This window comes from Cornus florida, unplaced genomic scaffold (genome assembly GCF_030987335.1).
Source record: "Cornus florida cultivar Cherokee Brave unplaced genomic scaffold, ASM3098733v1 CherokeeBrave_3.0.0_Hap2_Chr01, whole genome shotgun sequence".
Classification (NCBI taxonomy): domain Eukaryota; kingdom Viridiplantae; phylum Streptophyta; class Magnoliopsida; order Cornales; family Cornaceae; genus Cornus; species Cornus florida.
Genome location: NW_026775571.1, coordinates 10,751,974 through 10,824,062, shown reverse-complemented (window position 1 = coordinate 10,824,062; position 72,089 = coordinate 10,751,974). Strand labels below are relative to the sequence as shown.

The 72,089-nt window shown below is 35.9% G+C and overlaps 1 protein-coding gene and 1 pseudogene across 12 annotated transcripts; both read left to right on the top strand.

Annotated features, from left to right (window-relative positions):
• Nucleotides 1–16,463: 16,463 nt before the first annotated feature.
• On the top strand, nucleotides 16,464–22,202 carry LOC132287327 (golgin candidate 6-like). Of its 12 annotated transcripts, none has more exons than XM_059789790.1 (11): nucleotides 16,469–16,865; nucleotides 17,587–17,659; nucleotides 19,127–19,273; nucleotides 19,377–19,450; nucleotides 19,538–19,607; nucleotides 19,997–20,050; nucleotides 20,164–20,259; nucleotides 20,760–20,810; nucleotides 20,885–21,020; nucleotides 21,226–21,579; nucleotides 21,665–22,202. In XM_059789790.1, the coding sequence occupies exons 3-9, from the start codon at nucleotides 19,214–19,216 to the stop codon at nucleotides 20,999–21,001; spliced, it is 522 nt and encodes a 173-aa protein (XP_059645773.1). In that variant the 5' UTR covers nucleotides 16,469–16,865; nucleotides 17,587–17,659; nucleotides 19,127–19,213; the 3' UTR covers nucleotides 21,002–21,020; nucleotides 21,226–21,579; nucleotides 21,665–22,202. The 12 variants fall into 12 exon arrangements, with proteins under 12 accessions (XP_059645816.1, XP_059645773.1, XP_059645807.1 ...); XM_059789824.1 differs by having other exon boundaries at nucleotides 20,885–21,579; nucleotides 21,665–21,733; nucleotides 21,825–22,202; XM_059789783.1 differs by having other exon boundaries at nucleotides 20,885–21,579; nucleotides 21,665–21,739; nucleotides 21,825–22,202.
• On the top strand, nucleotides 21,465–66,911 carry LOC132269221 (eukaryotic translation initiation factor 5B-like; annotated as a pseudogene).
• The last annotated feature ends 5,178 nt before the right edge of the window (nucleotides 66,912–72,089 follow it).

Here is a 72,089-nt window from a genome sequence, read left to right as displayed (position 1 = left end):
AGTTTGGAATTCAGAGTGTCATATTATATCAGGCACAGGTTTTGGAGTGGAGGATCAAAGGGACGTTATGTGGTGTAAATGCTAACTTTTATGCTGTTAAGGATTTATGGAGGATTTCATTACTTGTCTTTGTTTTGGCAATTTAAATAATATGGTATGAGAGGATGGTTTAGGATACCTAGTATAATGTATTTAGTTCATATTTCTGACTGATCATTATAACAGGTTATGGATGTTAATTGATGAACCGTTTAACTTCTGTTTTATCAATTGTATGGATGTGGATACTATAAATTGTTTATCAATACTTTAACAATTTATTTGGAGGATTAATGATTATAATCATATACTGGATGCATAATAGGATCTTAATAATATCTGTTTCCTATTGTGCTGGTTTCTGGATTTATTTGATGTTCTAATGAATGTGCATCGTTTATGGATCATTTGCATTATATGTACCGGTATGGGACGGTGACATATCAGGGATGAATTAGATCAAAAAGCTAAGTCCTACCCCTTCTTACATACGGAATGGATTAACTAAAATAGTTAACTCCTACATGGATACATGTCCTGTTAACTAAAACAGTTGAACGACATAATGGATGCTTGTTTTATCTTTCGGCATTAGGAAGGAATTTATATATATATTTATGGTACTGTGATACGAGCTTGAGTCTCCTGATCACGGTTAGGGTGCGTATATTGCAAAGGTTGAGTAGCTAGATATAGCTAATGTTCCCTGGTGGGTCTAGGTACTTGGCCGCTGAAAAGCATGTTTTATATGTCACCTTCTACCCAGGCTGAACTATGTTATAGGCTAGTGAGCATCCTATAGTGTGTATATATATATATATGGACTATTGTAGATATTGTTGAGCTATCTAGGATGTATCTGCGTATCGGGTTTATGTACGGATTGTAGTAGGATGGAACTTGCATGTGGGCCTGAGCCACCTTTATTTTTCAGGTGTTCGTGAGTACCAGGCTTAGGGTTTGATCGTGGTGATGCAGATACAGTCACTCACTCTTCCGACTACATAGGATTTTCTTTCTTATTTTGGTTTTGGATTGTAATTCTGTAAATGTTTTACCAGTTGGAAATATTAGGGGTCCATTAGATGGATTCCCGAGTTGTACGGATTGGAAAGTTTATTTATATTAAAACTTTTATTTTGGAGGTTTTACAATTAGAATTCTTTTCAGCGTATCATTATTTTATTATTAATTCAGTTTTATTCTTGCTTGTTTATATATTAATTGTCTGATATCCCTCGGATCTGTGCTCGGACTTGATCACCCGTGGCTCTAGAATCGAGGGGTATCACAGTTGGTATCAGAGCACTCCAAGTTCTAGTGTCCTTAGGAGTGTCTTTCATGAGAAGTCTTCCGCGTTGCGTCTCTTAAAAACTTAGAGCCATATTAGGATTCGTTGTACTCTTTTACGGTTCATTAGAAGGAGCTCCTGGTATCAATTATATTCCATAATTATGGAATGGTTGACACTAGAAGGAGGATGGGGTCTGCGGCGACAGCAAATCAGACCGAAGGAGTAGAGGAGTACGTTATCGAGTTCTCTATCAGAAGCAGAACTTGGGATTTAAGGTTTAGTTCTGGTTGGCATTACTTTTGGAAGTATAAGCCAATGAGGGATATAGGAGTGTGTTTTAGGTCCCCGTATAAAGGGACTAACACGATTTTAGTTATTCTCCTAAAAGAGACAACCGAGGAATGGGAGTCCAAAGAGGATTCTAGTGGAGGAGATTTCAACAAACTCAAGAAAGAGGATATTAAATGTTGAAAATCAGGGATCATGTGAAAGTGATCTTGTTCGCTAATAGTATAGTGAACGATACTCATAGAGTTGAGGTGGATAGTTAACTTTGTGTATTACCTTTAAACGAGGTAGATAAAGGGAACTCTTCAGGGGTTTGGGAATCGGATGAAGTTCTTCTCAGAACGAAGCAAAGATTATATAGCACGTTCCGGGGAGTATGAGGATTAGGTTTTGATGATCTAAGTTGCTTTATACAGCTACATTAGACGGTTTGTAACCTGTGTATAAGGAGGATGAAGGTTAAGCCTTTGGCATTTACTAAGGCAAATGGAGTTGGTTTTGAGCTATGTTTTGAGGTCGGGTGATTACCTCTGAAACTGTAGGAAGGAGATTATGAACCAATCAGGCACAGTTGGTCTCTAAAAGAGATTTTCTTTGCAAGGAGAACGATGTTTTACGTACATTTTATTGTGTTCTATTGTGTGTGCATTATGTGTTTCCTTTTTGTTAAATGTCTAGGAGGGGGAATGTGGTTTAGTTGGGGACACGGGTATGTGATCGACCAACTATCATTTTGGAGGAGTAGCGATAACTACGCTAGGATTGTAGGCATGTGATCATAGGATTTGGTTAGTATATCTAACTTTAGTCAATCAAATGAACCTAGACATGCGTGGTTGTAGTATGTGTTCAGGATGGGATAAGGAAAAAATAACCAGCAGTTTTGAGTCAAATGATATAGATTCAGTGGATAAGCTGTAACGTCATGCTGGTTTATCGAAGGAACTGGCTTGGCTGAATATCTTCTAGGAAAATTTTAAACAGGTGTTCCTAAGTCAGTAAGAGGATTTTGGTACTGGTTTAAGTACTTGTTAGAATGACACCGACTGAGGTTAGTAGATGAATTTACTAGTCATCAGTAAATTCTTAATCAAGAATTTTTCCCATCAGGGGGGGTGTCATTAGGAGGAGGTGCTGGCGATGCATATCAAGGAGGAGGCAGAGTCACTCATTTGCATTTTTTTTTAGGTTACCGTTCGCAACAAGTAGTTGTTGCTCAGCAATTGTTAACTATTTGGAGGATGAAAAGATTTCCATTTGCGGTTGCAGTTAGACGGGATGTCTAATAGACTCTTACTTGTGTTAGAAAAGTAAGATGTCAAAGACTTGAAGATGAGACCGAACATCTAATATCTGTCTCGAAGTCTGATATCTGGTAAGTAATCTAGATGGACCGTCAGAGATCATTAGATCCTTCATGCTAGAGCGGGACTGACAGACTAGTTTCCATGGATCTAGATGAGAGATTACCGATTCTATAAAAGGGTCAGGATTTTGGTTGGGATATCATTGGCTGATAAAATTAAATCAGCTTCATTTTGTCTGGTTTGGGAACTAGTAAGATATCAGTTCCTACAAATAGCACGGATCACGAGACAACTTAGATGGATAGATGTGGTGATTCACATTTGCATTAAGCTTCGTCTGGTGAAAGTAACGGGGAGGATGATGATCTTCTTAACCGTTATGGAAATTGAACCTTCGGTGGTTATAACGCAATCCGTTGTGGTTTAGCATGTGAAAATAATACCACTTGCTATTACCAGGGAAATAGAAGTGGTCAACTTAGAATGTTTGAGCTGACCCCACAGGAGGTAATACCTTACTCAGATGAGTTTAAGGTACTGAAGGAAGATTGGTAGTTATCTTTCTGCTTCTAGGAAGGTTGGAGTGACTGAGCTGTAAAATTCATAAATTTTTCGGTGCAGTCAATTGGTTATGGTTTGCATCTCGACACACAATGTTAGTTTTGGTGCGGTACGGGTAGGGACATGTACATAACTGTCTCCAAGAGTATCATCTATTAGTAAGGTGGAAAATTGATACTTGGATATCACTGGAGGTTTTAGTCCTTTCTTATATCGAAATAGGAGTAGGACTAATCAGGAGGGGATGGTTAGTAGAAATGACTGACATTTGTTGGAATTTTAATTCCATATGGTTTAAGAGTAGTGGATAGAGCAAGTTCGCTTGTGGACTACACTTTAGTGGAGTTTACTTTGGCATTTCTTATCAGTTGTACATTGCGCTGATAACAGAGTTATAGCATGTGGTTATTCAATATGGAAGATAACCGGTGCTATGTCAAAGGAGCTTTCTGAAGGTGTTGGAGCAACAACTATGCTTCGCATCTCTAGACGGGAAATGGGATCGTGATATTCTATTTAATCATGGCATATATGCTTAGGATACATATCCTAGGTTGGCATGGGTAATTGAAAGCGTTACTTACCGTTTCAGATATTATCTGTGCTATTGTTGGCACAAGGAGGTTCGTGCGACAATGTTTGGGATTTTAGATAGTCGGGTTGTGTCGATCTCTTACTGGTTGGTCCGACATGGAAGCAAGGTTATCTAATAAAACCTTGACTTTATGTAAGGATACATTGGAGAACCATGCTCTCTTTTGGTAATGAGTGCTCACGGTTTGGAGGCAACAGTCGGATTTTATAGCTCGTTGAACTCGTACATGGGAGTTTTCTATCTGGGAAGGGTTGTTTGAGCGGTTTGCCGTATCGGAAGCAATGTGTTTTGGAGGAAAGTCAGTTTTATGTACCGCACTGACTCTTCACGGGTTTTGGTTATTAGTTTCGGCAGTAGCCTATTGTTTAGCATTACCAACTTGTTAAGCGCTGGATGCATAGGACTTTTATGTGTTAGTTCTATGGAATTGGAAGGCCGAGGGATGGTTACCCTTCATTAAATATTGGGTAAGATGGGATCGTGGCTAGATACAACCTAGGAGTTGTACATTTTTTTTTTTTTTTTTTTTTCTACTATTATTCTTTTACATAGAACCTTGGTATGTTGTTGGTTATGTTAGGAATTTGGTGGAGCTCATATAAGCGGCTGTGCCCCACGAAAACAGAAATGAATTTTGCAACGTTATTAATTCAGAGTTTCGTGAATTCCGAGGACGGAATTCCTTTTGCTAGGGGGGAAAAATGTAATACCCCTAGTTTTCAAAAGGATAAAATGGGAATATTTTGGTTTGTTTTTCATTTTTATTTAAATTATTGGACTTATTTGTTATTTGGTTAAATTAGTTGATTTATTATTATTTTGTGTGTATTTAATTTAATTGTTATATAGTGGATTGGTTTGTTTAATTGATTAAGTGTGAATTATTTGTTTTAGATTAATTAATTTATTTTACTTGTTGATTGGTTTTAAATTAATTGTTTAATTGAATTGGTATTTTGAATTCATATATAATTTCCTTATTTATTTATTTTCCTTAATTAGGTTTAGGGTGTTATGATTAAGTAATTAGGTAGCCGACTTGTAGTTGGGCTGGACTTAGGGTTAGGATTACTGGATTTGGGATTAGGGTTTCAGAGGAGTCTATATATATATAACGATATATGTTGCAAGGGTTTTGGGAGAAAACCCTATTCACGTAGGGGTAATTTAAGAGGAAAAACAGAGATACACAGAGGGGGTTGTATACACTTCAAGGTGTATATTCTTGTGTAGTCTGCAAGGGTTAAAATAAAACATTATTCACGTAGTATTAATCTATGAAGCTAAGGAGGAAGAACAGAGGAATGGAACAATGGTCAGAGGTGGGAGCAGTATAAGAGAATTCTGAAACTTAGAGACGATGCGGTTGTAAGGTTTCAAAACGAAATCTAAAGGCAAGTTTCATTCTCTCCTTCCTGTAAACTTGTGTTCTGTGCATTCTAAATAGACTCCAGGAATTTAATTAAAACTTTTAAAACAGATTTTATGCATATTAGTTTAGTCTGAAATTTGGTTAACCGTATACTAACTGAAGATGGCTTCCCTTGCATAAATTGTTAGATTATATATTAAACCTCTGTAAATTAATTCATAATGCGATGTGGGGTGTTGTTAGGATGGTTAGGAAGTTAGTTAACCTTTATAATGGAAGTTTGACACTTGTGATCAGACTTTAGATTGTTCATACATTCAGTTAACTGTGAATGGCGTTTTTGGATACGGTTTTGTTTTGTTTTAGAATTTTGTCAATTAATGCATGCTGGATGGTGAGAAGTTTCTAGGGCTTTAAGAATTTAAATTGAACCCTAGGAATGTTAAAATACTTGGGACAGGAACGTCGGACTTCGCCGGAAACGCAGAAAAATCATCGGACGAAGTAGAGACGATGCAGAGGGGCTCTCAGGGGTGAGAGCCGGCTCCTAAATGGTGGGAGCCGGCTCCCATGAAGAGAGAGCCGGCTCTCCATGAGGGGGAGCCGGCTCTAGAAGCCTAGGAGCCGGCTCCAATAAAGGGGAGCCGGCTCCCATGGAAAAAAACCCCTACGGGGTGTTTTCTGCAATTTTTCCGGAGTTTTGGGGTTAAACGCAAATACTAAAAATTAAAGGGGGTTTCAAATATGTTAAAATTAACCTATTAAGACCCTTAAATAGTTGGTTATGCTAGGGTGCTAATCTTAAGGGGCATCAGGAAACAGAAACGTGGAATAGGCATGCTGTCAAGGAAGGATGAATGTTTAAGTTAATAAATTTGTTTTAATAACTTAAACTGACTGGTATCGAATTACTTTTGGGATATTATATAAATTATTTATATACTTTAATGGAGGCCAGAAAGTTCGGTGTGGGATATGGGCATAGACAGTATTAACTTAAATATTAAATGGTATGCTGTCAGGAGTGGTAGGAATTTTAGTTGCTAGTTTTGGTTTAGCGAACTAAATGGACTAGTGTGGGAATACTGTTAGGGTTTCATATAATGAGCAGTTTGGAATTCAGAGTGTCAGATTATATCAGGCACAGGTTTTGGAGTGGAGGATCAAAGGGACGTCATGTGGTGTAAATGCTAACTTTTATGCTGTTAAGGATTTATGGAGGATTTCATTACTTGTCTTTGTTTTGGCAATTTAAATAATATGGTATGAGAGGATGGTTTGGGATACCTAGTATAATGTATTTAGTTCATATTTCTGACTGATCATTATAACAGGTTATGGATGTTAATTGATGAACTGTTTAACTTCTGTTTTATCAATTGTATGGATGTGGATACTATAAATTGTTTATCAATACTTTAACAATTTATTTGGAGGATTAATGATTATAATCATATACTGGATGCATAATAGGATCTTAATAATATCTGTTTCCTATTGTGCTGGTTTCTGGATTTATTTGATGTTCTAATGAATGTGCATCGTTTATGGATCATTTGCATTATATGTACCGGTATGGGACGGTGACATATCAGGGATGGATTAGATCAAAAAGCTAAGTCCTACCCCTTCTTACATACGGAATGGATTAACTAAAATAGTTAACTCCTACATGGATACATGTCCTATCAACTAAAATAGTTGAACGACATAATGGATGCTTGTTTTATCTTTCGGCATTAGGAAGGAATTTATATATATATTTATGGTACTGTGATACGAGCTTGAGTCTCCTGATCACGGTTAGGGTGCGTATATTGCAAAGGTTGAGTAGCTAGATATAGCTAATGTTCCCTGGTGGGTCTAGGTACTTGGCCGCTGAAAAGCGTGTTTTATATGTCACCTTCTACCCAGGCTGAACTATGTTATAGGCTAGTGAGCATCCTATAGTGTGTATATATATATCTATGGACTATTGTAGATATTGTTGAGCTATCTAGGATGTATCTGCGTATCGGGTTTATGTACGGATTGTAGTAGGATGGAACTTGCATGTGGGCCTGACCCACCTTTATTTTTCAGGTGTTCGTGAGTACCAGGCTTAGGGTTTGATCGTGGTGATGCAGATACAGTCACTCACTCTTCCGACTACATAGGATTTTCTTTCTTATTTTGGTTTTGGATTGTAATTCTGTAAATGTTTTACCAGTTGGAAATATTAGGGGTCCATTAGATGGATTCCCGAGTTGTACGGATTGGAAAGTTTATTTATATTAAAACTTTTATTTTGGAGGTTTTACAATTAGAATTATTTTCAGCGTATCATTATTTTATTATTAATTCAGTTTTATTCTTGCTTGTTTATATATTAATTGTCTGATATCCCTCGGATCTGTGCTCGGACTTGATCACCCGTGGCTCTAGAATCGAGGGGTATCACAATAGGTGCATTTGTTAGCTTGGATAGTTGACACGTGTAGGCTTAGGATTAAGCCTAGGAAGGAGCCATGGATTGGTGACAAGTGTAGGCTCCAAACTTGGTCTTATACTTAGTGTGTGTGAAGACCATGGTGTAAGAATACATAGTGAGTGGAGGAATACTAAATCCTCCACTCACCTCATTTCATTTCATCTTCCTCACTCCCTTTACTCTCAAACCCTAACCTAGTCACCATTAAAGCAATGCTTGGCTTATACCACTCACCTTAGACCTTTAACCTTGGGAAGTAAAAGTTTTCTCTCACTCTCCTCCACAAAATCCTAGTTTAGCTTTTCACTTTTACCTTGGTTGCCCTGGATTATAGAGATTCAATTCTCTATTGAGGTAGGGATGGTTGTATGTTTATCCTCTTTGGGTTTTATATATATTTGAGCTTAATATATATTGATTACATGCCTTTTAAATTCTTGTACTTGCATATAAATAGAGATTTGATATGCTTGACTTCGGATTTGTGAATTAAAGCATGTATATTACTATTTGAATAGGTAAATTATTGTTTAATGACTTGCCTAATACTTGCGATTTCATTGAGAGTTTATTATGAATATCTTGGGGTTGTACTTATGTTGTTAAGTAATAGAAGTTTCATTGAAAGTTTAGTATGAAAATCTTATATGTGGCACTTATATTTACTTGTAGGTAAATTACTATATTGCATAATTAGTAATTGTGGCCTACATTGATAGTAAATTTATATAGTGTAATGTGTAGTATCATTAACTTGCCACTTCAGACATGTAACCATAAGGGCATGGTTTGTGTGGTCTCACCCTACTTGTGCTTGGTATATAGCTTCATGCATTGTGAGTATATAAATGTCATGAACTTGTTGATTTTTGGAAGCTTGGAAGGATATAAGATGTTTGATGGCTAGGGTTTGGCTCTAGTATGGAGGATAAAAATTCTCCTAAGTCATAGTGCGCACTAGGTAGTACCTTGCGGGTTGTAATCACTCGGAATAACTTGTATGGTCTTGTGGCCACATATCCTAGTCTTTCCATTATTTAATTTCGCATTAAATTTCAAATTGTAAATCATGGATTTCTTAAAGTTGTGAATTGGTGTTTAAGTTTCTATATGGTTAGTGTACTTGTGAATGCACACTTGGATGTCAACGTTTATAATTTCAAATATTTGTTTAGCTTGAGATGATCCCTTCGAGTACCTTGAGAACATAGACGTTATGTGGAATGCACCCTTGTGACGATCTATGTTTGGTATGCATTATACTTGAAACTATAAGGTATGCGCATGCACCACATCCTACGAGTAACTTGATTACTCACCCTAGTTATTTGGGTAATTTTTCAGGTAAAGAAGTACTTTTCTTGGATGGTTGATACACTTAGCTTATTTTGGATGATGTGTTATAGACAAACTCTTTTGGTCATCATGCAAAGTGTTTAGCATGTGTTTTGTAGTATTTTTGGTATCTATGGACTTATGAATTATGTTTTTGGATAATTGATATGTAATGAGGCTTCGAGCCATTATAACATGATTCAATATGATATTTATGATTGTTGATATACTCATATGTTCATTCATCCTTAGAAATCAGTTTTTGGCTTATGTATGGGAGTAGATGAACCTTATAAGTTCCATAGCAAGTTTTTCATGTTCAGTAGATTTTAAGCAGAATTCAAGGTGTTTCGGCCGATCGAAATGGCATTTTGGTCGACTGATGCCTTTTTGGATTTAATTGAACAATAAAAGTCCAATTCCAGTAGCTAAACTTACTATTTGGGGCACAACCGGTCGACCAGTTCTCTACTTCAGCTGACCGAAGCAACTTCCAATTTTTGGTAAGTTAGGGTCCATTCCGGCCGACCTAAGTGGCATTTTGGCCAACCGAAATACCACAGTCACAACTACTTTGCAGCTTGTTTAACAGCTTTGTTTCTCCAACTTCAAACGAGTTTATCTCCTTCGTTTCAAATCCTAATGGGGTAATTATTGAGTCTATACTCAGGGATTTTGAGTCAGCTTCCCAATGGTACCAATGCCATTCTTAGATCCAAACCATAGTGAAGGTTATTCATGTTTTAGTGAGATAGTGTCAAATTTTACTTGAACCGAAAATAGGAACTTTATGGGATTCTTGGCCAATCTTCTTTGCACCTCTTACAATGTTGTCATATGATTAGTTTAGGTTTAGTAGACCTTATTTGACTTACTTAGAGTCAAATCCCCTTTTTTAATTGTAACTTGACCATTTTACCCTTACTTTAAGGATTAGTCCGTTTTAGATCCTTGTTTCTTCTTTTGTTCTCCTTGAGTTCCGTGACTTCATGGGAGGTCACTTGGGCGTCTTAAGGATGATGTACATCCCTAGAGACATTGGTTTTATTTTTTGCTTCCGCATTTTGGATCCGTTATAGGGTTAACTTTCGGGTCATCACTGACGCATTGGTTTGTAAAACTAGGGTCGTTACAGGTGGTATCAGAGCTCCTAGGTTCGAAAACCTTAGGACGATGGGTTTTGGGTGCATATCATGCTTTTGTTGACTTGCTTTGATATGTTTACATATTTCTTGATAACATGTTTTGATTTGATAATATGTTTACGTGCTTATATGGCAGTATGTTTAGGGGTCTACCTTAACTGTTTTAGCATGTTGTATATGCTTGTATGCCTTAGCATATGTATATGCTTGTCTGGCATTAGCATGTTGTATATGCTTGTGTATTTTGGTATGACTGTATGTTGTATACATTTCTTGCTTCTGTTATGTGCTACTTGTTTCGTGCATTCATGGCGTGAGTTCCATTGGGTCTTAACGACTTGCGTTATTGTTGGCCTTGTCATTTATGTGTGTAACAACATAGTTTTGACTCGCGGAGAGTCTTCTCATCATGACAGAGTAGATGAGCAGGCCGGTTGAGGAAATAGGGCTTGTCAGGGATTTTCCTAGTAGGGTCAAGGCTCCAGCTTGGGGTGTGGATGCTAATCCACCTCGAGTATACTCAACTGGGGAGCAGGTTGCAAACACCGGGCTCACACGGGGTCTAGGGAGGCCAGGACTCAACCTCGTGGCATGGATCCTAATCTACCACGAGCACCGATTTATGAGGAACAGATCGCACGTGAAGTGGCTTTAGGGATGTCAGAGTTCATTCAGTAGATGTTTCATTAGCATATTGCAGGGATGTAGATTCCGGTACCAGTACCAGTACCAGCATCAGTTGCTAATGAGGCATTAGACTATTTCATGAAGTTACAACGGGTTAAGATCGATCAATTTACGGGGAGTATAGATCCGCTTGCTTCAGAAGCATAGCTTGATCTTATGGTATGCAAGCTCGATAGCATGACAGTACCTACAGACCGATTGAGGATCTCCTTAACTGCCTCTATGTTTATGAGAGATACCGATATCTGGTGGAGGACCATGACTAATATCCATGATGTGGAGGTGATGACTTGGGAAGAGTTCAAGACATTGCTCTTCGACTGCTTCTTTCCGAGAGTGATGAGGCAGGACATGAGAGTACAGTTCACAGGTCTCTCTTAGCGCATGATGAGTGTCATTGAGTATGAGACACGCTTTACCTCTCTTTCCCGCTATGCACCGGAGATGGTAACAACCGATGAGCTCAGGGCAAAAAAGTTTCAGGATGGGTTGCATCTTAATATTAGGCTATGGGTCTCATTGATTGATTTGAGGACCTATGGAGAGGTTATCCAGAGGGTTATGATTGTTGAGGCAGAGGATTGAAATCAGCACAAGATCAGGGGTTCATATAAGCAGTCTCATGGAGGGGCTTCATCAGTATCTGTTGGGGGTCAGTGGGAAAATGCTGAGGTCTGGGACAACTCACGTGCTCAGGGGCAGTCATAGCAGGCTCGGTCTACACCTACAGTTCCAGTATCTTTGGGGTCAGCCTAAGGAGTGATTTGTCACCACTGTCAGCAGCCGGGGCATATCAGTCTCGCTGCCCATAGCTCCATCCACAAGCCAGTCATTCACAAGCTAGTAAGCCTTTAGATTCGATGAATGGGGTTCTCGGAGCTTGTCATTTTGGTCTCCTTCCACTCACTTTAGACCTTTAACCTTGGCAAGTAAAAGTTTCCTCTCATTATCCTCTACAAAACCGTAGTTTAGTTTTCCATTTTTAGCTTGGTTGCCTTGGATTATAGAGATTCAATTCTCTATTGAGGTAGGAGTGTATGTTTATCCTCTTTGGGTTTTATATATATTGGAGCTTAATATATATTGATTACATGCCTTTTAAATTCTTACCTATGGCAGTGACAAACAGCGTAGAGAGATTGAGTTGACTGTATGTGAGACAGATCGTCAGGCTTCATGGGGTTCCGGTATCCATTGTTTCGGATAGGGATCCCAGGTTCACATATCACTTTTGACAGGGCTTTCAGGAGGCTCTTGATACGGGGCTTCATTTCAGCACGACATTCCATACTCAGAGTGATGGTCAGTCAGAACGTACTGTTCAGATATTGGAAGATATGTTATGGGCTTCCATCTTGGATTTCGGGGGTAGTTGGGAGGACTACTTGCCTTTGGTGGAGTTTGCCTACAACATTAGTATTGGTAGGCATTAAACTTGCATATTCTGTTATGTTGACCTTGTTGATCAATTGCAACATCTAAAATACTTGCATGGGACAACACTTCAAAGACTAGGTTAAATATGTCGCATTGGCATGGGGCTTGAAATCCTCACATCCTCTTTGGAAAGGAGAGGTTATACCACTTAAATCAATAATTTGGTGATAAATACATCAAAGTTGATAAGAATGATGCTCTAACACAGAGAGTGGAACGAAAGGATGGTAAGATGAATGTGATATACTATAAAAAAATAAAATTAAAAAAATTAAAAAAAAAATGAAAGAAAAAGAAGGAAAAGAAAAGGAAATAAAAGTATTTAATGATATCGGGATTTGGTCAAGTATAAATAAAATGAAGAATGGAGTACTTTATCGTTTCAACCATCTATAATCTACCTTCAAAGTGTTGTAGATATTTCAATAAAAATATGAATAGTATTTAATATAATTATTAATTATATTTATAACGATGATTATTATTATATGATTTAAATAATATTTATGGGGTATATTATTACAATCATTGTTTCTATCATTATATTACTTTAGACATTACATATTTGTGTAACTCTCTATATATATTATGAAATGTATATTTTGGGGAGATTATGAAAAATATATATATTGTATATTGGGTAATTTCGTTGTCAAAATAAGTCCGATTGAATTATAATTGTTCAATTCAAAATTTCAAAGATTGAAGATCAGATGCGGATTTGAAAAAGTTTAAGTGTTTATGGTATACTACACTCCAAGATAATGAGAACAATGTTTTAGGAAGTTTTGAGAGGTAGTGAGAACATTAGAAAGGGTTTTGGAAGTTTTTAAGGAAGAATTTACATTCTGTCCATCTTTAACTGGTTCAATGGGGCTAAACTGGTTCAACTTCAACAAAATTCAAGACTGGCCATCTTGAACCAGTTTAAGGGGGCTGAACATCAGAACTTTCAATTTCCTTTTTCCTGAATGTTTCCTTTTTGAACCAAACTTCCCTCCAAGTCCTATAAACGAAATTTTCTATATTTTTAGAGGGATTAAGACATTCTAAACTCTATATAAACCATGATAGTCATCTAAGTTTATACATGGCTTTTGCATACAAAATTCAAATCTATTAGAAAGCCATTTTTTAGAGATATTTTTATTTAGAAAATCAATCTGATTTTTCTGATTTTATTTTTTAGAGCACATACATAAACACAAGAGTAATTTAGGAGTGTTGTTCTCTATCTCATCGGAATTGAAGCATATTTGAAGATTCAGAAATTCTGAAAAGTAGAATTCATTCATTCTACGTTAAATTCAAATCTAGAAGAAAAGGGGTGAAGCGAGCACACTTTGAAGGGGTCAAAGCATTCGTGGAGTGTTGTTTGATCTACCTGTAACTTTTCTACAGAGATTAAAAGTAAGCCTGAGGTCGAGAGCTATTGGACGGGGGAGTCGCAAAGTCAGGGATCATTAGCAATTGATTTTTGATAGAATGATAGGGTGTGAGCCCGAGTCAAAGTTCGGTATATTTTGCATCAAACATAGTAGATCATTTATCTTAGGACTGCAAAGTCCAACGAGGTTTTTCCTGTTACAATTGGTCTATTCTACCAATTGGGGTTTCCTCGCTAAAAATCCTGGTGTCATCTTTCAAACTCTATTTACTTTACTTGCACTTTATTTTTGCTTTGTGGTTTGATTTTAGTTTTATTTTAGTAAAATTAAAATAAGTAAAAATTGGATAAAAGAGTAAGTTAAATCTATTCACCACTATTTAGGTTATCTATCCATATTATATTCCACAACCATTCCACTGCGCACAAACTCTCAACAAGTGGTATCAGAGCCATCCTCTATACATTGAGTTAATCCTTATGGAAGTTTTTTTGAAAAATAAAATTATTTTTGTTTTCAAAAATTCATTATTTTTGAAAGCAATACATTAAAAAATTTTGAGACAATGTTAAAGGCTAGTCAGAAGCAGTCTGAGGAAATACAGTTGATGAAAAAAGAGAATAATACCTTGAAGAAGGAGAATGAGTAAAAATAGAAATTGCTTAAGGAGAATAAAGTTGAAATTTAGAAATTTCAAGGTAAAGTATAATTCCTTGAGAGTGAGGTAAGTCAAACTAATTTTGTTAGATAATCTCTTGTTACTAAAATTAATTTTTTTGAACCTGAATTGGAAAAATCTAAAGAGAAATTAATTGCTTTTACTTCTAGATAGATTAAGCTTGATAAGATAATTAGTGTTGGTAAGCATGTAAGTGATAAAACTGGATTAGATTTTAATGAAGCTTCATCTAGTAAAAAGGGTCAAACTGTTTTTGTTAAACTCATGAACTTGAATGTGCCTAATGTTAAGCCTAAACTTTTTGTTCAGCCTATGCATGCTAAGAATGTGTCCAAGGTACTTTATTGTTCTTATTGTGGTAGAATGGACATAGTCAACACCTTTGTTACAAGAAGTGAAGGGATAATTCTTGTTCTGATTTTCATGGTTTTAATTCCTTTGCACAAAATAGATTTCATGTTTGAAAACAAAATAATTAGAATAAATCTAAAAAATTTCATGCTAAAAGGAATTCACATAAGAAAAAGAATGTTCTTGATGTTTCTAAAAAATTTCTTCAAAAGTTGAAGGTGAAAGTTGTTTGGGTGAAGAAAGAGGATTTGGGGGACACTTGCTTCGAATTTGACCAATTGGGATATCTGGAAACAATATTTTTTTTGTATGTGCCTATAGATGCTATGGAATTTGTTTTCAATAGGTCATTGGGTGCAAAACCCCGAGAGTAAATCATAAAAAGGTTTTATGGTCATATACTATGTTTTGATGTCTTTCTTTTCCATTGGACCATATCTTGTAGTTTAGGATTTAGGTTGTTTTTCTTTCATGAGAAAGTAATGATTATTTTTTTCTCGTCAATACATGAGTGATAATTATTTCTCTTGAATTAATCATTTTTTAATGTAAATTGGGGACGTATGATTATTTGATGAAAAGATTCTTGATGTGTAATCTATAAATTAAAAGACAATTTGCTTTGTTTATTTCTTTTTAGAAATGAGTCTCTTGAGTTCATATTTTTTATGTACACTGGTCCAACTCTGAGAAAATTTAATTGAAAATCATTGCCAAGTCGACTAGGTCATATTGCTCATAAAAGTTATAAAGGTTATTATTTTTTTTTTTTTAAAAATAGAGCATGTGTTTGAAAAAAAAAAAAAAAAAATTAGCATGAAAAGAAAAGAAAAATCAAAAGAATGCTGAAAATCTTTGATAAGGAAAAAGCTAAATATTGAGACTAGTTCGAAAGCTCCTACTAGACTTTGAAGAGAAGCTAATTGAGTAAAAAGAAAAGAGGAGATAAGTCGAAATAGAGAATTGTTTTTTACTCTTTAGAGTGAAAGTCATCTTACTTAGTAAAATTTGCTCAAAACAATTTTATTTTGATACTTTTTGATCAATATGATTTAGACAATTGGTCAATGTATTTTGATTGAAATTGATGAGATTGGATTGCACACACACATATGTGAACTTGTTTGGTAAATTTCTAAATTTTTATAAAAATTGCAAGTTAAATTTCATGTTGTGATTGAATGCTCACTACAACATATTAGGTTTTTACCAACGCTTTTTCTAGGATCGCTTGTATAGGTCTAATATTACCAGCGCTATAGGTGTAATTGTACCTATAGGTGTAATCGCATATACCAGCGCTTTTTTTAAAAGTGCTAGTATAGGTGTAATAGTACCAGCACTTTTTGTAGGAGTGCTGGTATAGGTGTCCCCATTTTTCTACTTCCCTCCATTTTTTTACCTCCCCTCCATTTTTTCCCTCCATTTATATATAGAATATTTGGGCCCTAAAACTACGTCGTTTTGTGGGGAATTAACATAGTATTCTCCACTTTCCCATTTCAATTTACAATATAGCCCTAATCGCATTTTGCAATAGCCCTAATCCATCATCCGTTCTCTCGCCTTCTCATCACCGGTCGCGCCTTCCATCACAACTCTCTCATCACCGGTCGCACCTTCCATCACAGCTCTCTCATCATGCCTTCCATCCCAGCTCTCTCAGTCGTTCTCTCGCCTTCCATCACAGCTCTCTCATCACGGTCTCGCCCTTCCATCACCGGTCAACGATTCGAACTTCTTAAAGTGAAAGCTTGAACCATCACTCTCTCTGTCTTCCTATTCCCAACCCAACCATTCCTATTCCAGACATCATCTAAGTAGATTTTGAAGCAATTCGGCTTCGAGTGCGTAGGGGAAGAAGTGTCGTCATCAAGCCGAGAATACGGAAGCAGCCAAAGCAGTAAACAAGATCAGGTGGGTTTGATTTGAGATTTTTATTATACCATGTCAATTTATAGAATGAGACTTCTTATATTTATATCATTGCGTATGAATAAAATTCATAAAAATCTAGAACAAATATTGCTTAAAGGCACTTCTATTTATTTATCAAGTATTATATGAACTTTCAACGATAAGCATTTATTTTGACTCTAATTTGATAAACAATGAAAATTATTACTCTCCCCCATTTTCATTGATTTTCTTTTCCCGTGTTTATAATTCTCCAAGTACGAATCATGAAACCCTAATTTCGAGTTGATGAGGAATGAAATTTGTTGACAGCTTAGCGACCGGAGAATTTGGGAGCGCAACTATGATCATTGCATAGTGTTCCAATGTAATAATTTTCTCAATGTCAAAATGATGAAAAAACCAAACTTACCATTATTTAGGTTGGGGTCATTGTCCATAGCAAGGAGATCTCAAAAGAGGTCGTACTCATAAAATTATAGTTCTATTGATGAAACAAAAGTTGTTTATAAGTGTCGTGTAACTAAATAACTTATATGCACAAAATCAGTTTAATCACAATTGATCGAAAAATCGCAGTGTAAACAAGATTAGGTGGGTTTGATTTGGAATTTAGTTCACGCAACAACGCATCCTCCCAATTTCAATGATTCTGCAACCACTATTTGATCTCATTCTGTACCTAAGATTGTTGTTTTCAATTTTTTTTTTCTTTGTATAGGAGGAAATAATCGATCGTAGCTTGGATTGTTGGAACAAGTTTTGTCGTTGATTAGTCTGATTTCGTTTTTCAGGTAATTTCTTTCTGTTTTTTTTTTTTTGTTTGTTTTTTTTTTTTTGTGTTCGAACATTGAGAAAACTGTATATAAATAATATACAGTTTGTTTTTAATTAAAATTAATAATATTATTTATTACTATTTTTTAATGTTTGGTGGTTAAAATAATACTGTATATAAATATCAATTAAAATTCAAACAAATCTCAATATGATTAGTTGGGAATCGAAATTGGATCCTCTAAGACAATTAAGGATACAAAAATATGGGGCTTAAAAATTCTCTTACTGTATACTTTTTCTGTACAGTTTTCTAAAAGAGTAATCTTTTTTTGGGACAGAAGAAGTATGTAGTAAGAATTTCCTAAAAGAAACGTTCTTCTTTAAGAGTTAAAAGTTTATTAAAAAAGACATCCAATATTCAAGAGAACACTTGAATATTTTATTAAGAAAATATTATAAAACGATTTGAACACAAAGTTTCACTCAACACGCAGAGCCTTTCAATAATTCTTATGAAAGATGACGCTACCTAACTCCAGTACTACCGAATTAAATCTCCATCAAATGCCATTCTTTTTTTCCCACCTAACTACTCCAGAATTAAAGGATTTGAGCTCAATAAATTGGCAATTTAATCTAACTCTCATTCATTGGAGATGAAGAATTGATGATCATCAAACCTACCACTTTGGCTGTCCCCACTACTAGTCATTTTAGTCTTTATGATCACGTAGATGTATAATTCACGTGCCTTAATGTAGAGAATCAAACTTCATAATCATCTGAATCAACAAAATGTCATTTGAACTTGTGTATTTGTGTTGGAGAGGGGTGGGAAGTGCTAATTAACTTATTATTATTATTATTCTTGACTTGTTTATTTACTTCTCCCTTGGTCCTTCACAAAAAATAAAATATATATATATATAAAATATTTCCAATAGTTTATTGAATATTCTGTCAGGTCAATTCTATTACTACTTCTCGGGGGGTTTTCTTTTATGAAGCCTTTTGTCATTTTTACACGTTTTATATTATATCAAGCTGGAATTTTTTTCATTGATGTACACTTATTTGTTCGTTATCAAAGAAATTATGATGTTGTCCATATATGCCACTATTAACATTTAATATCATATAAATACATAATCAACATCTGAAATGTAGCATTTTCAGAAACACTCTTAGTTTATACCACATTAAAATTTTCTTGCAGAGTACAGTGTTTTTGGATACTCTTTAATCCCGTTGTCCATTTACAAATCCTATTTTCTTTAATACTCACTTAGAGCTTCAAGGAACTGAGCTGTGTTAATTGTTGTGGTTACCCATCCTGCTGCATCAGACCACCTCTTAATTCTGCTAATGGAAAATAGTGTGGTCCTTTCTGCTTTTACACTGTAGTGTACAATCTTTATAATGTGTTACCCATCCCATTTTATATATCATAAAATGACTGATGTTGCTTCGGAGGCTTGCAGGTCCGAGGTGCTCTTGAAACTCTTGTTAGTGCTTTGACTCCAATTAATCATCTAAAAGGGCCAAAGAATGAGGTTCAACCAGCTTTAATGAACACTGATTTGCTTTCTAGGGAAGCAGAAAGCATTTCTCTTCTTCTAAGTCTGTTGGTGAGAATTAGATATCATGATCTTTGAACCTGAATAATGTATCTATTGAATTTTATTTTATTTTGCCTATACCTGCTCATTTTGTTAAGTATGTTTTTGGCAGTCGGAGGAGGATTTCAATGTACGGTATTATACACTTCAACTTTTGACGGCCCTTCTTACAAATTCTCCAAATAGGTACTCTTTCCACGGCCCCTTTCTTTCTTTTTAAAATTTTGGATCTCTGGATCATGGTAGAATAGAATTTGTTGAGTTCCTGTTCAGGTTACAGGAAGCCATCCTGACCATTCCTCGTGGTATCACTCGGCTTATGGATATGCTTATGGATCGTGAGGTATGAATTTTTTGCTGTTTATTTAATTTTATTTTCAAATATTTTATATTTTTACACCATAGTTCGACAAAAGTTTACGAGTGTTCTGGGCATAACCTTGATAATTTCTTGTTCAATGTCCTAAACATTAGCCATTCCCAAATAATTTATATTTTTATACCAATAATAGAAAATTTATCACAAGTTAGTGGACGTATATATTCAGTAGCGTTGTTTATTTCTTTTTCAATATCCTAAATATTAGGCATTTACTTTAATTAATCTAAAAAAATTCCTGAACTGGATTTTGCCTAATGGAACTTTCTGTCAAACAAAAAATGTGAAGTTTACGTCCTTTTGTCTTGTTCTTCTTGTTGTTGGATGCTGAAAAATATGTGGCTACCTTCTAGGTTATACGAAACGAAGCCTTGTTACTCCTAACTTACTTGACACGTGAAGCTGAGGTGAGCTCTTCGTTATTTTTTTTTGTCATTTTTGTTTTCTATTTCTGATCCAATCTCAAACTCTTGGTACCCTTTTTTGGTTCTGCTTCACTAACCGATATTCATAATGTTAGGAAATTCAAAAAATCGTGGTCTTTGAAGGTACTTTTGACAAGATTTTAGGTATTGTAAATGAGGAAGGGGGTTCAGAAGGTGGCGTCGTTGTGCAGGTGATTTACTGAACTACAATTTGTTCATTTATATAATTGTTTGTTTGACGGTTCTGCTATTTTCCTTTCTAGGTTTTTGGCTAATATTTCTGTTGCTATGCAAGTGATCTTATGAGAAGAATTAGTGGTATTGGTTATCTTTCCTTTTATGCCACTTCAATATTTACTAAGGTTTGAGTAGTCCACTTCAAACTGCTCAAAGTGAATGTACTAAGTACTACGAATTACATAAAAATTCCGACTTCCAAAGATTCCACCTTAGTTTCTACTTCTAGTGATTCCTTTAATGCCCTTGTCTACATTTTAACTTGGTTTATGCTTGATGGTTTGCTGTTCTTACGAACCATCTTGCGTGCACCATCTGCACCTTAAAAATCTTCTACCATCATCTAATTCTGATTGTGTTGAATTCTCATTCATATTTTCAAGCATTTGAAGTGCACTGTGAGGAGTTTAAATATATGACTGATAATGTTGCTGATATATTTGTCATTGCACAGGACTGTCTCGAATTGTTGAACAATCTCCTATGTAACAATGCATCCAATCAGGTTTTGGGCTTTCTATTGTTTTCATTATTACTGTGCAGTTCTTTCTGTTGCTAACCGTGGTCGGTATTCTATAGGTACTTTTGAGGGAGACGTTAGGCTTTGATTCCATATTGCGCACAATTTTTAGCATTCCTTTAATTTCTAGCATTTTGTCTGTAAATGAAGTGGGTGTGAATATTTTGAAGCTTTAGATTGTATGAAAGTTCAAAGGTATGTACAACTATATTTTCACATTGTGTAATGCACTGCTGTTTCAGAACACTTTGGCTTTCATCATTACCAATTTATTATCTAATTACTTTTCTGTTCAGCTGTTTCTGGATTCTTGTTCTATTATTCATTTCATTAGATCTGTCCGGATGTTTCATAGTAATACTCATGGTAGTTCAAACTTTTTTTTTTTTTTTTTTGGCAGGAAAACATAAAAGAACTTCAAAAAAGTTACTCTGACTCGCCTATTGGTAGTTCCAATGATTTGTTCTCCATTGTGAGGGGAGAAGAGAGAACTGGTTGTGTGCGGATACTTGGCTTCGGGCCTACACCAAGCGATGTTTGGGGGCCCTCTCCTAGTAAAGTTGAACTAATTAATAATGCGAAAAAATCTGATGAGAGGCACGTGCTGCACGCGTAGAGTTGCAGGAGAGCATTTCAAAAATGCAAGCCGAGTATGACAACAAGTTGGAAAATTTACGAGCCAACTATGATAACATGTTAGAAAATTTACAACAACAGGTGGTTATGCTAATGCAGATGCAACAACAGTGGACAGGTATATTTATTATTAGTTTTACTCTTTATTAAATATATGTTTACTTATGCCAAGATTTCATGTATTTTGTTTTCTTATTTTGAAGGGTTTTGATTCTTTAAATGCTCCTCCTAGAGTATCCCCAAATTCATTTTATAGTCGTGATGTCAATTCAGTTAAGGTTATGAACTTTTAATTTCTCTTATATATATGTTAAATTTTCATTTATTATAATGTGTGCGTAATGAATTTATAAAAAAATGTAGGGTAATTCAAATCTAATGGGCAACAAGACTTGTTGAAGTTGAAGATGGGGTCATGGCTGTGCTTTCTGAATTTCCTTCACCTTGGATGGGTTCTTTTTGAAAAACTTGTACTACATTTGTTAAAAATTCTTAATTCTTTTTGTCTGACATTTAGTAGCTTTATTTAGACAATTTGGATGGTATATTGGCAGGTTAACTTGTGGTTGTATTAGTATACATTTTTGCTTTTTGGTTGACATTTATCAGCTTAACTTGTGGTTGTATTAGTAGCCAATTTTGATGGTAATTTTCATATTGGCATGGTTAACTTTGTGGTTGTATTATGTAAAAACAATTTGGATGGTATTTTTATATTAACTTGTGTTATGTTGGATGACATTTAGTAGTTGGTAGTTGCAATAGTTGTACTGATATTTTTTCCCAAAAATTAAAAATAAAAATATATATATATATATATATAAATTATTTTCCAAAAACTATTAAATATATATATATATATATATATATAAAAATAAAAATAAAAATAAAAAAAAAGAAACCCTTTACCAGCGCTCTTTTAAGAAGCGCTGGCATAGGGGGGGGGAGGAAAAAAAAATTAAAATTACCTTTTACCAGCGCTTTAGCAAAAATCGCTGGTAAATACACTCTACCAGCACTTCTGTAGAAAGCGCTGGTAAAGTCTTTTTACCAACGCTTTTCCAGAAAGCGCTGGTAAATACTCTATGCCAGCGCTTTCTGAAAAAGCACTGGTAAAAGGATTTTACCAGCGCTTCCGAAAAAGCACTGGTAAAGGCCTACAGACACTGGAATTACCAACGCCTTTTCAAAAGCGCTGGTAATTGAATTACCAGCGCTTTTTTAGACTTTTACCAGTGCTTTTGAGCGTTAGTAAAAGCCAGAAATGTTGTAGTGGCTTGAGAATTGATTAGATTGAATAATTTGTGGTGTCTAAAAATTTTGTATTTTCAAATTCTCTTATATTCTTTTGAAATTTTTGGATCTCATGTATGCTTCAAATTAATAGAAATTGCTATCTCATCATTTTTGATCCAATATCAGAAAAATAAAAAATAAAAATTTGAAAAACAATCCAAAAAGATTTTCCTTTTAGGAAATTTTGTTTTTAATTGGTTGGAGATATCATGTGTGTGATTTTGACCATGATTGGTCTTATTTATATTATTCATGAATGATAGTTTTGATCTCTCTTCTTGTTAATTCTCCCACATTATTTTTTTTCCCTTCTTTTTTGGACTTTATTTGTCAATTTGTAACAAAAAGGGAAAGAAGTGTGTATATTTGACGGGGAGAGTTTCTAGAATTGTGGGGGATATATATATATATATCTTGAGAATGCGGTTACAGGAAAAAAAAAAATAAATAAATAAATAAAAAATAAAAAATAAAAAAAAATAAAATAAGCGCAAAGAAGTTGATTACAGGGAAAAATGAGGCTCAGAATGGTGATGCTCTCTCTAACCAGAGTGAAATTAATCTTCGTTCCCCAATTTGCTGTGTTATGGGTCATGTCGATGCTGGCAAAACCAAGCTGCTTGATTGTATGTGAGGCACTAATGTCCAGGAAGGTGAGGCTGGAAGGATTACTCAGCAAATTGGTGCGACATATATTCCTGCAGAGAACATGCGTGAGTGAACTAAGGAATTAAAAGATGATGTAAAGCTGAATGTTCCAGGTCTATTGGTTATTGATACACCTGGACACACAGAGTTCACTAATTTACGGTCTTGGGGTTCAGATTTATGTGATATTGCGATTTTGGTGGTTGACATAATGCAGCATGAGTTAAAACCGCAGACCATTGAATCACTACATCTTCTGAAAATGAGGAACACAGAATTCATTGTTGCGTTGAACAAGGTGAGATTACAATGTAATAATACCTTCTGAACCTCCATTGCTTTTGATTTTGTTCCCTTTTTAGGTTTGATTTTGTTTCTTTGATTTCATAATTTGCAGGTGGATAGACTTAGTGGGTGGAAAACTTGCTGCAATGCACCGATCCGGAACACAATGGAGAAACAATTAAAATATGTTAAAAAAGAATTTAATGAGAAGGTCACTCAGGTCATATAAATCCCTCCTTTTCTTTAAGTATGATATTGAACACAAAGGGAAAAAGAATAAATTCTGATATTCTCTTTTCATATCACGTGTCAGTTTACAGGCCTATATGTATAGAAGTGTCTTACAAATTCTAAAGAAAAGATATATACAGATCATAATTCCTATAATATAATTTAAAAAAATCAACTATTTAACTATAGATAATTCCTAAAAATCTTTACTAACTAATTTCCTAACAATTTAGCCTTGATCTTTCCACACTCCTCAAGTTGGCTCGAAACATATCTTGCATTCCAAGCTTGCATGTAAGATTGTCAAATTTCCCCTTCGATAATCCTTTAGTGAGGATATTTGCTACCTATTCTCCGTTAGGAATATAGGGCATACATATCACTCCTTCCAATTTCTCCTTAATAAAATGTCGATCAACTTCCACATGCTTAGTCCTTCATGTTGGACAGGATTGTGAACTATGTTGATTGCAACTTTATTATCACACTATAGCTTCATAGGCATCAGACTTGAGATTTTAAGATCTTCAAGTAATCTTTTCAGCCACAAAAATTCACAAATTCCATGAGCAACTATTATGAACTCAGCTTCTGCACTACTCCTTGCTACAACAATTTGCTTCTTGCTCCTCCAAGTAACTAAGTTGCCACCAACATAAGTACAGTAACTTGAAGTAGACCTTCTATCCATCACACTACCTGCTCAATCAACATCGGTATAGGCTTCAATCCTTAGATGGCCATGGTTTTCAAACAACAAACCTCTTCCATGTGATCCCTTTAGGTATTTGAGAATCTGGTAAACTGCCTCAAAGTGTTCTTCTCCCGGTGAGTGCAAAAATTGATTCACTGTGCTCACTGCAAAGGCAATATCTGGCCGAGTGTGTGAAAGATAAATGAGTCTTCCAACCAGCCTTTGGAATTGCTCTCGGTTCACCACTTTTTCTGCACTTGCTGCCTGCAACTTTAAATTGTTTCCACCAGTTTGCAGCCAAGTAAACCTATCTCCATAAGTAAATCCAACACATACTTCCTTTGAGAGACAAATATCCCCTTCTTGGATCTGGCAAATTTCATTCCTAGGAAGTATTTCAAAGCTCTAAGATCTTTTATCTCAAATTCCATTGCAAGAAAAGACTTCAAATCCTCCAATTCTCTTTTATTATCTCCTGTCAAAATTATGTCATCCACATAAACAATAAGTATGGCTATCTTACTATCATTTGAATATTTGTAGAATAGAGTGTGATCAGCCTAACTTTGACAATATCTATGACCCTTAATAGCTTTAGTGAATCGATCAAACCATGCTCTGGGTGATTGTTTCAAACCATATAGCGATTTCTTCAATTTACACACCTTTCCAGCTCCATAATCATTTTCAAATCCTGGTGGTAGATTCATAAACACTTCTTTCTCTAGCTCACCATTTAAGAACGCATTCTTTACATCTAACTGTTGTAATGCCAACTCAAGCTTGCAACAAGAGACAACAGCACCCGTATGGAATTTACCTTTGCCACCGAGGGGCAAAGGTTTCCTGGTAATCTATTCTATATGTTTGGGGGAAGCCTTTAGCTACGAGTCTCCCTTATATCTCTCAATATTACCATTAGCCTTATATTTGACCGTGAATACCCATTTGCAGCCTACGGTCTTCTTTTCCTTTGGCAACTCAACAATCTCCTAAGTTTTGTTCTTATCAATAGCCCTCATCTCTTCCATAATTGTTGTCTTTCACTCAGTATGATTCAAGACCTCCTGTATAGTTCTAGGAATTGAAACACTAAAGAGATTAGTGATAAAAGCTTAATAATTTGGAGACAATCAATGGTAGGACACATATTTAGCAATATAATGCATGGTACAAGAGCGAGTACCATTTCTAAGTGCAATAGGAATATCAAGGTCATGAGAAAGGGTTTCTTCATTGCTGGTTTCAGGAATTAAAGATGGATTAAAGACAGAAATACCTGTTTCATTTAAGTTACCTTTATCCAGAGAATTTTCTTGGTAAGTAGTAGGCTGGTGCTCTTTATTTTGATCCTTCTTTCTTTGAGAGTAAACACAGAGCTCAGATTGAGGTTGGATTTGAAGAAGTTCTCCCCCTAAAGTGTAGTCTATAATGTTTGACTCAATAGACTTTGGAGAGGTTCAGTAGGTAAGGTAGAGTTTGGTGAAACACTCGGCAATGGTAAAGAGCCCAACACTTCTCAAAAATGGTCTTCCCTCTCAATACTCTCCCCTTAAAGAGTATTTTTTGTGAAATAGGGTTAAGTCTCAAAAAAGGTCACATCCATACTCACAAAGAATTTTTTAGAGGTGAGGTTAAAACATTTATACCCTTTCAATTTAAGAGAGTACCTAACAAACACACACTTTTCAGCCCTAGTATCGAGTTTTGAACTGTCCCGTGTATGAACATGTACAAAAGTAGTACATCCAGACACTTTAAAAGGTAATGAGGTGAAGATCCTAATATGGGGAAAAACTGACAGAAAGTTGTTTAAGGGCGTCTCAAATTTCAACACCCTAGTTGGCATTCTGTTGATCAAGTATGAAGCTGTAAGAACAGCTCACCCCATAGATATTTAGAAACCCCCATAGTGAACATTATTGCCCTAGCAACCTCGAGTAAATGGCGGTTTTTTTTTCTCAACTATCCCGTTTTGCTATGAGGTATTAAAGCAAGTGGACGGATGGAAAATATCATTTTCTTTCAAAAAATCACCAAGAATAGAGTTAGAGAATTCTTTTCCATTGTCGGTTCTACATACTTGAATTCGGGTTTAAAACTGGATTTCAATTATGGCATAGAACTCTTTAAACACTCTCACAGCCTCATATTTTTTTCTTAAAAGATCACTCTAGTATGGTCATCAATAAAAGTGATTAACCACCTAGTTCTAGTCATATTAGTAGCCCAATAAGGCCCTCACACATCACTATGAATCAAATAAAATGGTTTAAATGCTTGATATAAATGAGAAGGATAAAAAACACGATGATGCTTTGATAATTAACAAGATTCACATTAAAATAATAAAGGATTTAAATTTTTGAACAGGGATGAAACAAATATTTTAAGTAAGAGAAATTGGGATGGCCTAACCTATAGTACCATAACATTATTTGACTTTTAATAGAAATAGAAATATCACTACTACTTGTAGCTTGAACTTGTCCACTCTTGAAGATTTCATTATTAAAATAATAGAGTCCATCAACCATCCTAGCATTGCCAATCATCTTCCCCGAATATAGGTCCTGAAATTCATAGTGAGAATTAAGAAATTTGATAACACAGTTGGAATCCTTGGTGAGTTTACTAACTGATGAAAGATTGCATGAAAGGTTAGGCACATGAAGGACAGATTTTAAAACAAGATTTTATGAGACAATTATAGAACCTTTTTCCTGCAATTGGAGACAAACTACCATCAGTAATACAAATTTTTAAGTGACTAGAACTTGGAAAATACATATTGAACAAATGTGATAAACTAGTCATATGATCAGATGGCCCAGAATCAATGATTTAAGGTGCCGAATTTAAAGAACTAGTGAGAGCACTTAAAGAACTACCTTTTTCAGCAAGAGACCCTAGGGAGAAACTTGAAACTTGAGTTTGGTTCAACAGTTTGGAAAGATGATCAAGTTGCTCCTTACTGAATAGAGATGTCTCGGTTTTAGTAGTAGCCTATATTCCACGCCCATTCTTGTTTCCAAATCCGCCTACCTTCTAATTTGCTGGTTTTCATGTAGTTTCCAGCATATTTCTCGTGCGTGCCTTGGTTTGTTACAGAAATCACACAAGATCTTGGTTTTCTCTTCAATCTTCCGCTGTGGGTGATTTGTTGGTTTTGGATTAACTGCAGGTCCTGCCATTTCAATGGTTGTTACATTGAGTGCAGAGTTCTCACTATGAGTGTTAAAGGATTTCTTTCCCATCATCACCAACCTACGGCTTTCTTCCCTCCTAACTTTTGAGAGGACTTCTCTAGTGGTAGGAAGTGGCTCTTTGCCTAGAATATGTCCTCTCACTTCGTCTAACTCAGCATTGAGTCTAGCCAAATTCAAGTACATGGTCTTTCTCAACTACTTACTATCACCTGCACACTTCCATTCAAAATCATAAAAGAGGTCAAGTTGTTGCCACAAACCTTGTAATATATTGTAATACTTTGTAACAATCTGATCTCCTTGTCTTGTGAATTACTCCATTGTTCTGCCGATTATCCGATAAAATCAACAAATAGTCATCGTTAATTCTGGTCGTTTATACCAGAATTATAGAAGACTTATTATTCTATTTCTCTTCGTTGATTCTAGATGATTTTTGGTTAAATCCAATCCTCCAAATTACCACTCATCGGCTAAATGGACAGAATTTTCTACGGTGGTCTCAATCCGTAAAGTTGTTTATCCAAGGGCGGGGGAAGATTGGTTATTTAACTAGTGCAAAGCAGGCTGTAACGACACAAATCCAAGGATCCAGATCGCTAACCGGATCCTTACACGAACCCGAGGTGACACAAGGGTACTATGGTCATTTCACATTAATTTAATACTTTAATGTCCACTAAGGGTAAAACTGTCATTTTCCATAGTTATCCAATGGTTATTATAAAGTCCAGGGTTAATAAGGTCATTTCTCAACATCATAGTGGGTTTAGAACTTATAAGGGCAAAACGGAAATTTAACATGGTCAAACAGTGCCTTAGAACCCAAAAAGGGAAAAATAGTCCTTTACGATGGTCATTTAAGGATTAAAATCCCAAAGGGGTAAAGTGGACATTTACTACACAAAGTATAGCTTCTAAACCTTCCAGGGGTAAAACTGTCATTTTCTAGGCAAAATATAACATTTGTACCCTTCAAGGGTATTTCTGTCATTTTGGTTGAAGTCTGGGGTAATTATGTAAATATGCCAAAATTTGGAGTCAAATATGTAATTACACAGAAGTTGAGGACAAACAGTGAAAATTGGGTTTATTTAACCGATTAGATGTGTTATCTAATCGATCAGATGATCGTTCCACTGAACGTGAAAAATCCCAAATCCTCATCTGTGTGCACACTCCCCCATCTGTACGCACACTTCAGTGATCTGTGCGCACAGATGATTGGCTAAAATTTTACGACACCACTGTCAATTCCATCTAATCGGTTAGATGGGGAATGTAACCTGTTAGATGTTTCCCAAAACATAATCTAACCGATTAGATGCTGACCAAAAACAACGTGTTGATAAAAACACACCCTTTGCCTCGTTCCACTGTTACTAATGTGTGTGAACGTGAAAATAAAAACTCATGCCATCATCTAGTTCATCAATAATAGATTAAATCATTAGAATAATAAACACGTGAATCAACATTTAAGAATCGAATTATACAAATCTCTTTTTATACATCATCTAAAGAATTAAAATATAACAATAAAGCCACCATGGCTAAAATTACATAGCTTTAACATGAATGAATATCCTAATTACATCAACATCCATGAATGTATATAATTCACCGGTTCATCTCCAAATTTCTTGAAAAATGTTAATAAGAACAGCTCAGTAGAAAAAGTTTAAAGTACATTCCTAAAAATTCCGTGAACCATAACCAAAGAAGAGGAGAATAAGAAAAAGGGATCATGGGAATGTCAACCATAACATTAAACAATAGATCATTTCAAAATATGAGATGCAATTTTCCTCCTCTTTCATTCCAACCAAAATCTCATTGTGACGGCCCTGGTTTTTCAAGTCAGTGCATCCTGTGATGAACCGTAGCTTGACCCGATAACGGATCTGAAATGCGGAAGCAAAAACATAAACAAGATTTCCAGGGATATACAACATCCTTAGGATGACAAGGTGACCTTCCATAAGGTCACGGAACTCGAAAGAATCAATTGCGGAAGCTAAGATTATAAAATGGGAAGGGTACTTGACCAGGGGTAAAATGGTCTTTTAATAAAACTGGATGCAACCAAGCAAACCATTAGATAAACAAGAAAAAATTAATAAATCTAGACTCAGGAATCACTTGATTCGTAGTCCAGATGAAGAAGATATGAAACTCTAAAGTTTCATAAAATTAAACTTTTGGGTTTTAAATCAATGCGGCAAGGGTACTTGACCAGGGGTAAAATGGTCTTTCCAAATAAAACTATATACCTATCATACCATTAGATAGATAAGGAAAAATTAATAATTCTAGACTCAAGAATCACTTGATTCGGAGTCCGGATGAATAAGATATGAAACTCCAAAGTTTCATAAAAATAAATCTTTGGGTTTCAAATCAGTGTGGCAAGGGTACTTGACAAGAGGTAAAATGGTCCTTTTAGATAGAATTGGATGCAACCGTACAAACCATTGGATATACAAGTAAAAATTAATAAACTTAGACTCAAAAATCACTTGATTCGGAGTTCGGATGAAGAAGATATGAATCTTCAAAGTTTCATAAAAATAAACTCAAAATGGTGCTCAAGTGCTGCTGCCAGAAAATCTGCAGATGGAATAAAAAAATTACTGTCCAAAACAGAGAGTTGAAACGGGCTAGAAGATGATGTCTTCTGGAAAAACACGAAGAAGAAACCCCCTCCCCCCCCTCCCTAAAATCGAGTTTTCTACCGGACCACGAGGAAGAAAATGAAAAAAAACTCGCTGTGAAATGCCCAGAATACCCCTAAATCAGAATAAGCCCAAAAACAGCAAAAATGCAACTTTGCACCAAGTATGCATTTGACCCTAAATGCATTTCTAAGCTGAAACGAATATGCACGCAAATGTAATAAGTGATATGAAGTGCGCGGGAATGGTCTGCGGCTCCTAAAAGCCGCTGATGCAAAATATGACCTATCAACGGCCAAAAAAAGCTAAAATAAGGTTAAAAATGGAATTTTGAAACTTTAAAATTCATAATGAGGTCAAATGACCGATTTGCCCCTGGCCACACTTCAAGAAAAATAGAAGGGACCCGATGGAAGTGAAAAAGTGCAATTCCCACACCCGGTGCCAACATGGTGAAGTTATGACTTGCCATTTTTCAATTTTTTTCAATAAAATACCATGAAAGTAAAAGTGCATAGCTTACAAATTAAATGTCATTACCCTATGGCCTCATCTCATATATGTCAAATACATCGTAGAGGGTATACTTATGTACACGTTACATAAATAAAATCAAATTTACACATTTTGACATATAAAGCTATAAATGGCATTTCAAGCCAACATTTACAAGAAATGAGAACTTCAAGTTTACAAATCATCCAAGCATGATGTGAATCCCGAATCTTGATCCCAGTACCTGAAAAATGTCCCCACTACGTGGATGAGTAACATAAAGCTACTCGTAGGAGATGAGCATGCAAAGACCTAATGTTTTACAAACCTATTAAGTTACGATAATTTAACTCAAATGGTCATGCTACCTAGCGTCTATGTCAAAGGTAAGACTCAGGGAGCATCCTAAGCTACCCAGAGTATTCCTAGCATAAACCACATTATTCATGTAGTTTAAACAACATAGGAGCATGCGGTACACACAACAAGACATTCAATATACAAGTATACATACCCAAGTATACAATTAACATTGAAATGCACTTAAGACAAGTATACAAGATACAAGTATACTAGGTTATCTAGAAAATAAATCATCAAAATACAAGTGTTCATACTAAGTACGCTAAGCAATATTGAAATGAAAGAATGACATATACATTGAAGTATACATTTCTAAGTATACTAAGCAATGTTGACATACATGGCATACAAGTATACAAATCCAAGTATACAATGCAAGAAATGAAGTATCATGCATCCTTGCACAAGTTAAAAGCAATCCAAGATTACAACTAGGAATTGAATGTGAAATCAACAATTGGTGGAAAGACAAAGAACATAAGGTCTCAATGACCAAGCAAGTGGTTCCGGGTTATTAGCCCACAAGGTACTACCTAATGCGCAACTAAACCCGGAATAAAACCGTTATATTGGTGATTTTGGGTTACTAGCCCTTAAGGTACCACCCGGTGTGCACTATATGAAATAGAGGGAACTCTCATTCCCTGTACTAGAGCCATGCCATAGCCGTAACAGTTTCCAATGTCTATACAAGCTTTCCAAAAAAAACATTAAGTTGTGTAACAAGTATATTACATATACAAAATGCACCAAAATCAATTGCCACGCACAACCAAGTCATGGAATACTCACAAGTCATGCCCAAGGCATTCAAACTACAATGGCATATTAAATGTGATATAAGTAAAATGTGAATACTTACAAGTTAAATTATAACTTCAACTCATGGAATATTATCATGTAAACATATAACAAGTTCCAAATTATAAATTAAGCAAGAATATGACATCAATACATGATTACCTCCACGTAAGCATACAAATGGAATTTAATTAAATTAAATAATTAAATTCTCAAGGTTATAAATCAACTCAAAAAGGTCCCAAAGTAATATATGCTAGTAAACAAGTCGTAGTCATTCCTAATATCAAGTTAAAACATAACCAAGCCAATGAAACCATTAAATGGATTTTAGTTAATTCTTTTAATTAAAATCCCTAAATTCTAAAACTCAACCAAATGCTCTCAATTTCAAGTATATCAAGGAACATGCCAAGACCTAATTTAATATCATACTACAAGTTAATTCTAAGCTAGATACAACTAGGTGAATTTAACTTTCATACAAGAAAATAATTAAAAAAAAATTTCAAAACTTTTTCAAATATTCTCAATTTAATATATATGGAAGAACATATCATATTTATCAACAATATCAAGTTGAAAATCCATTTAAGTGATTAAAACACTTAAAATAAAATTAATTAATCTAACTAATTAGTTATTACTAGATTTTAAAACAACACCAAATGCTCTCAAATTCACATATGTGGAAGAACATACTAAAGCCTAATTAATATGACATTACATTTGGGTTCCATGCTAGTTACAACCATTTTAATTAAATCTTCATAAAAAAAAATAATTAAATAAAAGTTGCAATGCTTTACCAAATACTCCAATTTTAATATATGTTAATGAACATATCAAGGCCTAATTTAATATCATGCCACAATTCAATTCCAAGCTATATACATCCTTGTAAATTAAATCTCATACAAAGAAATAAATATTACTAATTTTCTAGATTTGATACAAGGCATGCAAACAAGTTGTATAATCATGGCAAACACTCAATACAACATATACATAATCCTAAAACATCCCCTACCATAATTTGAGATGAAATCTCAAATCCCCACCGAAAGAAAAGTGCTCCAAATCCGACGATACTCATAGGTTATGTCGGGGACAACGAGGGAAGCAACTTTAACCTTTGAGGCACCATGAAAATCCAATCCCGAACTCGAAACTTGGACTCAAAAATGGTTGAAATCGGCTTCTAATAAGGGGGAAAGGAGCACCTCGCCAAGGCTTATGATAAAGCCTAAGCATCACGGCATTTTATAAAGGGGAAGAGGGTTAATTTGAGAAAAGAAGGGTGGAAGCACCCTTTGGTCTACCATGGCAGCTGCTGGAACATGGGAGAAGAAGAGGAAATGTTTTAATTTTTTTTTTATAACCCCCTATTTATAATGAAACCCTAAAAGTGCCCCGAAAGGGCCCCATCGGGTCCGGAAAAGTGGAATTTGCGCAGACGCGCTCAAACGAACCGAAATGAAGAAAAATGAACAACGGAAGAAATGACATCAAAAATCGAGTCCCGTGCAGGAAGATATGCCCCGAACAAGTTCGGCGCTAACCAAGCCCGAAAACCCTAAAACTAGGGAAAACATCCGGAATGAAATTCTAAGAGTACACGACTCGACAAAAAGTGAAAATAAATCTCATATGAGGATCCATGCTTAAAATGAGATATTTTGCAATAATCTTCATTAATTGCACAATGCTCCCTCCAAGAAAGGATAACTGCAAAACTGGCCAGAATGAAAATATCTTCTAAAAGATATTTTCTTAAAAACCCCTGATAAAAATATCTCTAAAAGATATTTATGAAAAAAAACCCCAAGAAACATTAATATTTCTGAAGAATCCTTTCATCCACACCCCTGCGGGAGAACGAAACAACCGGCGAGCTTTTCTCAAAAAGTAAAGGTACGCGTTTCGAGGAAATCAATTGGAGTGAAAACTCGTGAAGTCAAGACTCAACTCCGAACACTGAAAGTGAGGTTGTACCAACAAAGTGACAAACGGGAAAAGGACGAAAAGTGAATAGTGTCAAAAAAATGAAAATGTGGAAATGACTCGATCCTTAAAGGAAGTTGTCAATCTAAAGGAAAGAGTCAAATTGTCAAATTATATACATCAAATCCTTCACGAGTGGGTGATTGTAATGTGTCCACCTCTCATCCCTAAACCTTAATTTGATTGGTCTGTTCAGTTTGTGTGACGACCTTGATTTTTAGGCCAGTGCGTCAATGATGAACCGAAAGGATGATCCGGTAACAGATCCGAAATGCGGAAGCAAGAAATAAGACAACGATCTCCCAAGGCACAACACACCTCTGAGACACTTTGATGACCTTCCATGAGGTCGTGGAACTCAATGAAATAAAGTGCGGAAGCAAGAGATCGGAAAAATAACAATTAAGCCCCCAGGGGCAAAATAGTCATTTCTAAAAATATAGAATTGGGTGCTACTGAGCACACCACTAGGAAGACAGCAAAAAATTAACCAAGTTAGACCCAAGAATCACTTGATTAGGGGTCCGGATGAAGAAGATATGAAACTCCAAAGTTTCATAAAATCAAACTTTTGAGTTAAAATCAATGCGGCAAGGGTACTTTACAAGGGGTAAAATGGTCTTTTAAGAAAAAACTAGATGCAACTGAGTATACCATTAGATAGACAAGGAAAATTTAATAAATCTAGACTCAAGAATTACTTGATTCGGAGTCCGGGCAAAGAAGATATGAAGCCTCAAAATTTCAAAAAAATAGACTTATGGGTTCAAATCAATGCGGCAAGGGTACTTCGCAAGGGGTAAAATGGTCTTTTCAAATAGAATTGGATGCAACCGTTTATACCGTTGGGTAGACAAGAAAAAGTTAATAAACTTAGACTCAAAAATCACTTGATTTGGAGTCAGGACGAAGGAGATATGAAGCCTCAAAGTTTCATAAAAACCAACTTTTCCGGGTACGAAAATCTAGGCAGGAATAGTATTTTGACAGAAGGCAACTTTTGATTTTTTTTCCCAGAACTGAGGCTAAAAACAAACCCTTAAACGAACTGTTTTGGAAAAACACGAAGAAGAAACCCCCCTTAAAATCACGTTTTCTACCCGGTTCCACAGAAGAAAGGAAAAAAAAACACGCTGTAAAATCCCTAAAATGCCACTAGAACAGTGTAGGTCAAGAGGGACCCAAAAAGCTGCTACATGCATTTTTTTTTCCAAAATCAGACAGAACAGAGAGTAAAAACGGGCTAGTAGATGAATTTTTCTGGAAAAACACAAAGAAGAAACCCTCCTCAAAATTGAGTTTTCTACATGACAAGAGAAAGAATTCAAAAAAATCTCACTGTAAAATGTCCAAAATGCCCCTAGCTCAGTAAGGGGTCAAAAACTCAAAAAATGAAACTTTGCACCAAGTATGCATTTGGCCCTAAATGCATTTCTCGGAAGAGATAAGAAGGAATCTTTTCTTTTACTGTTTGAAAAAGTGGATGTCGGCAACGTTCACTGTTAGTGAATAGTGTGTCGGCAATTTACTTTCACTGTTGATGAAAAGCAGATGTGACATCTCTTCTTTGTCGTGTGCTGGATGGATTGCAGTCGATCATGGAGAAGAGTGACAGATTATCCTTCCATAGCGTTGATGAGATTATGGAGTTCATATTCATCAAGGGGAGGAGTACTGGCAGGTGATTGAGCATCAGCAATGTCCCAATCAAGGTTGATGTCATTGGTACCGCTGCGGATGACTTCGGGAACATCAATTGTATTAGCCACAATTTCTTTTAAAAAAGGCTTTGGCTGTGATGATATTATTTTCTGAATAATTATCATCATACATTGGAAGTGAAGTGACGAAGAGTCGTCGGCCATTATAACAATAACTGATGCGGTCATTATTATTAAAGGTTCTGTTTAGGATTCTGCGAGCTGTGTTTTGAAGATGCAATAGACTATGCATAGCCAGGTAATAAGGATCGATGTTGTTGGCGATCTCTAGTGATTTGAGAAGTTGGTTATGTTCATATTCATCGGCTTCTGTGAGTTTGAGAAACCAGATCTAATAAGGTTGGAAGAAACGAGTGTTTTCTCTCCATCCAATAGTACTTGAGATCCAAAAGGTGAAGGTTCGACTGTACTGCCAGTGAGAACTGATCTTATAGACCGTGGATTTGATCATAGCAGGGAAATCTTGATAAGAGTCGTGAGAGGAGAAAGTAATTTTGTTTATTACTCCCCAATCGACAGGTTCCATTGACCAGGGGAAACCAGGAAAATGAAAAGAGTCATTTTTGGGACTTGTTTCCCGTTATAAATGGCATCAAAGGTATTGATGTCTTCATGATTGGCATAATAAAAGTTTTTTATCATGGCAGAATGATCCAATGCTTTAGAAATGATGATTCTGAACAAAATTACTTTCTCCTCTCGCGACTCTTATCAAGATAAAATATCCATCAAAAATTAAATGTTCATTAAGCCTTTTATAGTTTATTACCATACGAGCTTCTCTATCTTTTCCAAACGCATACTAGAACCTCAGAAAGGTTTCCAAAGAATTCCTCTGGATGGGATAAATTACTTCCTCCTCGAACATAGGTTGAAACGAATGTGCACGCAAGTGTATTTAGTGTTTTTAAGCTTGCGGGAATGGTCCGCGGCTCCCGAGATGATCCGATGCAAAATTCGACCCCCCCAACGGCCAAAAAGGTGAAAATGCACGAGAATTGGGAAGTTTGAAAACCAAAATTAACAAATGATTTCAAATTACCATTTGGCCCTTGGCTACACTTCATACATGATTAATGAGACCCTACGAAAGAATAAAAATGAAATTCCCACACCCGATGCAAAAGTTATGACACAATGTTTAAGCATTTTTCAGCATTTTCATGTTAAGCCTTGAAAACGAAAGTGCATAGAAAGCAAGATACATGCCATTGGACTCCAGCCTCATCTCAAGCATATTAAATACATTGAAAAGAGTGCACTTATGTACACTTTACATACATGAGGTCAAATATACAAATTTGATACAAAGAGGTTACATAATGGTATTTCATGCTAACATTTGCATGAAATAGAAACACAAAAGCTACAATCCATCCAAGAAACAATGAGCAACACGAACCAAGTCTTCATACCTGAAAAATGTCCCCACTACGTGGGTGAGTAACATAAAGCGTAGGAGATGAGCATGCATCGACCTAGCATTTTACGGTTATATCACCTTATGGTGAAGCATGTCAAATGGCTCATGCCACCTAACTTCTATGTCAAGACGAGACTCAAGGAACATTTAAGCTACCCTAGAGTATAAACAACAAGAATCAAGATACATAAACATGTATGAAACAAATCAAGATCGGGATAATCCAATGAATATAACCAGTAAGTTACATACAACATGATAAGAAAACAATGGAATTCAAGGATCACACTATCAATACAATTTACATGATTGGGATATACCGATTTAACATGAAAAGAAGAATACACGAAGTCAAGGATAATGCACAAAATCTATGCAATGTAGCAAGGTAGAGATATTTCATAAAGCACGACAAGAAAATTACTCAAATATAAATTAACAAGAATTACATTATCGATGTAATTAACATGATTGGAATTAAACCAATTAACACGATGAGAATTATACACGGAATCAAGAACAAGGCATAATACCTATCCAAGTATACAAGGATGGAACATTCCATATAACATAACAATAAGTATGCTTGGACATATGTTAACAAGAATTACATTATTGATGCAATTAACATGATAAGGAGTATACTTGAAATCACGAATAAGGCATAATATCTATGCAATGAAACAAGATTGGAGCATTTCACATAACACGACAAGTTTAAATCTTCAAGGAATAGCAACTTGAAATTTAAAGAGCGAAATCAACCAATGTGGAAACTCGGATATCGCCCGGATTAAAACTGTACTCTTGAGATCACTTTAGGGCTATTAACCCATGGGTACCTTTCCCCTAGTGCACACTATAGTTGTAGGAGGACATTCCCCCGTACAAGAACCAAGTCCTAGCCATGTCAATTCTTGATTGATATCCCAAGTCCCAAAACCAACGAGTTGTGCAAGTCAAGATTGTATCAAACACAATAAATACATTAACCACGTTTCATGCACAACCAAGATTTTGGAACACGTAAATCATGCCCCTAGTTCATCAACTATCATGGCATGTGAGATAACAAGAAATCATAGTATGCAACTATATAGACAACATCCAAGATATATAGCACATGGAGTTCATTGAAGTAAATATACCACAAGTATAAGATACATAATTCAATTACTTTCCAAGCAACATATGAGTAATTAAATCATTCCAAGACAAGTGTGCATGTTCATTAAGTACATTAATGAAACCTAGATACAAGGTGTCATGATTAAACCGATGGAAGCATAAAAAGGAAAATTTAATCAACCTAAGGAATTAAATTATCATGATTACAAGGCAAGTCCAAATGTTCTATGAACAAGGTGTGTCAAGGATAATATCAAGGTCAAGTTCAATGTCAAGTTACAAGTCCATTTCATGCAAGACATAACCATGTGAATTAAGTTCCATACAAAGGAAGTAAATGAATATAAGTTTCAAACTTATCCGATTATTCTCAATTTGAGACATGTGAAGGAATTTGTCACGAAAAGCATGAATTCCAAGTTAGAAACTTAATCAAGACCAATGAGCTATTGAATGGATTTTAATTATTACATTTAATTAAAATCTCTAAGTTTTGAAATTCATCCAAATGATCTCAAATTTAAATATGTTATACAACATACAATGACATGATTTAAAAACACGCCACAAGTGAATTCCATGCAATGAATGGCCAAGAGCATTAAACTTTAATACTAGAAAAATAATAAATGATAGATTTCAAAACCTAACCAAATATTCTAGATTTAATATATGTGAAACCATATAGCATGCATATCAGGAATGTCAAGTCGGAATTCCAATGGGGTGAATAGTACAACCGGAATAAATTAATTAATCAAATTAATTAAATATTACTATATTTCAAAACAACTCCGATTACTCTCAAACTTACCTATGTTGAAGAGTGAATTAAAACCTAAGATAACACGCTAACACACATTGTTTTCAAGCTAGTTAAGACCATGTGAATTAAATATTATTCAAGATAAATATTAAATAAAATCTTTAATTCTTGTTCAAATTCTCTCAATTTAATGTATGTCAATGACCATATTATGGAGTATTATATTACCATGCTATATGTTTAAAACAAGCCATGAGCAACCGGGAAAATCAAATCCAATACAAGAAAAATAAATAATAAAATCTCTAGATTTCATATTTAAGCATGCAAACAAGTTGTATAAGCATCAATAGCATGTTATATAACAATAATTAAACCTATAACACCCCCTACCTTAATTTGAGATGAAAATCCCAAATCCCCACCGGAAGAAAAGTGTTCCGAATCTGCCGAAACCGAAGGGTTTTGTCGGGGACAACACTATCTACATGAATCCGAAGGAAGCCCCATGAAAATCACAACTTGACCTCATACTCAAACTCAAAATTTGGCCAAAAATGGATTCCAATAAGGGTGAAAGAAGCGCGTAGTCAACACGAACACAAAATGAAAAGCACTTCAACTTTTTAACAAAGGAATGATGTTCAAAAGAGGAGAGAGGTGGTGGCAGCCTCCCTTGGGCTGCCATGGGAGCTCTGGTCGTGCAAGGTATGTGGGGAAGATGAAAAATGAAATATCTCCTCCCCCTTTTTTAGAAAAATCCAAAAAGTGCCCCGAAAGGGCCCCGCCGGGTCCGGAAAAGTGCAATTTTAGCAAACGCGCTCAAACAGCAAAACTCCGTGAACAAAAAAGATTCAAAATGAGAAAATATGAACAACAGAAGAAATAACGTCAAAAAATAAGTCCCGACCAGAAAGTTATGCCCCAAACAATTTCGGCGGCAACCGGGTCCAGAAACTCTGAAACTAGATAAATATGACCAGAAGGAAATTCCAAGAGTCCATGACTCGACGAAATGTGAAAATGAATCCCGTACGAGGATCCAGGCTCCAGACGAGACATTTTGCAATAACTTTCGTTAATTGCACAATGGCCCCTACAAAAAGGGTTAACTGCGAAATTACCCCAGAATGAAAATATCTTCCAAAAGATATTTTCTTAGATACCCCTGAAATAAAATATCTTCAAAAGATATTTATGAAAAATACCCCAATAAATGAAAAAGATTCTGAAGAATTGTGCATCCATGCCCTTATGGACACCGGGAGCAACCAGAGTACTTTCTTGCAAAAGTAAAAATACGTATTTCGAGGAAACCACTCAAGATGAAGGCACGTGAAGTCAAAAACCAACTCCGAGCATGAGAAGTGAGGTTGTGCCAACAATGTGACAAACGGGAAAAAGACAAAATAGGGAAAAAGACGAAACAGGGAAAAGGACGAAAGGCGCATAGTGTCTGAAAAATGAAAATGCGAAATGACTCAGTCCTCAAAGGAAGTTGTCAATTCACATGAAAGAGTCTCAGAAACCAATTCCAAGCACTCGAGATGACACTAAGCGACATGAAACAGAGCTCAGAAAAGAAAATTAAACGAAAAAAATTCATTCGTAAAATTTCAGGAAAAAGGAAAGGAAAGTGAATGACTGGGTCATTACAACCTACCCTCCTTAAAGGAATTTCATCCCCGAAATTCAGAACATACCAAAAAAGAATAGAGCAGGGACCAAACAAAAGGTCAAACTAAGGACAGCTCATAAAACGCTGAAGGACAACACCAGAAGTCTCAAGATCAACTGAAGGAACGCGAAACCATGAATCGAGACAACACCTTATACGAATCGGCACGTTAACTCAACGTCAACTACCGAGAGAATCCCAAGGCAATGAAACGTTGAATCATGATAGAAGAAGAGAGTGACAAGGCAAAATGAACAGTAACAAAAACCCGTCCACACTTACTCGTCAGCAAGGTAGCATGACAGTATAAGGCACTAGTTCGTAACATGCTCCAGAAGGGGACTTTTCGATACAAATGACATCAATGTCGAAAATGATCATTACCAAAGGCACTACGGGAACCAGCCATCTGTGAGAGTTGGGGTAGCTAATCCCAAAACTCTCACAACAATGACACTGGCACCATTACGCTTAAGGCCTTAGATCTAGAAGCCACAAGGGAAAAGGAAATGAAATGGTGCCTCCCTGGCCCACGTCTTACTCCACCAGACAAGAACTGCGATTCTATACTCACATGAGCCTTACTCGCATTGATTGACAGAAGAGATAAGAAGGTTCCCTACATGGGTCCTTACGGAATGAATTTCTCCTATCCAAGGAAGAAACTCATGAAACAAGAAGGCATCCAAGGGATACGACAGATCCTAAGAGGCACTGTTAAAACCAGACATAAAAGTAAACAGCTAGCATGCAACATAGCAATGGACTATCTACTCAAGGTGCCACATAAGCAAACAGACATGTTATCAAATCAAAACATGTTATCAAGATCATATATACTATGACACCCCCACATTTTTCACGCATAAGTTGATCAGGCTTATACACGAAAAACGATGGATATCAAAAACAATTGGCAATATACAAGCATGGAATACAAAATGATGATAATAAAAGAATTTAGACAGGAAAGGAACACTAAATAATAAAACATCCATCCATCCTTTATTGAATACAGTACTCCGATATACAACTTGGAAATCCTATGTCAAGGATCCCTAAATATTAACCTGAGAGTTCAATGTCGAAAGTAAATAAAACTGAAACTAAAGTAAAACATAAAACTTCTACCCTGCACAGGATTGTAAGAGTAGATGAGTTCGGATGGTGGTCCCACACTGCTAAGCCTCAACCCTGGAATGGGTACTGACCGTATCCTGAAATATCAACAATGGTGGGTCAACCCCACGAGCAAGTCCTCTCTACTATGACCCAAATCAGAGAATCAAATAAATTAATCATTATGAATCGGATGGGTACTATATTTGTATACATCCTAATGGAACTACCCAATGTGTAATATGACCTCAACCAGAATAGACGGTGATCACTTAGACTCACGCTAGGTGGTTAAGTGTCGCCTTTCCCTACCCGGGAAATCAACTATTATACATGGTGCACGATACTGACAACACAGACTATAACGAACTACACAGTGATAACACCTCTCAATGTACTGATGAATATACTGAGCATATCAATTAGGCAACACATGCCAATAATATTACTAAATATACTGAGTACGTCAATTAGGCAACACATGCCAATAATATTAATAAATATACTGAGTATGTCAATTAGGCAACACATGCCAATAATATTAATAAATATACTGAGTATGTCAATTAGGCAACACATGCCAATAATATTAAACCACATACCCCGACAGCCACACATCTGTCTATCGCAACGAATGCATAAGGTATAAATGAGTCTAAACTTATTAGCCAGCTCACATGGTTCTATATGGCAACACATCCATATAATATAAATGCGACATAATTAAACAGTCCATTTATTTCCTGAAATGCACACAGCATAATAATCATGGTTTATATATCATTTAACAGTATAAACATCATATACTATATAATGAGCATATCAATTAGGCAACACATGCCAATAATATTAAACCACATACCCCGACAGCCACACATCTGTCTATAGCAACGAATGCATAAGGTATAAATGAGTCGAAACTTATTAGCCAGCTCACATGGTTCTATATGGCAACACATCCATATAATATAAATGCGACATAATTAAACAGTCCATTTATTTCCTGAAATGCACACAACATAATAATCATGGTTTATATATCATTTAACAGTATAAACATCCCATAAGGTATCATGGATAATTTATATGACTAAAACCATGGCATTATTTAATTTAACAGTAATGTTTGATACCATTTAATAAAATAATAACACTATTTATATTTAACAATGTCGTTAAATAAATCACATTCATATCCGTAGTGTAAACGAGCCAATAAATGCTTAGAAAAGATTAATCGGCCATAAGAATAATTAACGGGTAATAAAATAATAATTTCGTGGCCCGTCAAACCCGTAAATACCAACACAGGCCCTAAAAATCAAAGTTTAAGGTTCTGAAATTTACAAAAATGGCCCTAGGGGTAGTCTGGTAATTTTTAGCAGCTGAAAGGGCCCTTCACGTGCCCCCACGCGCCGCCCTAAGCTTCCCCACGCGCAGCCCAACCTTCCCCACTCTCCCACACGCTTGCACGCTCTTCCACGCGCGTTTGGAGAGTTCCACGCGCGCGCACGCGCTCCCACACGCACGTTGATGTCTTCTTGCTGACGCGGCGTCCTCCGGTTGGTTGGCTGCATCATCTTTCCTATATGCGCGCCACACCGGATCAATCCACCTATGCTCCTTTCATCCTGCAGCTGATGATTAGCGCGCACCATCATATGGTGTCCCGCGCTACACCGAATCCATCTTTTAATCAATTTCCCATCAACCGGTCATGGATCCATATGTACACAGGTTACCTTGCCCAACACACCGGATTGCTCCGGTCTTCTTCCCCGCTGCCGGCGACCGGAAATCTCGCCAGAGCCTCGCTAGAAAATGCATAAAATTACCGAAAAATTCTAGAAAAATCCCTGAAGCCTTAAATAATTATTTTTAGCTAGATTTAATTGTATAGGATAATAATTAAATATCTACCATCCTAAATAATTAAAATTTTATTAATTAAATAAACTAAAAATAATAATTTATTAACTCCTAACATGCTCTCAAGGCTCCATAATAATTTAAATAATTTAAACAATTAATTTATGGATTCAAAGGGGAAAAATAGATAATAACTTGCCTTTTGGATTTAAAATAAATCCGCCGGTTGCGCGTAGTCGGGTAAATTTCTCCTACACTGGTCCAAGCTCCTTTCTTTCTCTCTCTTCTTTTCCACACTTTTACAATGGCTCACTGAAAGCTATAACTTTTTCTAACTCCCGTCCATTCCTTCTATGGTAGGCTAACTAATTTATATACAATTTATATAATATAAATATTACAAATATCAAATCTCTATTTAAAACCAAAACCTTCCCACCAACATTTCATTAATGGAAATGCCCCATTAGTCATGTTAATTGACCTTACCATTTCATTCTACCCTAATGTCAATAAAAACATCATGACATTGGTTTAATAATATTATTTTTATTATTATCCTTATAACTATTATTATTATTAATAAATTATTATTGTTATTATTAAAAAAAAATTATTATTATTATTAGATTATTATTATTATTCTTATTATTACATAAGAATACAATACAATCACAATAATACTTTACAATACACATATATTACTTTAATTAGCTAATATGGATTAATATACAACATAACCAACAATTTACATTATAAAATAATAATACATGCACACACAAACAATATATATTTACTAATGTAGCCTACAACATAAAAAGTGAATAAATCTACACATTAACTATACGGAATTAATTTAAAATAAACGCTTTTAAAAATACGGGGTATTACATATACACATAAAGTATGCTTAATAAATAATAGATGTCTCAAAACACCTAAGCATGTGAACATGTTATCATACAAGACATGTTATCAAACAAAGCATGTTATCAAGATATAAATGACACATCAAAGCAAAACAACGTGAGCATGATATGCACCCAAAACCCGTCATCCAAGGTATTCAAACCCGAACGCTTTGATACCACCTGTGACGACCCTGATTTTTAGGCTAGTACGCTAGTGATGAACCGAAAGGATGATCTGGTAATGAATCCGAAATGCAAAAGCAAGAAACACGACAACGATCTTCCAGGGCATAATACACCTCTAAGACACTTTGATGACCTTCCATGAGGTCGTGGAACTCAATGAAATAAAGTACGGAAGCAAGAGATCGGAAAAATAATGATTAAGCCCCCAGGGGCAAAATAGTTATTTCTGAAAATATAGAATCGGGTGCTACCGAGCACACCACTGGGAAGACAGTGAAAAATTAACCAAGTTAGAACCAAGAATCACTTGATTCGGGGTCCGGATGAAGAAGATATGAAACTCCAAAGTTTCATAAAATCAAACTTTTGAGTTAAAATCAATGCGGCAAAGGTACTTTACAAGGGGTAAAATGGTCTTTTAAGATAAAACAAAATGCAACTAAGCATACCATTAGATAGACAAGGAAAATTTAATAAATCTAGACTCAAGAATCACTTGATTCGGAGTCCGGGCAAAGAAGATATGAAGCCTCAAAATTTCAAAAAAATAGACCTCTGGGTTCAAATCAATGCGGCAAGGGTACTTTGCAAGGGGTAAAATGGTCTTTTCAAATAGAATTGGATGCAACCGTTCATACCGTTGGGTAGACAAGAAAAAGTTAATAAACTTAGATTCAAAAATCACTTGATTTGGAGTCGGGACGAAGGAGATATAAAGCCTCAAAGTTTCATAAAAACCAACTTTTCCGAGTACGAAAATCTAGGCAGGAATAGTATTTTGACAGAAGGCAACTTTTGATTTTTTTCCCCAGAACTGAGGCTAAAAACGGACCTTTAAACGAACTTTTCTGGAAAAACACGAAGAAGAAAGCACCCTTAAAATCACGTTTTCTACCCAGTTCCGTGAAAAAAAAAAAAAAAAAAAAAAAAAAAAAAAAAAAAAAAAAAAAAAAAACTTTGTAAAATCCCTAAAATGCCCCTAGAATAGTGTAGGTCAAGAGCGACCCAAAAAGCTGCTCCATGCATTTTTTTTCCAAATTCATCCAGAACAGAGAGTAAAAACGGGCTAGTAGATGAATTTTTCTGGAAAAACACAAAGAAGAAACCCCCCTCAAAATTGAGTTTTCTACATGGCTCGTGTGAGAATTCAAAAAAAACTCACTGTAAAATGTCCAAATTGCCCCTAGCTCAGTAAGGGGTCAAAAACTCAAAAAATGCAACTTTGCACCAAGTATGCATTTGGCCCTTAATGCATTTCTAGGTTGAAACGAATGTGCACGCAATTACATTTAGTGTTTTTAAGTGCGCAGGAATGGTCCGCGGCTCCCGAAAAGACCCGATGCAAAATACGACCCCCCAACGTCCAAAAAGGCGAAAATGCACAAGAATTGGGAAATTTGAAAACCAAAATTAACAAATGATTTCAAATTACCATTTGCCCCTTGGCTACACTTCATACATGATTAATGAGACCCCACGAAAGAATAAAAATGAAATTCCCACACCCGATGCAAAAGTTATGGCACAATGTCTAAGCATTTTTCAACATTTTCATATTAAGCCTTAAAAACGAAAGTGCATAGAAAGCTAGATACATGTCATTGGACTCCGGCCTCATCTCATGCATGTTAAATACATTGAAAAGAGTGCACTTATGTACAATTTACATACATGAGGTCAAATATACAAATTTGATACAAAGAGGTTACATAATGGTATTTAATGCTTGGATAAAATAAAAACACGAAAGCTACAATCCATCCAAGAAGCAATGAGCAACACGAACCAAGTCTTTATAACTAAAAAATGTCCCCACTACATGGGTGAGTAACATAAAGCGTAGGAGATGAGCATGCATCGACCTAGCGTTTTACGGTTGTATCACCTTATGGTGAAACATGTCAAAGGGCTCATGGTACCTAACGTCTATGTCAAGACGAGACTCAGGGAGCATCCTAAGCTACCCTAGAGTATAAGCAACAAGAATCATGATACATAAACATGTATGATAAAAATCAAGATCAGGAAAATCCAATGAATATAAACAGTAAGATACATACAACATGATAAGAAAACAATGGAATATAAAAATCACATTATCAATGCAATTTACATTATTGGGACATACCGATTTAACACGAAAAGAAGAATACATGAAGTCAAGGATAATGCACAAAATCTATGCAATGCAGCAAGGTAGAGATATTCCATAAAGCACGACAAGAAAATTACTCAAATATAAATTAACGAGAATTACATTATCGATGCAATTCACATTATTGGAATTAAACCAATTAAAACGATGAGAATTATACACGGAATCAAGAACAAGGCATAATACCTATGCAAGTATACAAGGATGGAACATTCCATATAACATGACAATAAGTATGCTCGGACATATGTTAACAAGAACTACATTATCGATGTAATTAACATGACAAAGAGTATACTTGAAATCACGAATGAGGCATAATATCTATGTAATGAAACAAGATTGGAGCATTTCACATAACATGACAAGTTTAAATCTTCAAGGAATAGCAAGTTTAAATCTTCAAGGAATAGCAACTTGAAATTTAAAGAGCGAAATCAACCAATGTGGAAACTCGGATATCACTCGGATTAAAACCGTACTCTTGAGATCACTTTAGGGCTACTAACCCATGGGTACCTTTTCCCTAGTGCGCACTATAGTTGTAGGAGGACATTCCCCGATACTAGAACCAAGTCCTAGCCATGTCAATTCTTAATTGATATCCCAAGTCCCAAAACCAACGAGTTGTGCAAGTCAAGATTGTATCAAATACAATAAATACATTAACCACGTTTCATGCATAACTAAGATTTTGGAACACGCAAGTCATGCCCCTAGTTCATCAACTATCATGGCATGTGAGATGACAAGAAATCATAGTATGCAACTATATAGACAACATCTAAGATATATAGCACATGGAGTTCATTGAAGTAAATATACCACAAGTATAACATACATAATTCAATTACTTTCTAAGCAACATATGAGTAATTAAATCATTCCAAGACAAGTGTGCATGTTCATTAAGTACATTAATGAAACCTAGATACAAGGGGTCATGATTAAACCGATGGAAGCATAAAAAGGAAAATTTAATCAACCTAAGGAATTAAATTATCATGATTACAAGGCAAGTCCAAATGTTCTATGAACAAGGTGTGTCAAGGATCATATCAAGGTCAAGTTCAATGTCAAGTTACAAGTCCATTTCATGCAAGACATAACCATGTGAATTAAGTTCCATACAAAGGAAGTAAATGAATATAAGTTTCAAACTTATTCGATTATTCTCAATTTGATAAATGTGAAGGAATTTGTCACGAAAAGCATTAATTCCAAGTTAGAAACTTATTCAAGACCAATGAGCTATTGAATGGATTTTAATTATTACACTTAATTAAAATCTCTAAGTTTTGAAATTCATCCAAATGATCTCAAATTTAAATATATTATTCAACATACCATGACATGATTTAAAAACACGACACAAGCGAATTCCATGCAATGAATGGCCAAAAGCATTAAACTTTAATACTAGAAAAATAATAAATGATAGATTTCAAAACCTAACCAAATATTCTAGATTTAATATATGTGAAACCATATAGCATGCATATCAAGAATGTCAAGTCGGAATTCCAATGGGGTGAATAGTACACCAGGAATAAATTAATTAATCAAATTAATTAAATATTACTAGATTTCAAAATAACTCCGATTACTCTCAAACTTACCTATCTTGAAGAGGGAATTAAAGTCTAAGATAATATGCTAACACACATTGTTTTCAAGCTAGTTGAGGTCATGTGAATTAAATATTTATTCAAGATAAATATTAAATAAAATCTTTAATACTTGTTCAAATTCCCCCAATTTAATATATGTCAATGACCATATTATAGAGTATTATATTACCATACTACATGTTTAAAACAAGCCATGAGCAACCGAGAAAATCAAATCCAATACAAGAAAAATAAATAATAAAATCTCTAGATTTCATATTTAAGCATGTAAACAAGTTGTATAAGCATCAATAGCATGTTATATAACAATAATTAAATCTATAACACCCCTTACCTCAATTTGAGATGAAAATCCCAAATCCCCATTGGAAGAAAAGTGTTCCGAATCCGCCGAAACCGAAGGGTTTTGTCGGGGACAACACGATCTACATGAATCCGAAGGAAGCCCTATGAAAATCATAACTTGACCTCATACCCAAACTCCAAATTTGGCCAAAAATGGATTCCAATAAGGGTGAAAGAAGTGCATAGTCAACACGAACACAAAACGTAAAGGCACTTCAACTTTTTAACAAAGGAATGATGTTCAAAAGAGGAGAGAGGTGGTGGCAGCCTCCCTTGGGCTGCCATGGGAGCTCTGGTCATACAAGGTGTGTGGGGAAGATGAAAAATGAAATATCTCCTCCCCCTTTTTTAGAAAAATCCAAAAAGTGCCCCGAAAGGGCCCCGCCGGGTCCGGAAAAGTTCATTTTGAGCAAACACGCTCAAACAGCAAAACTCTATGAATGAAAAAGATTCAAAATGATAAAATATGAACAACAGAAGAAACGGCATCAAAAACCGAGTCCCGAGCAGAAAGTTATGCCCCGAACAAATTCGGCGGCAACCGGGTCCAGAAACTATAAAACTGGAGAAATATGACCAGAAGGAAATTCCAGGAGTCCACGACTAGAAGAAATGTAAAAATGAATCCCGTACGAGGATCTAGGCTCCAGACGAGGCATTTTGTAATAACTTTCGTTAATTGCACAATGGCCCCTACAAAAAGGGTTAACTGCGAAACTACCCCAAAAGATATTTTCTTAGATACCCCTGAAATAAAATATCTTCAAAATATATTTATGAAAAATACTCCAAGAAATGAAAAAGATTCTGAAGAATTGTGCATCCATGCCCCTATGGACACCGAGAGCAACCAGAGTACTTTCTTGCAAAAGTAAGGATATGTATTTCGAGGAAACCACTCAAGATGAATGCACGTGAAGTCAAAAACCAACTCCGAGCATGAGAAGTGAGGTTGTGCCAACAATGTGACAAACGGGGAAAAGACAGAATAGGAAAAAAGACGAAACAGGGAAAATGACGAAATGTGCATAGTGTTCGAAAAGTGAAAATGCGAAAATGACTCGGTCCTCAAAGGAAGTTGTCAATTCACATGAAAGAGTCTCAGAAACCAATTCCGAGCACTCGAGATGACACTAAGTGACACAAAACAGAGCTCAGAAAAGAAAATTAAACGAAAAAAATCTATTCGTAAAATTTCAGGAAAAAGGAAAGGAAGGTAAATGACCGGGCCGTTACAGTTTGAAATTGTCCAAAGTCACAAAAAAAAACACTAATCCATTTTATGTGTCCACTAATTCAGTATATAAAACACTAATCCATTTTATGTGTCCACTTCTCATCCCTAAACCTAAACCGAACTCAGAAAAGAAAATTGAACGAAAAAATTTATCTGTAAAATTTCAGAAAAAGGAAAGGAAGGAAAATGACCGGGTCATTACACTCATCAAATCCTTCACCACCACCATCTCACTTCTCGACCCAACTTACACCGCAACACTAATCACTTCTCATCTTTCATTCCCGCATCATGACTTCAATTTCACAAGCCCAAGCCCCCATGAAAAATACGTAAACTTTATGCAATTAATCATCAAAACACCATACATGAATTTAAATCAATATCATCATACATGATATCTAAAACATAAAACAACCATACAAGTTATACTTCCACATTTCATTATAGAAAATAACATATTATGCACAATTAGCATAAAAACACCTTAGCCACATTTCAATTCACATAGATCAACCATATATAATGCTTGAACACCACAACTCAATACTCTACAAAGATAAGCATGCTACACAACAACAAGATTCCATATAATAATATACATAGAAGCTCACTAAAACCATAGGACTTGTAATTTAAACTTCTCTTACCTCAAGATGGCAACCCAAGCTCCAAGCTCCAAACTCGAATCCCACCAAAAGCTTGCAATACCGGTACCAAAACGTAGCCCTTGCAATTATTTATAACTTTGCTAACTCCGGCTTAAACCAAATCTTTTTCTAGTATGAAGAAATTCTAGAGAGAAGGGAGAGGAAAATATAGAAAGAGAAAGAGAAGTGTGGAGTGAGGGAAAGAGCGGTCCGAAAAATGAGGGGAGAGAATGAGTGGACCAAAAAAATGAAGCCAAGTCTTTGGGTTCTAGCACCTTCCAAAGTCAATGGTCCAAGAAACCTAATGACAACAATGCCCATCAAACTTCTTTATAAACTCTACAATGCCACAAAATATCTCTCTCCACTCAACCACACTAATAACCATATATACACTTATATAACTACACAAGTGCACCACATAAATAAAATCCCCCAAGATAAACAAATGGGTAAATGGAACAATACCAAGGAAAAATACTGGGACCAACACGGTGCACAAATCGCGACATGTCAAAACAAATAAATAATAAATTAAAAAAATATGAGATGTTACACAGGCCCCAAAGGAATATGATCCAGCATATGCCATTTGGGATGTAGAAAATTCCATGAAGATGATCTAGCATATGCCATTTGGGATGCAGAAAATTCCAAGACATGGAATTTTCTGCATCCCAAACGGTATATGATAAATCATCTTCCTTTGGGGCCTACTTTGCACCAGTTAAATAACTAATCTTCCCCCACCTTTGGACGAACAAATTTATGGATTGAGACCACCGTAAAAAATTATGTCCATTCAGCCAATGAGTGGTAATTTAGAGGATTGGATTGTCACTTGAACCGGATGAAGTGATCTGGGATTTTTGAGCATTTGAAGAATCGACCGAAACTTCCTCAATGGAGATTCCAGACATCGCGGATTTAACCAAATAAATCATCCAAAGACAATGAAGAGAAATAGAAGAATAAGTCTTCTATAATTCTGGTATAAATGACCCGAATTAACGATGAATGTTTACTGATTTTATCGGATAATCAACAGAACAATGGAGTAATTTACCGTCCTAATGAGGGTGGCTCTATACCATGAACACATAGGTGAAAAAGAATAAATTCTGACATTCTATTTTCATATCATATATATTTGTTTACAGGCCTATATTTATAGAAGTGTATTACAAATTCTATCTAAGGAAAAGATATATACAGATCATAATTCCTATAATATAATTTTAAAAAGTCAACTATCTAACTATGGATAATTCCCAAAAATACTCCCTAACTAATTTCCAAACAATTCGATCAGCCTATATCTATCCACATATATTTTTCTAGGTTGCGGGACATGGTAGTCTTCTTTCCCCTTAATTCTCTTCGGATCATCTCAGGTTATCACGCAAGTCAAGGAACAAGGATATAAACACTGAATTGTACTATGAAAACAAAGAAATGGGGGAAACTATCAGTATCGTACCTACAAGTGCAAGGTCTGGGCTTGCTATGGCTAGTTCAACATTCTTTTGCACCCACAATTGACAACTTACATTTCGTGGCCTCTGCCATAAAATTTGGGTTTCTTGATGTTACAGTGATGAAGGCATCCCTGATTTGTTGTTATTATTGGTTCAATGGACTCAGAAAACAATGGTTGAACAACTTACATACAACAATGAAGTGTAGGTATGTTTTTTTTTTCTCTTTGGTTGGTTTGGACGCAGAGAGATAACAACATTATTTAATTTTTGATGGTGGATTGGAACCCTTTGCAGTGTACAGTTTTGGACATTAAGGTTGTTGAAGGTCACGTGTTGTGAAACTACCCCAATCATGACACACAAATATAAAATAATGATGACAAGGAAAAACATGATATGCGAGTAACGAGAGCAAGCTGTCCACTAGAGATTGTAAATTTGTACAATATAGAGGATTATAAAAAGATGTCACTCACAAACCCTCAACCCTTTTTTACCCAATCTGTAATGACCCGGTCATTTTTCTTCCTTTCTTTTTTCGGTATTTTCTTTTTTTCATCTTTTCTCTATTTTATTTTTTTTCCTTTAATCGTTTTTCCTTGCATAACCCTACTTTTTGTGCTTAGCTTTGAATCTGGCTTTGCATACATCCATGATATTTAAAATCCTAGGATAATTGTGTTTTTACTTTCGTAGAAATTACATTCTAGTTGCTTACTTTTTCGTAAATGGCATGGATGCATAGTTTCCTTGAAACATTCTTAATTTTTGGGTTTTAGTGTAATTATGTAAAATAATTATATTTTCATCTTAAGAATCATTTTACAATTTCATTTGGAACATATTTTGAAAAAGGACCTTTTTGCAATTTTTGGAAAGTTTGACAAGTGTCACACTCGCATGGAACCACTTGTTGGCATTGGGGTGGAGTCACTTGGAAGCTTAATCTTATGACATGTGGAGGGTGGAGATTCAACCAATTGTTGGCCTAGGATAGGTTCACTTATTGGCTTGGATGGTTGACAAGTATAGGTGTGGGATTAAGTCTTAAAAGGAGCCATGGATCAGTGACAAGTGTAGGTTCCCAATTTAGTCTTGCATTAGTGTGTGTGTGAGAGGTAGTGTAAGAGCACCTAGTGAGTGGAGGAATACTAAATCCTCCACTTACCACATTTATTTCACCTTTTTCATTTCCTTTGTTCTCAAAACCCTAACCTAACCACCATTGAAGAAAAGCTTGGTTTAGAGCTTATTACTTAATTTTGGCTTCCTTCCACTCACCTTAGACCTTAAACCATGGAAAGTAAAAGTTTCCTCTCACTCTCCTCTACAAAACCCTAGTTTAGTTTTCCATTCTATGCTTGGTTGCTTTGGATTATAGAGATTCAATTCTCTATTGAGGTAAGGGTGGTAGTATGCTTATGCTTTAAATGTTTTATGATCCTTTGGGGTTTAATATATATTGTGTACAATCTTTTAATATTGTAGTCTTGCATATTATTGGAAATCCTCACATTTGACTTAGGATTTATTGATTTAATCATGTATGATATATATTTATGTTGTATAGAATTATTGATGTCATATACAATTCTTATTGACTTGAATTGCTATATTATTGTGATGATAATTCTATATTATTATAGATTACTAATTGTAACTATTTTAGAAGCTTATTACTATAATGATAAGATTTAGAATATAAAGCTTATTGTTGAGGCATGAACTAAATTGATAAGTTGGAGGTATTGTATCATGATGAGGACTTACCATTTGGTATGCCATTTTAGACTTGGAACCCTAATACATGGTTTTTGTGGTTTCAAAATACTTGTGCATGGAAGGTGGTTTATATATCTTAATATTGTGTATAAGTTTTAAACTTAATTATGATTTTGGATTCTCTTGGGACATTTTTTCAAATGACATGGCTAGAGTTTAGCTCTAGTGTGGGAGGTATGAGTTCTCCCCATTTTTAGTGCGCACTAGGGTGGTATTCCCAGTGGGTTAGTGCCCGAAATAACCATTTAGGTCGTGGTTTAATCCGGGATTTGATGTCCAAGTTTTCCACTAATTAATTTCGCATTCAATTTCAAGTTGGCAACCAATGTTTAATTGTGACTTGTAATTTTAGTTATTGGCGATTTGAAGTAGTTAAGTACATAGATGTTGATATTGTGTTGTGATAAAATCATTTAAGTTAGCTTAAGATGATCCCTTAGAACACCTTAAACATAGACGTTAAATGGAATGATCCATTGTATTCGTCTATATTGATCTTGCAATGATATTGAAACTTTAGGGTATACGCATATACTTCTTCCTACGAGTAACTTGATTACTCACCCTAGTTGTGTGGGTTATTTTACAGGTAAAGAGACTATATTCTCGGATGCTCATCATCCTTAGAGGCTTATGAGCACTTTGGAATATTTTTGCGTATTGACATGCAAATGTTTAGCATGCTTATTTTTGGATGATATTTTATATACCATGGATGTATGGTATTTAGAAGCTAAGATGGCTTCCTTGATGTGCAATGTGTATCTAAGTACACTTGACGATACTTATTTTGTATATATAACATGAGGCCAAGGGCCATTCACTTTAAAGTTCACATGTATGCTTTAAAACTCAAGTATTGCCATTATAACCTATTTTGTGAAAAATAGAGATTTGGTATGTCAAATTTTGTAAATGGATTGTAATGAGGCCGTAGGCCATTGTAGCGTGTCTACACTATCATTTTATATTTGTGTGCATGTTCACATATCACAAAATTCTTGAGTTTCGACTTTGGAACTATTTTTGGGCAATTTATAAGTTTTTATGTAGAATTCATACGTTTGGGGTATGACTTAAAATTCCCTTTTGATTTAGCATGTTATGAATGTTTGTATGAGGCTAGGGAATGTTTTTAAACTTGTTTCGCGGCATATGGGATGCATAAGTGGCATTAGACTTGGACCGTTCACCTTCCACACACTTGACAATAGCCATTTCTACTGATATCAGGTGCATCGATCAGCTGACTACTGATATCAGGCGGCTGATGAACCCTCGAGACCAATTTTAGTAGCCTTCTTAGTGAAAAAGATCATTTTAGCCGATTGATGATTGAGCTTTGGCCGGATGATGATTGAGGTTCGTCCAGCTGGTCCTTGCCATTGGTCGTCTGATCCTCCTTGAAGCTTTTCCATTCTAGTTTTCATGGACAACTTTCTTATACCAACTTCAGAGGGTCATATCTTCTTCATTTCTAATCCAAGTTATGTCATTCTTGAGTCTAAATTAAGAGCTTGAAATTAGCTTTCCAATGGTACCAACTACACATCAAAAATCTATCCTTAGTGAGAGTTATTCCAGTTTTAGTGAGATAGGGTCTGTTATCTTTTAAACGGAGGATACCATTTTATTCTATTTTTCATATCTTCTCTGTCCAGACTCTGAATCAGGCGATTCTTGAGTCTAACTTCATTCATTTTTCATTGTTTTTCCAATGGTGTGCATGGTGACACCCATTTTAGTTTGAAATGACCATCTTACCCTTGGTTCATTTCTTTTCGGGTTTGAAATTCCTGTTTCATTGCTTGACTCATTTGAGTCCCATGGATTCATGGAGAGTCATTTTGGTACCTTAGGGATGACGTACATCTCTAGAGGTCACCTTTCATCTTTCACTTTCGTATTTCAGATCCGTTATCGGGTCATCTTTGGGTCATCACTGACACACCGGGTTTATAAAACTTGGGCTGTCACAAGTGGTATCAGAGCTCCTAGGTTTAAATACCTTAGGACGATGGGTTTTGGGTGTATATCATGTTTTGGTTAATCTAATTTGATATATTCACATGCCTTTGATAACATGTTTTAGCGTTGTATCATGTTTACGTGTTTCTTGATAGCACGCTTAGTATTATGATATCTCTCTATGTTTATATGCTTATGTGTTTAAAAGCATCCTTATTTGACATGTATGCTTATTTGCTTAAGTGCTTAACTATTTAAAGGGATTTCCTTGATTACTTTAGCATGACCATATGTTGCATACCTTGTCTTGCTTTATGTTTTGTGCATTCATAGTATGAGTTGCATTCGGTCATAATAATTTGTGTTATTGTTGACCTCCTTCCTTTTGTACGTTTAGCATCATGGTTGTCACGCATGGAAAGACTTCACATCAAGGCATTAAGGAGCAGGTGGATGACACTGAGTTTACGAGGGGTCCGAGGAGGCCCAGGATTCTAGTTCGTGGCGTGGATGCTAATCCAGTGCGAGCTCCAACTTAAAAGGAGCGGTTGGCTTAGGGGATCAATCAAGGGATCGCTGAATCCCTATAGGAATTGATACGTAGGCAGGTGGCACGGATACAGATTTCGGCACCGGCACCGATAGTCAATGAGGCAATGGAGTACTTTATGCTACTATAGAGGGTTAAGATTGATCCATTTGCGAGGAGTTCAGATTTGCTAGTTTCAGAAGCTTGGTTGGACCTTATAGTTCATAAGTTGGATAGTATAGTGGTACCCACGGACAGGTTGAGGATTTCTTTGACTGCCTCTATGTTCATAGGAGATGTAGATATCTGGTAGAGGTCTATGACCAATGTCCACAACGTTGAGTTGATGACATGGAATGAGTTTAGAGATTCGTTCTTCGAGCGCTTCTTTCCTAGGGCTATGAGGTAGGAGATAAGGATACAGATCACAGGTCTTTATTAGGGCACTATGAGTGTCATTGAATATGAGACACGATTTACTTCTCTCTCTCATTATGCCAAGGATATGGTGGCGATAAATAAGGCCAGGGCAATGAAGTTTCAGGATAGACTATATCTTGATATCAGGCCACGGGTTCAATACTTGATTTGAGGACTTACAGAGAGGTGGTCTAGAGGGCTATACAAGCTGAGGCAGAGGAATGGGATCAGTTATGGATTAGGGGTTCACATAAGCTGCCTCACGGAGACACTTCGTCATCTTCCGAGAGTCAATGGAAGAAGGCCAAGGCAGGGAACGGTACGCATTCACAGGGGACACCACAACAGATTCGTTCTGCACCCACAGTCCCCATATCTTCGGGATCAGCTCAAGGTATGGTTTGTCACCATTGTTTGCAGCCGAGGCACATCAAGCCTCGCTGCCCACAGTTTCGACCACAGGCCAATCAGACATCAGTTTCTACGAGAGCCGGGCAGGGAGCTTGCTTCTTTTGCAGGCAACCGAGGTATCTTAAGAAGGATTGTCCAAAGTTATTAAATAAGTCACGTAGTGGCACAGATTCACAGGTAGTACCTGCACAGTCTGTAGTGGTTCAATCCGGTTTCAAAGTTCCTCAGGCACCACAGCCAGTGGCGCCAGTTGGCACTTATCTAGCCAGGGGCTCTACACCTACTGCTTCTACACATCAGTCAGGCTATCACTGCAGTTCACAGCAGGGCTCAGGGGCTCAGGGATGAGCCTACATTCTTCCACAGGCGGATGCTTCCGCAGGCACATCTTCAGTTCGAGGTATCTTTTCAGTTTTCAGTTCTTGGGAACGAGTTCTTGTTAACACGGGTGTATCATATTCTTTCATTTCTAGATCATTTACACATTCATTAGGTCTAGAGGTCACACTTCGGGACAGTCTTCTTTGTGTTGATATGCCAGTTGGGGTCCAATATCTTTGGATCGTGTTTGTCAGGGTTGTGCTATTGAGATTGCTAGGCAGACCTAAGAGTTTGATTTCATTGTTCTCGACATGACGGGCTTTGACGTCATTCTTGGGATAGATTGGTTATCATTCTTTTGGGCTACGATCGATTACTTCCGCGGGAGGGTATCCGTTTGCACTCCCAAGGGAGATTGTTTCCATTTTATGGGAGATCAGAGCGATTCCCACCCGGCGATGGTTTTTAGCATTGGTGACTGGAGACACCATAGATCCTACTTGGCTAGTTTGCTAATTGATGAGGATAGCAGTTTGGGCCATGTTATTTCAACAATTGTTAAGGATTTTATTCATGTCTTTTGTAGAGGAACTGACAGAGTTACCTCCTTTAAGGGAAGCTATTTTTACCATTGATGTCATTCTTGTTACAGCACCCATCTCTATGGCACTGTGCCATATGGCACTGGCAGAGCTTGATGAGCTGAAGGGTCAGTTGGATGATTTAAAAGCTAAAGGCTTTATTCGTCCTAGTGCTTCACCATTGGGAGCACCGGTTCTTTTTGCGAAGAAGAAGATGGGTCTTTTAGACTTTGCATCGATTATCGCAAGTTGAATCACGCTACAATCAAGAACATGTATCCTTTGCCTAGGATTGATGACTTGTTTGATCAGTTGAAGGGAGCGACATGTTTTTCAAAGATTAATTTAAGATCGGGTTACTATCAGTTGAGGGTTAAGGATGAGGATATATCCAAGACCATTTTCCGCACACGGTATAGCCATTATGAGTTTCTGGTGATGCTATTTGGTTTGACCAATGTTCTAGTAGCTTTCACAGATTTGATGAACCGTGTATTCAGTGACTATCTTGATAGGTTTGTGGTGGTGTTCGTTGATGACATTCTCGTGTACTTAGCTTAGAGGGAAGAGCATAAGTATCACTTGAGAGCAGTTTTGCAGATCCTTAGGGATAACCGATTGTATGCTAAGTTCGAGAAATGTGAATTTTGGCTACCGGAGGTAAAGTTCCTTAGACATGTCGTGTCAGGGGGCGGTGTTACAATGGATCCGTCGAAGATTGAGTATGTGATGGATTAGGAGCGTCCGAAGATAGTGTTTGAGGTTCAGAGCTTTCTTGGCCTAGCCGGCTACTAAAGAAGATTTGTTCAGGATTTCTCGTCTAATGACACCTATAACTTGACTTACTTACAAGGGAGTCAAGTTCATATGGAATGAGGCTTGTAATTCTATTTTTTAAGACTTGAAGGTCAAATTGACATCAACTCCAGTTTTGATCATACCTGAATGTGGTTTGGGTTATGTAGTCTATTATGATACTTCGCGAGAAGGTTTGGGTTGTGTCTTGATGTAGACAGAGCGGGTGGTTACTAATGGGTCTTGACAGTTGAAGACTCACGAGTTGAACTATCCAACACATGATTTGGAGTTGGCAGCAGTTATCTTTGCGCTAAAAGGGTGGAGACATTATTTGTACGGGGAGAAGTTCAAGATTTTCTCCGATCACAAGAGTCTCAAATATCTTTTCTCTCAGAAGGATTTGAATTTGAGATAGCACAAATGGGTCGAGTTTATGGAGGACTATGACTTTGAGTTGCAGTATCATCCGGGAAAGGCCAATGTGGTGGCCGATGCATTAAGTAGGAAGTCACGGAGTACTCTTGCTAATATTTCCGTCCACAGATGGAAGATGCTAGAAGAGCTTACAGATTTTGGTTTACAATCATATGAGGATGTTTCACAGGATATCTTGTTTAGCCTTGTGGCTCAACCAGCTCTAGTTAGCAACGTTATTGAGGCGCAACAGAAGGATGGGGAGATGAAGTCCATCCACGTTCGGATTTCAGGCAGCAAGAATGTAGAGAGTTGGACCTTGCATTCAGACAGTGGTCTCAGGTACAGAGGGAAGATATTTGTTCCTTTGTCTTGTCGTAACGTTGGTCTTCGGGATTTTCACCATTTTTGACTTGCGGTTCATCCTGGTGGTACGAAGATGTATCACAATTTGCGGAGACAGTTTTGGAGGAAGGGCATGAAACGGGATGTTTCTCAGTTCGTAGCTAAATGCCTTACTTGTCTACAAGTGAAGGCAGAACATTAGAGGCCAGCGGGTTTGTTGTAACCACTACCAGTGGTAGAGTGGAAATAGGAGCATATCACTATGGATTTCGTGGTGGGACTTCTGAGATCCAAGGCAAGGAATGATGCCGTTTGGGTCATTATTAACAAATTAACTAAGACGGCTCACTTTTTGCCTATAGCAATGACAAATGACGCAGAGAGACTTAGTGGACTGTATGTGGGGCAAATTTTCAGGCTCACTGGGTTCCAGTATCCATTGTTTCGGATAAGGATCCCATGTTCACGTCTCACTTTTGGCAGAGTTTTTAGAAGGCTCTTGATACGGGGCTTTATTTCAGCACATCATTCCATCCTCAGACTGATGGTCAGTCGGAGCATACCATTCTGATATTGGATGATATGCTATGGGCTTGCATTTTAGATTTTGGGGGTAGTTGGGAAAACTACTTACCCTTGGTTGAGTTTGCCTACAACAACAGTTACCAAACTAGTATTGTCATGGCACCTCTTGAGGTGTTGTATGGTAGACCTTGCAGATCTCCAGTTTGTTGAACTGAGGTAGGTGATGCAGTCGCCTTGGGTCCTGACATTATCTTTGAGACTATAGAGAAGATTAAGTTGATTCGACAACGGTTAGCTACAGCTCAGAGCAAGCAGAAGAGTTATGCTGACAGAAGGAGGAGATCCTTGTCTTTTGAGGTAGGGGACCACGTCTATCTTAAGATTTCTGCACAGAAGGGACTTTTGAGATTTCGGGAGACGGGCAAGTTGTCTCCAAGATTCATTAGACTATTTCAGATTTTGGAGTGCGTCGATGAAATTGCTTATCATTTGGCGTTGCCACCAGACCTGGATAGGTTTCATGACATCTTTCATGTCTCTATGTTGAGAAAGTACGAGCCGGATCCATCGCATGTTTTATGGTGGACAGTCATTGTTGTTGATGAGGATGTGACCTACGAGGAGGGTCTAGTCCAGATTCGTAATTCACGGGAGCAGGTCTTGTAGACCAAGATTATTCCATTGGTTAAGATCTTGTGGAGACATCACGGCATTGAGGAGGCTACCTGGGAACTTGAACAGGAGGTTAGCTCTTCGTATCCCAATTTGTTCTCTCTTTCAGGTACTACTTGATTTTGGGGACAAAATCCTTTTAAGGAGGGTAGGTTGTAATGACCCGGTCATTTTTCTTCCTTTCTTTTTTCGGTAATTTTTTTTTTTTTTCGTCTTTTCCCTATTTTATCTTTTTCCCGTTTATCGTTTTTCCTTGCAGAAACTCACTTTTTGTGCTCGGATTTGATTCCGGCTTTGCATGCATCCATGATACTTAAATTCCAAGATAATTATATTTTAACTTTCGTAGAAATTACATTCTAGTTACTTACTTTTTTCATAAAGGGCATGGATGCATAGTTTCCTAGAAACATTCTTGATTTTTGGGGTTTTAGTGTAAATATGTAAAATAATTATTTTTTCATCTTAGGGACCATTTTGCAATTTAATTTGGAAGATATTTTGAAAAATGACCTTTTTACAATTTTTGGAAAGTATGACAAGTGTCACACTCTCATGGAGCCATTTGTTGGCATTGGGGGTGGAGTCACTTGGAAGCTTAATCTTGTGACATGTGGAGGGTGGAGATTTAACCACTTGTTGGCCTAGGATAGGTGCACTTGTTGGCTTGGATGGTTGACAAGTGTAAGTATGGGATTAAGTCTTAAAAGGAGCCATGGATTAGTGACAAGTATAGGTTCCCAATTTAGTCTTGCATTAGTGTATGTGTGAGAGGTAGTGTAAGAGCACCAAGTGAGTAGAGGAATACTAAATCCTCCACTCACCACATTCATTTCACCTTTTTCATTTCCTTTGTTCTCAAAACCCTAACCTAACTACCATTGAAGAAAAGCTTGGTTTAGAGCTTATTACTTCATTTTGTCTTCCTTCCACTCACCTTAGACCTTAAACCTTGGAAAGTAAAAGTTTCCTCTCACTCTCATTTACAAAACCCTAGTTTAGTTTTTCATTCTATGCTTGGTTGTTTTGGATTATAGAGATTCAATTCTCTATTGAGGTAGGGGTGGTAGTATGTTTATGCTTTAAGTGTTTTATGATCCTTTGGGGTTTAATATATATTGTGTACATGCTTTTAATATTGTAGTCTTGCATATTATAGGAAATCCTCACGTTTGACTTAGGATTTATTGATTTAAGCATATATGATATATATTTATGTTGTGTAGAATTATTGATGTCATATACAATTCTTATGACTTGAATTGCTATTTATTATGATGATAATTCTATATTCTTGTGGATTATTAATTGTAATTATTTTTGAAGCTTAATACTATAATGTTAAGATTTAATATATAAAGCTTATTGTTGAGGCATGAACTAAATCGATAAGTTGGTGGTATTATATTGTGCATTATATCATGATGAGGACTTGTCTTTTGGTATGCCATTTTAGACTTGGAACCCTAAGACATGGTTTGTGTGGTTTCAAAATACTTATGCATGGAAGGTGGTTTATATACCTTAATTATTGTGTATAAGTTTTGAACTTAATTATGATTTTGGATTCTCTTAGGACATTATTTCAAATGACATGGCTAGAATTTGGCTCTAGTGCGGGAGGTATGAGTTCTACCCATTTTTAGTGCGCGCTAGGGTGGTATTCACAGCGGGTTAGTGCCCGGAATAACCGTTTAGGTCATGGTTTAATCCGGGATTTGATGTCCAAGTTTTCCAGTAATTGATTTCGCATTCAATTCCAAGTTGGCAACTAATGTGACTTGTAATTTTAGTTATTGGCAATTTGATGTTGTTAAGTACATAGATGTTGATATTGTGTTGAGATAAAATAATTTAAGTTAACTTAAGATGATCCCTTAGAACACTCTGAACATAGACGTTAAGTGGAATGATCTCTTGTAATCATCCTTATTGATCTTACAATGATATTGAAACTTTAGGGTATACGCATATGCTTCTTCTTACGAGTAACTTAATTACTCACCCTAGTTGTGTGAGTTATTTTACAAATAAGGAAACTATATTCTCATATGCTCATCATCCTTAGAGGCTTATGAGCACTTTGGAACATTTTTGTGTATTGACATGCAAATGTTTAGCATGCTTATTTTTGGATGATATTTTGTATACCATGGATGTATGGCATTTTAGAAGCTAAGATGGCTTCCTTGATGTGTAATGTGTATCTAAGTACACTTGACGATGCTTATTTTGTATGTATAACATGAGGCCAAGGGCCATTCACTTTAAAGTTCACATGTATGCTTTAAAACTCAAGTATTGCCATTATAACCTATTTTGTGAAAAATGAAGGTTTAGTATGTCAAATTTTGTAAATGGATTGTAATAAGGCCGTAGGCCATTGTAGTGCGTCTACACTATCATTTTATGTTTTCGTGCATGTTCATATCTCATAAAATTCTTGAGTTTCGACTTTGGAACTATTTTTTGGCGATTTATAACTTTTTATGTAAAATTTATGCGTTGGGGTATGATTTAAAATTCCCTTTTCATTTAGCATGTTATGGATGTTTGTATAGGGCTAGGGAATGTTTTTAAACTTGTCTCGGGGTATATGAGATGCATGAGTAGCATTGGACTTGGATTGTGCACCTTCCACACACTTGACAGTAACCATTTCTACTGATATCAGGTGCATTGGTCAGCTGACTACTGATATCAGCGGGTTGATGAAACCTCGAGACCAATTCTAGTATCCTTCTTAGTGAAAAAGGTGATTTTGGTCTGCCGATAATTAAGCTTCATCCGGCTGATGATTACGGTTCAGCTAGCTGGTCCTTGCCATCGGTCGGCTAATCCTCCCTGATGCTTTTCCTTTTTAGTTTTCTTAGATAGCTTTCTTACACCAACTTCAGAGGGTCGTATCTCCTTCATTTCTGATCGAAATCAGGTCATTCTTGAGTTTAAATTCAATAGCTTGAAGTTAGGTTTCCAATGGTACCAATGGCACACCAAAACTCAAACCGTAGTAAGAGTTATTCCAGTTTTAGTGAGATAGGGTCAATTATCTTTTAAACGGAGGACACCATTTTATTATATTTTTCATATCTTCTCCGTCCGGACTCCGAATCAGGAAATTCTTGAGTCTAACTTCATTCATTTTTCATTGTCTTTCCAATGGTATACATGGTGACACCCATTTAAGTTTGAAATGACCATTTTACCCTTAGTTCATTTCTTTTTGGGTTTGAAATTCCTGCTTCATTGCTTGACTCATTTGAGTCCCATGGATTCATGGAGAGTCATTTTGATACCTTAGGGATGACGTACATCTCTAGAGGTCACCTTTCATCTTTCGCTTCCTCATTTCGGATCCGTTATCGGGTTATCTTTGGGTCATCACTGACGCACCAGGTTTATAAAATTTGGGCCGTCACACAATCACTCACACAGAAAATACTAAATTCTAAACAAGAATTCTCTCACACCACAAAAAGTGACCACTTAAATACAATAAGAGTAACCTCTTTATAAAGAGTTATTGTGCTGCTCTGATATCTTGTGTTATTTAACATCTGCAAGAGTGTGCCTATATTTGTAGGATTCTACACTACCTTTGTACCTCCTTCTCCAAGTATCTACAACATTCTAGAACTCTCCATAATGCTCCACACAACTTTGGAAAACTCTAGAAACTTCCACACACTTCTACAATATTATAAACCTTTTTATACATATCTAGAATCTTCTACACAACTCCAGACAATTTCGAATATTTTTTAGCCACAAGTCCAACAAATCTCCCTCTTGGCTAGAATTTCACAAGTTTTCAAATGCACGAGACTCCTACTTGTAAATTCACAGGTAGTCAATTAGCCTTCTGTAACCAGCTACACATAACCCAAACCAAGTAATAACAAACTCCACCTTGATTCCACGGCCAATGCATACATGCAGTTGTACCAAGTTAACATGATCAAGTGACTCTAAAAGAGAACCTCGATGAGACCCATTCAGAAGTAGGAATTTCATTCTCACACTCATTTGTTTGGAAACACGTCTCTTCCATCTCTATTGCGTCCACCAATGAGACATGCCGCAGGATCTTGCTTTCACGTGCCCGTGTCTAATTAATAATAAAAGTTTGAGTACCATTGGTACCCTTCACCAAATGATATAATCCTCCACTCTGTTCTCCTTGCATCAACACCATGCAGCCCTTCGTAACTTTCATGACTCCCCCTGTAATGGAACACTTGCAGTCTTTAGAATCCAATCGGCTCAAGGATATTAAATTACACTGCAGCTGTGGTACGTAGGCAACGTCTCCCAAGGTATGTTCCACTCTATCAAACATCTTGATTTTCACCGTTCCCACAACCTTTACTGTAAAAGTATCACCATTGGGCATAGTCAAAGAACTATTCTCAAGTCCTTGAAAGGAATCAAAATATTATTTCACGAAGCAAATATGATTTGTAGAACCCAAACCTAATATTCAATCATGTCGAGTCAGAGTGTTACCTTTAGAAATTATGAGAACATCTCTAAAGTCTTTTTCTGAAGCACATGAAATAGATGCATCATTCTTGCCGCCATCTTCCTTTCCCCTTTCAAGTGGACAGTCCTTCCTAATGTGGCTCCATTTCCGGCATCTATGGCACCGCTTGCCATTTCTTCCTAGCGATCTAAACCTGCTGTTATTAGATCCACAGTGATCTGCCATCTTTTTTGATTTTTCATCCTTTCCCGGTAAAGATGTCATTCACTCTACTTTGTCAAAGAGTGAAGCTACCTTCGCCATCAAACCTCTTCACCTTATATTGTGAAGCAATATTACCAGCCATGATCGTCACAAGTGCCCAAGACAAACAATACCAGTGTTATGACAAAAAATCTAAATCAAGAATTTTTTTTATCAAACAACTTGTGTAAGCCTTTGGCTCTAATACCAATTACTGTGAAATTACCCCAATCGCGTCACATAAATATAAAACAATGATGACAAGGAAAAACAAGATATGTGAGTAATGAGAACAAGCTTTCCACTAGAGATTTACAAAGAGATGTCACTCACAAACCCTCAACCCTTTTGTACCTAATCACTCACATGGAAAATACTAAATTCTAAATAAGAATTCTCTCACACCACATAAAGTGACCTCTCAAATACAATGAGAGTAACCTCTTCATAAAGAGTTATTGTGCTGCTCTGATATCTTGTATTGTTTACCATCTCTAAAAGTGTGCCTATATTTATAGGATTCTGCACCTTCTTTGTACCTCTTTCTCCAAGTATCTACAACATTCTAGAACTCTCCATAATACTCCACATAACTCTGGAGAACTCTAGAACCTTCCACACACTTCTATAATATTCTATACCTTTCTACACATATCTAGAATCTTCCATACAACTCCAAACAATTCTGGATAATTCTTAGCCACAAGTCCAACATCATAGGATGACCATTAATGTGGTCTTAGTTAATGGGGTGCTTCGTGAAGGAGAACAAATTGTTGTTTATGGCATACAGGCAAGCATTTGATACTTTATTATTGCATGAGATCTAATGAAATTCTGGTTTTTAAAGTCTTACATATCATAATTCCATTTTAGGGACCTACTGTTAGTACAATTCGAGCATTACTCACCTCTTATCCAATAAAAGAACTTCGAGTTACGGTAAGGTTTTCTTAGGACATATTCTTCTTGGTTTTTTTATTTCTTAGTAGTTAAATTTTTCAAGAAGGATGCAATAAACTCTGATCTGAGAGATGTTAATTGCTAAAATGTATGCACGAGGTTGGGGAGTCTATGAAATTGAGTGTAGATTTTAGTGCACCTTTTGGCTTTCCATCTTACTTTATTGTTTTTTTACACATTGGAATTCCCAAGGTACCTACTCCCTTTGTGCCAACCTCCTCTTTGGGAGGCGAAGGTGTTACGTTCCAAATTTAAATATAGAAAGAATCTTATCCCGTACCCAATATGGTGCTTGAACAAATAGATCATCTCTCCAAATTAAATCTTATTAACTAACTTCAACATAATCAAGCAACTCAAAACTCACAGTGAACTATCCAATTCAATATGAAATCACATCTAGTCCTCACTACAAAAGACTCTCAAAGAAGTAAGAAAATTACTCAAAACTCTATATTAATCTGAGTCTTCGCTGCCAACTCTGTGGGCCATCAATTACCTGAAATGTTAGGAAGGGGTGAGCTCACAGCTCAACAAAATCATGGATCAACAAGTGAAATCTTACTCTATTCTAATATTAATTTTGTGGTCGTATGTGTGATGCTATATGATATCACTTTTCGTATAGAAATACATAACATATAAATTCCATATCTTCTCATGACTTATGTTATTTTACTTTATTAACCGATGAGCTTCTAGTGTTAGGCTGTAGCAAATACATTTAACATCATTTCCCTTGCAATTGATTATATAAGGGAATGTAACCCATCATCATGTATGAAACCTAATTCTTCACCATTAATTTGCACTCTCAACTAAAGCGCGAATTAAAGAATTACCTTTCTAACACATTATCCAATTTAGACACACAATTCTCTTCTAAATTTAAGTATTTAAATTTTTTTTTCCTACTTGGTACTCACACCCTCCTCCAAGGAATTGTTTACACCCAGGAGGCGTCGAACCTTAGACCTTATACTTCTTGAGGCACGAGAGCCAAGTGACTTACCCACTTGAGTCAACCTTTGGGATTTAAGTTTTTTAATTCATTTAAGCTTATTTTGATAGATTATAAATTTATGTGTATTTTGGAAATTTTTACATATTTTCTTTAATTTTCCATCATTTTAAATAATTATAAATTAGTTTCAGATGACTTGAGTGTGGTGGGCCCATCATGTTTGGCTCGGCGAGTGGACCCTAGTGGTCTTCTTCAGGGATCGAACCCCCACCTTAGTTTTTAGATGGCGGCATGTGCTACTGCGGCGCATGTGCAAACCTGATTTAGGTGTTCTTCCCCACCTTTTCTTCAACCTGACAACCTGCAACCCTAGTTTTTCTAAGTCTAGAATTAAGTGTTGAGTGTGCGCAGCGGAATGGTTGTGGAATATAATATGGATAGATAACATAGAGGATGGTAAATATATTTAACTTGCACTTTTTCTAATTTTTACTTATTTTAATTTTACCAAAATAAAACTAAAATCAAACCACAAAGCAAAAATAAAGTGCAAGTAAAGTAAATAGAGTTTGAGAGATGACATCAGGATTTTAGCGAGGAAACCCCAATTAGTATAATAGACCAATTGTAACAGGAAAAACCTCGTTGGACTTTGTAGTCCTGAGACAATCCACTATGTTTGAAGTAAAGTATACTGAACTTTGACTCAATCTCATACCTTATCATTCTACCAAAAACTAATTGCTGACAATCCCTGGCTATGCAACTCCCCAGTCCAACAGCTCTCGACCTCAGGCTTACTCTTGATCTCTGTAGAAGAGTTGTAGGTAGATTAGACAACACTCCACGAATGCTCAAACCCCTTCAAAGTGTGATACTTTACCCCTTTTCTCCTATATCTGAATTTGATGAAGAACGAATGAATTCTGCTTTTCTGAAATTTCTGAATCTTCGATTATGCTCCAATTCCGATGAGATAGAGAACAACACTCTTAAATCACTCTTGTGTTTATGTGTGTGTGCTCTCAAAAATAAAATCAGAAAAATCAGATTGATTTTCTGAATGAATAAAAAATATCTCTCAAAAATGGCTTTCAATAAGATCTGAATTTTGTATGCAAAAGTCGTGAATAAACCTAGATGACTATCAAGGTTTATATAGAGTTTAGAATGTCCCTCTGAAAATATAGAAAATTTCGTGCATAGAACTTGGAAGGAAGTTTGGTTCAAAAAGGAATCAAAACGGATAAGGAAACTGAAATTCTAATGCTGTCAAGACTCCTGGTACCGGCTCCCAATTGTGGTACTGGTTCAAGAAGGTCAGAAGGCTTTCTGACATATTTGGCTACCTATTCCAAATGTGGTACCGATTTAAGAAAGGCAGTGAAGAATTCTTCTTCAACCTATAGTTGGCTACCGATTCAAGAATCCTCCTACCTATTCCCAAAAGGCATAGGTGAAATCTCTATTTTCTTCAACCTTCTAAACTCCCTAAAGTGTTCTCACTCACTCACATACCTTCTTAAAGCATTGTTCGTATCATCTCGGAGTGTAGTAAATCATGACCACTTGAACTTCTTCAAATCTGCATCTGATCTTCAACCTTGAAATTCTGAACTAAACTTTTACAACTCAATCAGACTTGTTTTGACAACGAAATTAGCCAATATACAATATATATATTTTTCACAATCTCCCCAAAATATATATTTCACAATCTCCCCCTTTGGCAATTTCGTGACAAAACCCTAAAAACAACATGTAATCTACCCAAGCAGAAAAAGCAAATTACAATTCTAGAAACTACCTATGAATAATATATATCAACACATGTAGCCACCTATAGTCTGTAAATTAGCTCAACAAAACTACCTGTCAAGCTTAATTAAACAATCAACATCTATCAATATGTGAATAATATCAATATATAAATATCTCCCCTTCAATTTTAGAAACTCTCCCCCTCAAATATGCACTCTTCTCCCTCTTTTTGTTACAAATTGACAAATAAAGATCAACAAAGAAGGAAAAGAAATCATTTGGGAGAATTAATAAGAAGAGAAATGAAAACTATCATTTATGCATAAGATATTATAATAAGCACAAAAACATAATGATATATAGTAGTAATGGAACCAAAGACAACTATCCAAGATAACACATGTTCCATCCACTAGATAAATAGAACCAATCAAGTTTAAAATAACACACATTTTATCTCCATCCAATGAAAAACAAAAATTCCTGAAAAAAACTAGAAGGAAAATCTTTTTTGGATTTTTTTTTTTTATTTTTCATTTTTCTGATATTCGAACAAAAATATGAGATAGCAATTTTCATTAATTTCAAGCATATATGAGATCCAAAAAATTTTGAAGAATCCAAGAGAATTTTAAAACACAATTTTTAAACCACTCAAATTATTCAATCAAATTAATTCTCAAGCATGCAATCACAACATGAAATTCAATTTGAAATTTTTATGAAGATTTAGAAATTTGCCTAGCAAGTTCACATGTGTGTGTGTGTGTGTGCGCCATCCAATCTCATCAAATTTCAATCAAATCACATTGACTAACTGTCTAAATTATATTGATCGAAAAGCATCAAGATAAGATTATTTTGAGCCAACTTTTCTAAACAAGGCGGCTTTCACTCTAAAGAGTAGACAACAATTCCCTATTTCGACTTGTCTCCTCCTTTCTTTTTACTCAAATAACTCCTCTTCAAAGTCTAGTAGGAGCTTTCGAACTAGTCTTAATAGGTAGCCTTTTCCTTAGTAAAGATTTTCAGCATTCTTTTGATTTTTCTTTTCTTTTCATGCTGAAATTTTTCATTTTTTTTTGAAACCACATGCTCTTTTTTTTTATAAAAAAAAAAATAATAATAACCTTTATAGCTTTTATGAGCAATATGACCTAGTTAACTTCACAATGATTTTCAATTAGAATTTCTCAGAGTTGGACTAGTGTACATGAAAAATATGAACTCAAGAGACTCATCTCTAAAAAGAAATAAACAAAGCAAATTATCTTTCAACATATAAATTACACATCAAGAACCTTTTCATCAAATAATCATGTGTCCCCAATTTGCATTCAAAAATAATTAATTCAAGAAAAATAATTATCACTCATGCATTGACAAGAAAAATATGACCATTGTTTTCTCATAAAAGAAAAACAACATAAATCCTAAACTACAAGATATAGTCCAATGGAAACAAGATATTCATCAAAGTATTGTCCATGACCATAAAACCTCTTTAGGAATTAGTTAAGGGGGTTTGCACCGATAGATCTACTAGGAACAAGTCCTATAGCATCAACAAGCACATAATTAACCAACTCTTCCTTTTTGATCCACACACAGTCTTTATATTCAACTTTAGAAAAGACTCTCCAATTTTAACCTTTTTCTTGTTTGAGTAATTCTTAGCATGAGAATTTTTGGGTTGATTCACAAAATTTTGCTTTCTAGCATGAACCCTATTCTTAGCATAAGAACCACAAGCATGAAATTCAGAAAAAGATTATCCTCTCTTCCTAAAGCAATAATATTGGCTATGTCCATTCCTACCACAATAAGTGCAATGCAAAATAGTAGGCACACAAGACATAATAGTGTGATACCCCTCGGATCCCAGACATGGGTTGATCAGGCCCAAGCCCAAACCCGAGATAACATCAAACAATTAATATATAAACGAACACGGAATACAAAAGGAAATAAGAAATAAATAAAAGCTGAATGAATTCTAAAAATAATCCTTTAAAATTAAATGCTTAAAATCCAGTATTTCAAAACCCTCCAATAGTTTAACAACTCGGGAATCCATCTCTAGTGGACCCCTAATTAAAACCAAACTGAAATGAAAGTAAACTGAAAGAACATCTAAAGTTAAACCACGGAGAAAAGTCCTATATCGTTGGAAGACTGAGTGATAGTCCCTGCTCAGCAAGATTAAGTCTACGATTGGAACTGTCGAACACCTGAAAAATAGAAGTGGGTCAGGCCCACAAACAAGTTCTATCCTACTACAATCCAAGCAGAGACTCGATACGCATGTACATCCTAACCAACTCAATAATAACTATATAGTTTATAAATATATATATATTCACATTAAAGGACTCTCACTGGACTACAAGCCGGTCTCAATCTGAATAGAGGCAACATGCAAAATGCACCCGAAGTGGGCATGTATA

Excerpts from the sequence above, each read along its gene's own strand:
- LOC132287327 (XM_059789795.1), top strand. The coding sequence starts at position 19,214 with ATGAACACTGATTTGCTTTCTAGGGAAGCAGAAAGCATTTCTCTTCTT. Across the intron at positions 20,260-20,759 it reads AAGGTGGCGTCGTTGTGCAG|GACTGTCTCGAATTGTTGAA; the intron begins GTGATTTACTGA and ends GTCATTGCACAG. Across the intron at positions 20,811-20,884 it reads GTAACAATGCATCCAATCAG|GTACTTTTGAGGGAGACGTT; the intron begins GTTTTGGGCTTT and ends GGTATTCTATAG.